The sequence below is a fragment of the Podarcis gaigeae genome, assembly GCF_964106915.1.
Source record: "Podarcis gaigeae genome assembly, chromosome: 8".
Taxonomy (NCBI): domain Eukaryota; kingdom Metazoa; phylum Chordata; class Lepidosauria; order Squamata; family Lacertidae; genus Podarcis; species Podarcis gaigeae.
Window position 1 is genome coordinate 13342588 of NC_139684.1, and position 70766 is coordinate 13413353.

At 48.2% G+C, this 70766-nt stretch overlaps 2 protein-coding genes across 2 annotated transcripts; both read left to right on the forward strand.

Annotated features, from left to right (window-relative positions):
• The first annotated feature begins 5085 nt into the window (after window positions 1-5085).
• On the forward strand, window positions 5086-33799 carry ALDH4A1 (aldehyde dehydrogenase 4 family member A1). Its single transcript, XM_083750240.1, has 15 exons — window positions 5086-5477; window positions 9113-9206; window positions 10799-10891; window positions 11850-11897; window positions 12236-12391; window positions 14025-14174; window positions 15381-15455; window positions 17476-17663; window positions 19313-19386; window positions 20878-21074; window positions 23067-23111; window positions 28366-28518; window positions 30479-30600; window positions 31027-31145; window positions 32686-33799. The coding sequence occupies exons 1-15, from the start codon at window positions 5437-5439 to the stop codon at window positions 32796-32798; spliced, it is 1668 nt and encodes a 555-aa protein (XP_083606366.1). The 5' UTR covers window positions 5086-5436; the 3' UTR covers window positions 32799-33799.
• An 8324-nt stretch (window positions 33800-42123) lies between these two features.
• TAS1R2 (taste 1 receptor member 2) lies at window positions 42124-54731 on the forward strand. Its single transcript, XM_083750192.1, has 5 exons — window positions 42124-42394; window positions 43728-44504; window positions 45933-46145; window positions 49350-49470; window positions 53637-54731. The coding sequence occupies exons 1-5, from the start codon at window positions 42134-42136 to the stop codon at window positions 54563-54565; spliced, it is 2301 nt and encodes a 766-aa protein (XP_083606318.1). The 5' UTR covers window positions 42124-42133; the 3' UTR covers window positions 54566-54731.
• The last annotated feature ends 16035 nt before the right edge of the window (window positions 54732-70766 follow it).

Here is a 70766-nt window from a genome sequence, read left to right on the forward strand (position 1 = left end):
CCAGAAATTGTGTGAGCATCCTGGCACTTCCATGCTCCAAGTGGATTGCTGCCATGCATTCATGAGTGCCAAAAAGCTCCCACCTTACACATCCAATCTGATGTCCCAAAGCATTGTGGGGACTTTTCCTCTTTTGGAAAAGGAAGCACACCCATAAATCCCGTCCATCTCTGCTTGAACTGCCCTGGGCTGCTGGTCCTGCTTCTAGGAGAGGAGCTCTGAAACATGGTTCATCCTTCAGTTCTCAAGTTCTTTCTAGCAAATGTTTTGGTTTTGAATAATCTCTCTCCTCCCCTTCCTTTCCCTTTCTTTCACATACCAAACGGGCTTCTCTGTGAATCAGGGATGTACCTGAAGCTTGTTGGTGGGGAAAACGGGTTCTGGTAATTCTTTGTTTAAAAGGAAAAAAAACCCTTACAATAAACGCCAAACTTCCTGGTTACTGAAAGTTTTGTGTGTGTCTATCTTTTTCTGCGGGGCTGGGCAGCACGGCAATGGTGGGTGGAGCCAGTAGCAGAATGGGTGGGGCAGTGGATGTGACTACCCCCTTTTGTTACATTTCATCCAGGCAGAAATCAGGTTTGCATGTCCCTCTCATACACACACCCTCCTTTTTCCAGGCAAAAGCTCTCAGGTAAAGGTAAAAAGGTAAAGGGACCCCTAGCCATATGGTCCAGTCGTGGCTGACTGGAGCTGCGGCACTCATCTCGCTTATTGGCCAAGGGAGCTGGCGTACAGCTTCCGGGTCACGTGGCCAGCATGACTAAGCCGCTTCTGGCAAACCAGAACAGGGCACGGAAACACCATTTACCTTCCCGCCGGAGCGGTACCTATTTATCTACTGACGTGCTTTCGAACTGCTAGGTTGGCAGGAGCAGGGATCGAGCAATGGGAGCTCACCCCGTCATGGGGATTCGAACCGCTGACCTTCTGATCGGCAAGTCCTAGGCTCTGTGGTTTAACCCACAGTGCCACCTGCGTCCAAAAGCTCTCGAGAAAGTGGCTATATAGCACGGTTGGAGTTGGGGGATGGTTTGGCTTGAGGCTTGGATCTCCTTCAGCTCCTGGACCTGAGGTTCCCCACCCTTAATTTAGTCCAATGAAGACTGAGCATGCTCAGTGGTCACAGAACACTGAGTGCCTGTTTGGGGATTAGGGAGCAGAAAGTTGGGGGATGAAACAGAGTGTCCTGGAAGAGTGTAAGGCTGGCAAGAAACTGGAATGGAGTGTTCCACGCTGCAAGTAGTAGCAAGCCCATGTAGCTGCTACAGAACAAGGCTGTAGTTCATCCTCTTTTTTTGCGCACCAGGCTCCACCAACCCTGGTGCCTTGTAAGTGTTTTGGACTAAATCTCCCATCAGCCCCAGCCAGTGCTGATGGAATTATAGTTCAAAGCACCTGGAGGGCACCAGGTTGGTAGTGACTGATCCACACCGACTCTTTCCAACTTAGGTGAAGCCTGTGAAGACATGCCCCTTATGAGCGCAGGATCCTGCAAAACTGGACAATTCCAGTGTGGTGTAGTAGTTAAGAACGGTAGACTCGTAATCTGGGGAACCGGGTTCGTGTCTCCGCTCCTCCAAATGCAGCTGCTGGGTGACCTTGGGCCAGTCACACTTCTCTGAAGTCTCTCAGCCCCACTCACTTCACAGTGTGTTTGTTGGGGGGGAGGAAGGGAAAGGAGAATGTTAGCTGCCATGAGACTCCTTCGGGTAGTGATAAAGTGGGATATCAAATCCAAACTCTTCTTCCCTCAAGCCTTTTGTAAGGTAAAAAGTTAAAGGACCCCGGATGGTTAAGCTCAGTCAAAGGAGACTAAGGGGTTGTGGCATTCATCTCACTTTCAGGCCAAGGGAGCTGGCGTTTGTCCACATACAGCTTTCCAGGTTATGAAACACCATGATGGAAGCCAGAGCGCATGGAAACGCCGTTTACCTTCCCGTTGCAGCAGTACCTATTTATCTACTTGCACTAGTGTGCTTTCAAACTGCTAGATTGGCAGAAGCTGAAACGGGAGCTCCCCCTGTTGCACGGATTTGAACTGCGACCTTCTGATCAGCAAGCCCAAGAGGCCACAGTGCCACCTGCGTCATGCCTCTTGTATTCAGTCCCTCACTGTGGCATCAGGCTTTGTTTTTTCTTTAAGTGAAACTTCCATATAACTTTCTCCTGGTACTTCCAGCAGGCCCATTGATCATGCGGTGTTCTGTTACCCCTGTTTTCTACTTATAGCCTTAGAATGCTAATAATAGCTCACTTCAAGGTAATGCTGATAATGGTCTGTCTGGATAGATCTGTGTGCCGAGAGACCTTTCCTTGTTGCTCAGCCTCCACTACCTCATTTAAAACAGAATTACTTTTTTAAAAACAACACATTTCTTGAAAATATTTCATTTATTACCTGCCCTTTGCCAACAGGTCCCCAGGGTGGGCTAGAACAACCTTAAAATTCAGCATTAAAGGTAAAGGGACCCCTGACCGTTAGGTCCAGTCGTGGATGACTCTGGGGTTACACGCTCATCTCGCTTTATTGGCCGACGGAGCCAGTGTACAGCTTCCGGGTCATGTGGCCAGCATGACTAAGCCACTTCTGGCAAACCAAAGCAGCGTACGGAAACGCCGTTTACCTTCCTGCTGGAGTGGTACCTATTTATCTACATGCACTGGTGTGCTTTCAAACTTCTAGGTTGCCAGGAGCAGGGACCGAGCAACAGGAGCTCACCCCATCACGGGGATTCGAACCGCTGACCTTCTGATCGGCAAGCCCTAGTCTCTGTGGTTTAGACCACAGTGCCACCCGCACCCCTAATTCAGCATTAACAATGGTTAAAACAAATAAAGGGCTGCGTTCCGAAAACACATCTCATGTGTCAAAAGGCCAGGGCAAAGAAGTGTGTCTTCAGCGTACAATAAAAGCTGCATAATGAAAGTACCTGATGGACCTCTGTGGGGTGGGAGTTCCACAATTCAGAAGGTGCCACCGAGAATGCCCTCTCCTGGGCTGGCCACCCCCCTGAGCTTCTGAGGGCAGAGGAACTACCAAGAGAGGCCCCCTCTGCTGATTTCAGCACCCGGAAGGCTATGTAGGGAAGGAGGTGGCCATTTAGGTGTTTGGAATTTTTAACATGCTTTTGTTCTGGGCTCCTCGCCTTCTTGCAAGCGAGGGGGGCAAGGGACCCTGTTGCAAGAGGCCAATAAAGATCAACAGCTTGCCTTGCTTCCTCCATTTGTATCTCTGACTGATAGCAGACCTCAGGGGACCCAAAGTCCCTTGATGGGGAGTTGGCCTGCAAAAACCAACCCCAGTTTTCTTGCAAGAGGCACGCTGCCACAAATGGCAGAGAAGGTAGAACATATCCATCACTGCTAGCAGCCCTGTTTGTGACTCCCAGCAACTAATATTTCAAGGCCCCTGGTACCGTTCTTAACAGAAGGTAGAATCTGACCATGACGACTCAAGAGCTCTTGACCCAACTGCACTGTAGTTGCTGGAAATCCCAGGAGCAGAGAGGGCTCTTGTGCTCAGATCCTCCTCTCAGACTTCCCTTTGGGCATCTATCCGGTTGGCCACAGTGAGAACAGGATGCTGGATTGGATGGGCCTTTGGCCTGATCCAGCAGGGCTCTTTTTACGTTCTCCAGCAATACCAGGCAGATAGTCCACAGAGAAAGCACTTCCCTCTATCAGTGGTTCTCAACCTTGGGTCCCCAGATGTTTCTGGCCTACAACTCCCATGATCCCTAGCTCACAGGACCAGTGGTCAGGGATGATGGGAGTTGTAGGCCAAAAACATCTGACTCAAGGTTGAGAAAGGCTGCATGGGTAGTGAAATAAAAAAATTAAGGTCTTATATATATAATAAATGTTCATAAATGTACCAACCAAGCACATACATAGATGTGTGGACCACATGTCTGGAGCAGCACAGGAGGACCGCCCTGAAACCATTTTCAAATGTTTTTTTCTGCAAGGAGGGAGGAGGTGGGGGAGCCTCCCCATTGTCTTTTTGTTCACAAATCCTGTCTTAAGGGTATGTTTGTGTATGAATAGGGTGAGCCTGTGATCTGGCTCAGGAACTAAGTATTTGTCATTACAAAAGACTGGCTAGGCTCCCCAGGGTATCCAATCAAGTAGGCATTAACAGGTAATCTGCCAGACAGGAGGTAAACAACGCACTCAGATTTCTGCTGTAGACCACCCTTTATGTGATGTAGGTATGATGTATCTGGGGTGGTGGTCTTGAGCTACACCCCTTCTGTGATGTAGGTATGATGTTTCTGGGGGTGGTCTTGGACTCCAAGGCAGGCAATTTGAAATGTCTATAGAAGGGTGGACACACCTTTGTTCTGGGTCCTCCTCCTCTGTTGCAACAATTCAATGAAGATCAGGCTTACTAGCTGCTTTGCTTCTCAATATTCTCTGGTTGGCCTCTGTTATTTTCTCCAACTGATGTAGAACCTGCAAAGGAGTCTATAAGGGCTCTTGTGTCCCCCATAAGGGAATAAGGGCAGATTTACGTTTATTACAGTAGGCAAACTAATGCCCAGGGGCCGGATCCGGGCCAATCGCTTTCTAAATCCAGCCCGCGGACAGTCCGGGAATCAGTGTGTTTTTACTTGAGTAGAATGTGTGCTTTTACTAGAAATGCATCTCTGGGTTATTTGTGGGGCATAGGAATTCGTTCATATTCCGCCCCCCAAATATAGTCCGGCCCTCCACAAGGTCTGAGGGACAGTGGACCGGCCCCCTGCTGAAAACGTTTGCTGACCCCTGCTCTAGATGCATCTTCGTAGCACGGACAGCTGCACCAGTTGCATTTCTGCCTGTGGTCCAGCTGCCGCAGACTAAGGGAAAATGCTTGCCTGGGTCTGGGGCCGATATCCAACCCTTTGAAAATGCTGCAGGATTCCTTAGTTTGCCCCCCACATTTTTACACCCGCTTCCTTAGCTGATTCCCCCTTTAAGACATCTTTGCTGCGTTTCCCCTTTTCCTCTCTCATTTAAAGGTTGCAACTTGAAGCCGGCGTCTGATTGGTCGGAACTCTGCGGTGCCGCCTTCTGGTTGGTTCCCGCGGCTTCCTCCCCGTTTTCCGAAGAGCATTGGGTTAGCCTACTTGCCTTTCTTTGGGGGGGGGCAAAGGAGGAATCTAAATATAGATACTTTCAGCTAGGGATATTTGAGGCTGAACTCTGCTGAGAAAATACATATAACAATAAATGCTTTCGGGGCTATGTTCTGTAGCAATGCGTAATGGGTGGTTCTTCTGGGGGGCGGGGGAATACAGATATCCCCCCCCGCATTGCTAAGAGAATGGTCCATTCCAAATTAAGGAACAGGGAGGGGTTACCCCTTTCCATGCGTGCTTTGCTCCCAGTTTGGGATTCCTTTTTGCAAAGCCTCTAAAGAGAGAGATATATACAGTGTAGATACGTAGGATGCTGCTTCCTCTGTTACAGAGAACGCTACCCAGGGTGGGGTGAGTTTGGATTATTGGGGGGGAGATTATTTGGGGAGGGGGGCAAATCTTCTCTTTCCTGTCTTGAATCCCGATTTTCCAAGTGTGGGGCAGTCAGGCTGAAACCACCCCATCGCAAACTGTGCTTCTGTATATAATAAAAATAAAAATAAAAATAAAAATAAAAATAAAATTAGTTTATTTATACCCAGCCCATCTGGCTGGGTTTCCCCAGCCACTCTGGGTGGCTTCCAACAAAACATTAAAATACAGTAGTCTGTTAAACATTAAAAGCTTCCCTAAACAGGGCTGCCTTCAGATGTCTTCTAAAAGTTTGGTAGTTGTTTTTCTCTTTGACATCTGATGGGAGGGCGTTCCACAGGGTGGGTGCCACTACCGAGAAGGCCCTCTGCCTGGTTCCCTGTAGCTTTGCTTCTCACAATGAGGGAACCGCCAGAAGGCCCTCTGCGCTGGACCTCAGTGTCTGGGCAGAATGATGGGGGTGGAGACACTCAACACTTTGAATTGTGCTCAGAAATGTACTGGGAGCCAGTGTAGGTCTTTCAAGACTGGTGTTATATGGTCTCGGCGGCCGCTCCCAGTCTAGGTGTCGCATTCTGGATTAGTTGTAGTTTCCTGGCTGGCTTTTATATTGGGTATTGCAGAGCCCTTCTTATAGAAGTCTGAAAGTGACCCACTCCATTTTGAAAGGAAGGTCTACTTGCCACTGTCTGATCACCCTTCGGGCTGGTGGTGGGGAGTCTGGAGCCCTTAGTTCTAGGGGTATCTCTGGAGTAACCTTCCTTGCGTGCAAAAGTACCAGTAAACGAAGATCAAAACTGGGCAGTCCTACTTTTTTTTTGGGGGGGGGTAGGGAACCTCCTAGTAGCCTCCGCAGGAATTATTTTTCTAGGCATTCCTCAATGAATAGTCCCCTTCTAATGATTCCTGATGTAAAGGCCCCTTCCAGAGTTTGACTGCAAGCCTAACTTCACTTAACCTGTGAGTAGGCTCCATTCAATTCAATGGGACATTTAAGTATATATAGTTCAGCCATGATCTCTTTTTGTCTCCTGGATCTTACTCTCTTGTGCTGTTGTAAGGATTTGCAATTTCAAACTGTCAGTATTCTATTGGTGGGTGGTAGCAGGGGATCGATATCTGTATTTATTGAGTTGTTTCCAACATTAGCCCTCCTTTGAGTAAACTAATAAACTTAATGGACATTGGCAAACTTGAGACCATTAATTTCAGTAGGTCTAATCTGAGTAAAACTGGAATATATGGGACTGGCAGAGATGACCGGCAGAATCCGTGACCAGAGGAAGGAGGCGGTGGAGGAAGATTGGAGAAAATTTAAAGTATACCTTAAGAACTATTGTAAAATATTGGACGGTTAAGATGTCGAGAGGCTAGAAACAAAGAACTACAGCTGTAAATCGTAAATTAAAGGGGGAAACTTAATGAGAATATATAGAGAAATTGACTGAAGGGTTGCTGACACATTATAAAATAATGATGCAGAGAAGGGGAGGTATGGGGAAGTCATGTTTTATGTATTTGTTTGTGATTTGTTTATTTTTCCTATGCCCTTGTTCCCTGTTTTTTTTTTTTTTTTTTGTAAAAACAATAAAAATTATTATAAAAAAAACAAAAAACTAACTCATAGTATTTATCTCCCGGGACAGGCACCGTTTTCCTCTCTTTTTATCTCCAGAAGCCTTTCGCTTTCTGAGACTTTGACCATGCCCAAAAAGAGCAATTTCCCCAAATTCAGATAACCTGGAAAAAAACAGACCTGGGGGAGGGGTTGTTAGGTATGTTTCCCGCTCTCCCTAGGCAGTCAAAGATTTTGCAAGGAGCTTCAAGGCAAGAACTTTGACAGAGGTCGGGTGGCTGCTCTGATGAAATTTTCTGGCCTGTTGTCAGCAAGTGGAATTTTTTCTCTCTCTCCCCACACCAGCAAAAGAACTTCAGTGGCAGGTTAAAAGATGATTCGACCTCTTAAAAATTAAACTGCAGGAGGAGAACTTCTGCATTTTTGCCCTTCAGAGTGCTTCCCTTAACTTATTTGGAAAAGAATTATTTATAGGCTTTAAATTAAATTGCTGATCCCTGGTTTTTCTGCTAAATTCATTATTATTGATAATTACCATACCCAACCTTCACCCTAAGGCGATGAGGTCCTTGAGATGGTAAAAACAATATGTGATTTTTTAAAAAGATGCACTTGTGTTGTTTTTTAAAATTCAGACTGAAATAAAAATGAAATAAAGTATTTAAAAAGTTAGCAACAGGGCAATAGTTCCCATTCCCAAATGGAAACATCGCAATTTTGGTGTGGTCTTACCAACTCAAATCATTTGTCCATTTAGTTCAGTGCTGTCTACTCTGATTGGCAGCAGCTCTCCAGGGTTTCAGGCAGGGGGAATCCCAGCCCTAGCTAGAGATGCTAGTTATTGAATCTGGGACCTTCTACTACGCCCCTTTCACATGCAGCTGAACTACAACTCCCACCGCTGCTGGCTGTGCTTGCTGGGCTGCTGGAATTTGTAGTTCAGCAACATTCAGAGGGCCTTAATTCTTAAGTCTATCTCTTGCCTCCCGTTGACATAGATTCCTGGTAATTCTCACAGTCCTGTTATCTCTATCTGCCTCGCACCTTTCCTTTCCTTATCTCAGCTAATGAGGGCTTGGATTTTATCAGCACTTGCATGAGATAAGAGACCGGCAAAGCCACCATCTTAGGAAAGTAAACACACGCAGCCAGTCTGCTTTCCCCATGTCTCTCCAACTGCACTTGCCCTAAAGTTCTTAAAGAAAATTTGAGCTGGCTCGCCGGCCCGGTGCAGAGAAGAATGTCAAACTTTGCACCAAGACGCACAGGTCCAGCTACAGCATGCTGAGCAAACTGTTGAACTTTGGACTGAAGGCCAAAACGTTGGGCAGGCTGCGTTGGCAGTGGCAGCCTCCCTGTAGCAAGATCTTTTGCTAGCGCTGTTAATAGCTGTCAACCGTCCCTTATTTGGCGGGAAAGTCCCTTATCCCAGCGCTGTGTCCCTTATTGATGATGTCCCTTAAATTTCCCGGGTTTCAAAGGAAGCAGCTCCTCTCCCTCCCTCCCAGGGAGGAGGGAGGCTCCAACTGTGTTGCTTGGCTGCGTTGCTCACCCAGTAAGGAGTCTAAGACCGACTGGGGGGTGGAGCTTGCATGCCTTGTGCCGATCAAATTGCCTGCATTGCCTGGAGACTCGCCTTTGCTCAGCGCTTCCCAGCGGAGAGGTGACGGTGGTTTTCCTTGCTGCATCCCCTTTGCCGGGTTGCTGCGCTGTGGGAACCACTGCTTGAGGCTTCGTTTGGCTGCTGGCTGGGCTTTCTGCATTTGGCTCGGAGGGGCTCAGAAGTTTAACATACCTGTGTTCGGAAAATTCCTTATTTTGGCTGCTGATCCCGTATTTTCGAGGCTGCTGGTTCCTTGTTTTCAAATCTGTAAGTTGACAGCTATGGTGCTGTTGTGGATGTCATTCTGTAGCCGTCATCTGTCACGGGCTTCCTGTAAAAGAACCCAGCAGCTTAATAGGGGGTAATTCCCAAAGGGACCCAGAACTAACATTTCTCCCTTTTCTTTCTCCCTTCTCCCACCTGCCCCCCTACCAGGCTGCGATGGCAGCACCGAGCCACGGCAGAGGTGGCCAACGAACCCATTTTGGCATTCAGGTCCGGCAGCCCCGAACGAGCAGCTCTGCAGAAGGTACTGCATAGAGGAGATATACGCACTTTGGCCATCGTTGAACTTGACCGTCACTTGCCTTTACTGCCCCTCGATGCCTCCGTCACAACGCTGCCTCTTTTAATGACGGAATGGGGAAGCCTTGGCCCTCCAGATGTTGCCGCCACAGCTGATGGGAATTGGGAGTCTAGCAACATCTGGAAGGTCCACAGTGCCCCCATAAACTAGACCATCACTTGCCTTTACTGCCGCCAGCTACCGTATTTTTCCATGTATAACACGCCGCTGTGTATAAGACTAAAAATTGGAGACTAAAAATTGAGAAAATGGGGGGAGATTGCCCAGAGTTGCTGAGCTTTTTTGGGGGGAATTACCTAGACTTGTTGAAAATTGCTCACCCTCAGGACTGCCACAACCAATCGCACACACATCCACAAAGCCACCAATCATCTGCACACTTGCCGAAAGCAAGCGCCAATTGCCCGCCCAATTGCTGCAGCAGCCAAAAGCCAACGGACCTCCACGCATCCACCAATAACATGCAAAAACGCCACTGGCAGTCACCTACTTGCTGCAGCCAACAATCGCCTGTCCCAACTCTCCACTATCCGTGTATAAGACGAGCCCCAATTTTTTGCATAATTTTAAAATAAAAAACCCTCGTCCTATACACAGAAAAATACGGTACTTCCATCAGCTACTGTTTTCCTTGTGCATTTTTTCCTTGTTCATACCTACTTCCTTGGGTTATGGGGCTTTTCATGCTAAATCCTTTTTACTGTTATGCCGACTTAGGTACCCTAATTCGAAGCATCCTCAGATTTTGCATCCTATTCAACTTCTAGAGTGTCATGCTGTTTTGGAAGAAGGTAAAGGTACCCCTGACCATTAGGTCCAGTTGTGGACGACTCTGGGGTTGCGGCGCTCATCCCGCTTTATTGGCCAAGGGAGCCGGCGTACAGCTTCCGAGTCATGTGGCCAGCATGACTAAGCCACTTCTGGCAAACCAGAGCAGCTCACGGAAGTGCCGTTTATCTTACTGCTGGAGCGGTACCTATTTATCTACTTGCACTTTGATGTGCTTTCAAACTGCTAGGTTGGCAGGAGCAGGGACCGAGCAACGGCAGTTCACCCCGTCGCAGGGATTCGAACTGCCGACCTTCCAGTCGGCAAGCCCTAGGCTCTGTGGTTTAGACCACAGAGCCACCTGCGTCCCTTTGGAAGAAGTTACATAACCCGTAATCTTACATATACATGTATGGGTCTGAGTGACAGACGTCTTTGTTACATATCTTTAGGCGTCAGGCAGAAACATTCTTTTTCCCCCAGGCCTTTGGCTACTTCAACCATCTATAGCCTTTTAAACTGTGTTCTTGTTTTTGTTTGTTACTATCTTATGTATTTTTATGTTGTAAATTACTCTGTGATCCTTGGATAAAGGGCAGTATAGAAATTTAATTAATAATTGTAGTTGTAATAATAATAATAATTTTAATGCAGAGATGGGGAATGAACCCATGGCTTCCAGATATTGCTGAACTACATTTCCCATCCGGTGTTAGAAACTCAGATATATAAGCTGGGCACCAAATGGCTCTTAACTCTTTCTGTAGGCTCTAAATGATTTGAAAGGCAAGACCGAATCCATCCCTTGTGTCGTCGGAGGAGAGGAGGTGTGGACGGCTGATGTGAGGTATCAAGTCTCGGTGAGTTCCGTCAGCAAACTTCCGCATATATCTATATTTTGTTAGTGCCCTGACGTAGCCCTGTGATGAATTTTCCCTCCACTTCCCAAAATCACTAAGCTGTCAAGATTTTGTTTTTAGATTTTGTTTGGGAAGGATAACCTCTCTGTCGCTGGAGCCTGTGTAGCGGTTCGAGTGTCAGGCTAGGATCTGGGAGACCCGGGTTCAAATCCCGACTCAGCCGTAAAGCTCTCTGCGGGGACCTTGGGGCCCAGTTGCTGCTTTTGCTTACCTCACTGGGTTGTTGCTGGGATTAAATGAGGGCAAGGAGGAACTATGTACACCCCTCGAGCTCCCTGGAGAAAAAGGCGGGATATAAATCCAATGAAAGAAAATCTTGTTGGGATTAGTTGGATGGCCCTTGGTATGAGCTTGAAATATTCCTTGAAATATCTTTTGGAATGCCAATGGGCTTTATTCCTAGGTAAGACTACTGTTATCCTAAGTTTATAAAGGTAAAGGGACCCCTGAGCGTTAGGTCCAGTCGTGACCGACTCTGGGGTTGCTGCGCTCATCTCACTTAATTGGCCGAGGGAGCTGGCGTACAGCTTCCGGGTCATGTGACCAGCATGACTAAGCTGCTTCTGGCGAACCAGAGCAGCGCACGGAAATGCCGTTTACCTTCCTGCCAGAGCGGTACCTATTTATCTACTTGCACTTTGATGTGATTTCGAACTGCTAGGTTGGCAGGAGCAGGGACTGAGCAACGGGAGCTCACCCCGTCGCGGGGATTCAAACCGCCGACCTTCAGATTGGCAAGCCCTAGGCTGTGTGGTTTAACCCACAGCACCACCCGCGTCCCTTGCGCCACCTGGGAGTAAATCCCGTTGAAACCTGGGAGATGGGGCTGGCTTCTGAGTAGACGGGCAGAACGTTACAATAAGGAACTCCAAAAATACCCTTTTCTTTTCTTTTTCAGCCTTTCAACCATTCCCACAAAGTGGCCAAATACTGCTACGCAGATAAGGTGAGCAGTGCCTGCGTCGGAAGCCGTGTCTGGTGGCAGATGTGCTGCTTGGGCATGGATAGTTTCCTGGTGACAGAAATGGGTTTGCCTGCATGCTCTACCTGTTGAGCTACAGTCCCTCTCTTACTTCCCACGGCGGCCAATCAGATACCTCTGGTTGGCCCACCAGCAGGGTGCAAAACTCCCCACCATCCAGTACTCAGATGAATGCTGCTGTCCTGTGGCAGGGAGTGCCGCCGGTGCTGTGCATCGAACAGTGGAGGAAGTTATTCTCTCTATTCTCTCCAAACTGCATTTAATTCTTATAAACCTCCCCTGTCGTCTTCTCTGCCAACCAGGACTTGCTGAACAAGGCCATCAACGCCGCAGTGGCCGCCCGAAGGGAATGGGACCTACGGCCTGTCCAAGACCGTGCAGAGATATTTTTCAAAGCGGCCAACCTGCTGAGCGGTCCCAGGAGAGCAGAAATCTTGGCCAAGACCATGGTGGGACAGGTGTGTGGTGTGTCGCGGGTCTAAAACCCCAGCAGGCTGTGCAAGGGATTATGGGAGATGTTTCTGTGGTTAGGGCCAGGTGCGCAGCCTGGGAGTTATTTTGGAGGCACAGGTCAAATCCGTGTCCAGGGCAGCTGTTTACCAGCTCCACCTGGTACACAGGCTGAGACCCTATCTGCCCGCGGACCGTCTCGCCAGAGTGGTGCATGCTCTGGTTATCTCCCACTTCAACTACTGCAATGCGCTCTATGTGGGGCTACCTTTGAAGGTGACCCGGAAACTACAACTAATCCAGAACGCGGCAACCAGCCTGGTGACTGGGAGCACCCGCCGAGACCACATAACACCAGTCTTGAAAGACCTACATTGGCTCCCAGTACGTTTCCGAGCACAATTCAAAGTGTTGGTGCTGACCTTTAAAGCCCTAAATGGCCTCGGTCCAGTATACCTGAAGGAGCGTCTCCACCCCCATTTTTCTACCTGGACACTGAGGTCCAGCTCCGAGGGCCTTCTGGCGATTCCCTCACTGCGAGAAGCCAAGATACAGGGAACCAGGCAGAGGGCCTTCTCAGTAGTGGCACCCGCCCTGTGGACCGCCCTCCCACCAGATGTCAAAGAGAACAACAACTACCAGACTTTTAGAAGACATCTGAAGGCAGCCCTGTTTAGGGAAGCTTTTAATGTTTGATGTATTATAGTATTTTAATATTTTTTGGGAAGCCGCCCAGAGTGGCTGGGGAAGCCCAGCCAGATGGGCGGGGTATAAGTAATTAATTATTATTATTATTATTATTATTATTATTATTAGGACCCTCCTCTGCCTTCCCGCGGGCTGTGTTGAGATAGAAACAAAAATCTGAAAGAAGAAGCAATATCATTTACAGTGGACACTCGGGTTGCGAACGTGACCCATTTGGGAAGCACGTTTGCAACCCGCAGTGTTCGCAACTTGCGTCTGCACACGCACGGGTTGTGATTCGGCGCTTCTGCGTATGCTCAAAGCGCGATTTAGCACTTCTGCGCATGCACGGCCACCAAAACCCGGAAGTAACCAGTTCCAGTACTTCCAGGTTTCGCCGGTCCACAACCCAAAAAAAACGCAATCTGAAGTGTCTGTAACGCAAGGTATGACTGTATTTCTTTCTTTTACTAAAATTTTATATACTGCTTGATTGCAGGGGGTGGACCCTTGGCAGTCCCTTCCAATTCTACAGTCCTTGGATTGTATGATTGCAAAAGAAAAGAAACCCAATATTTTGGCACCTAGTCTTTGGAACTCCCTGCCCCTTGACACCGGGCAAGCATCTTCACCATACACCTTCTGGTGCCTGCTGAAAACGTTTTTGATTAGGCAAAGCCGATCCAGACACGTAGAATGCTTGCGAGGGTTTTGATCCGATTTTTAGCGCCTTGTTGATTTTTGTTATTTTTTTCCAGTGTTACAAATGTTTGATTTTAACTTTTTTTAAAAAAGTAATAATTTGATTGTTCTGCTCATTTTTTGTGAATGCTGGACGCGTATTATGTGGTAGTTCCGTGTTAAGGGGAGGGAAGCAGAGGCCAGTGTGGATAAGGGACCGAACATGAACTTGGAAGAATGGCAACTTTGGAAAGTTTTGTTTGTTTAAACCAGGCAAAGACCGTCATCCAGGCGGAGATTGACGCGGCTGCAGAGCTCATCGACTTCTTCCGTTTCAATGCCAAATACGCCGTGGAGCTGGAGGAACAGCAGCCGCTCAGCGTTCCCCCCAGTACCAACAGCATGATCTATCGGGGGCTGGAGGTGGGGCTCAAAGGTTGTTCCCCCCTGGGGTGGGGTACCCTCTATGTGACAGTCAGGATAGAGACCATTGTGACTGCGGGCGGGGGGGGGGGGAGATTTGGACCAGGAAATCCTTGATGGTTCCTTCCAACTCTGTAATTCCATGATCATAAAGACAACAATCCGTGGAGGCGCAGGTCAGTTCTGTGTCCAGGGCAGCTGTTTACCAGCTCCATCTGGTCCGCAGGCTGAGACCCTCCCTGCCCCGCGGACTGTCTTGCCAGAGTGGTGCATGCTCTGGTTATCTCCTGCTTGGACTACTGCAATGCACTCTAAGTGGGGCTACCTTTGAAGGTGATCCGAAAACTGCAACTAATCCAGAATGTGGCAGATAGACTGGCGACTGGGAGCAGCCGCCGAAACCACATAACACCGGTCCTGAAAGATCTACACTGGCTCCCAGTACGTTTCCAAGCACAATTCAAAGGGTTGGTGCTGGTCTTTAAAGCCCTAAACGGCCTCAGCCCATTATACCTGAAGGAGCGTCTCCACCTCCATCATTCTGCCCGGACACTGAGATCCAGCGCCGAGGGCCTTCTGGCGGTTCCCTCATTGTGAGAAGCAAAGCTACAGGGAACCAGGCAGAGGGCCTTCTTGGTAGTGGCACCCACCTTGTTGAACGTCCTCCCATCAGATGTCAAAGAGAAAAACAACTACCAAACTTTTAGAAGACATCTGAAGGCAGCCCTGTTTAGGGAAGCTTTTAATGTTTAACAGACCACTGTATTTTAATGTTTTGTTGGAAGCCACCCAGAGTGGCTGGGGAAACCCAGCCAGATGGGCTGGGTATAAATAGTAAATCATCACCATCATCCTCATTATTATTATTATTAAGCGCTTTGCTAAATGGCAGGGGAAGTTTGCCCCCCAACTTCTGACCATCTTATTAGTCCCACCCACCCACCCACCTTTTCTGACTTCTGCATGGTTTCAAGCTTGCCTGTGCACAGTGAGGGCTAGAAGCTTTGCAGGGTTGTGTGGTTGTTTTTTAAATGAAAGAGAAGTTTCTCAGGGAGCTGCAGTCCTGTGCATATTTAAAAAAAAAACGATGCTACAGACGGTTTTGCAGGCTCATTCGCTCGCTCGCTTGTGCCCCCCCCCCAAGAAACTCTTCCGTGGCTGCTTATTCCACGGTCTTAATTCATCCTTTTTTCCCTACTCCTGCAGGGTTTTGTTGCTGCCGTCTCCCCCTTCAACTTCACCGCCATCGGAGGGAACCTGGCAGGAGCTCCCGCTTTGATGGTGAGTAATCGGGGTGGTGGTGGTGGTGGCTGGGTGGCTCTTTGGTGTTCCGTCCTCCCCCCCCCAGCCAGTTGCAGGGGGAGTTTTGGGGAGAAGTGTTTCTCTCCCCTCCCCACGTATTTCTACACTCAGCCCTGTGCTTTTTGAACACCGGGGGGGGGGGGGTCCCTCCTGCTGCCTGCTGCCTGCTGAGCTGAGCATCTCACGGGGAAAGCGTTCCGGTTCTTAAACATCACCCTCCCTCCCCTCACCATCCTCTGGACATTTTTTTTAAAAAAGGTCTTTTTTTAAAACTAAGAAACTTCCTTGAAGTTTGCTAGGCAATCCTGAGACGGGGAGGAGAGTGGGTTAGGGACAAAAACACCTATCCAATCTCTCAAATTCAAGAACGTAAGAATTTAGGAATAATCAGGCCACTGTCCCAACTAGTCCCTTAAGCGCAAGGGCCTTCTCCCCTCCTGTAGTTTTCCGCAACCATTTAGGTTGGTAGCCATCCCTGCCTCCGGTGGCAGGCAGTTCCATAGTTTATACACTACATGAAGAAGTTATTTCTTTTATCTGTCTCAAATCTTCCAACGTTCGGCTTCTTTGGAGGAGTTCTAGTGTTATGAGAGAGGGAGAAAATATTTTATCTCTCCCCTTTCTCCATGCCACGCCCAAATTTGTAAACTTCTATCATGGCCCCTCTTCCTTGCTTTTTCTCAAAGCCAGAGTTTCCCAAACTTGGGTCTTCAGCTGTTTTTGGACTACAATACCCATCATCCATGACCACTGGTCCTGCTAGACATGGATGATGGGAGTTGTAGTCCAAAAACAGCTGGAGACCCAAGTTTGGGAAACTGCTCTAAACTAAAAAGTCCCAAATGCTGCAACCTTTCATCATAGGGGAGTCTCTCCACCCCCTCGATCGCTTTGCCCTGTTCTGAACCTTTTGAAACTCTACAGTGTCCTTTTTGAGGTGAGGCTCAACCTGGGAAAGTCTTTTGTTGCTGCAGGGCTCATTCCTGCCATCTCCAGTTAGGCTTGAGATGTCCTCTTTGTGAAGCTGCCAGTCAGTGTAGACAATACTGAGCTATATGTACCAATTGGTCTGATAAGGCAGCTTCCTGTTCAGTGTTCAGCCTGCTGAGTGAGACCACAGCGAGCCCACCTATTCTTGTCTCTCCTACTGCTTGTCCCCGAGTAACTGGCATTTTGGAGATAGACTGCCCCCATACATGAAGGCTCCATTCCATGCCACAGTGGCTATTTAAGGACATCCAAAGGCCCAACATCAAGCCAGCCTCCTGCTTCCCATGCCAGCCTCTGGGAAGCCCATAATCAGGGCACGAAGGCAACAGCCCTCTGCCTTTGTTTCTGCAAAGCAGCTGGCATTCTCAGGTACACTGCCCCTGAACTTGGAGGTTACATTTACCGTATTTTTCGCCCTATAGGATACACTTTTCCCCCTCCAAAAATGAAGGGGAAATGTGTGTGCGTCCTATGGGGCGAATGCAGGCTTTCGCTGGAGCCTGGAGAGCGAGAGGGGTCAGTGCGCACCGACCCCTCTCGCTCTCCAGGCTTCAGGAAGCTCTCTGCAACCCTTGGGAGCCTGGCATGAAGTTGTGCCGGTCTCCTAAGAGTTGCGCAGAGCTACGAGCATCCTGAAGCCTCGGGCGCGCTGAACAGCGCGTCCCGGCCTTCGGGCAGCTCTGCGCAAGCCTGGGAGACTGGCGCGACTTCCCGCCGGGCTCCCTAGGCTTGCGGATAGCAGCCTGTTCTGGGGTCGGGGGAAGCTCGGGCTTCCCCCGCCCCAGCCCCGCACCTGGGGGGGAAATAATTTTTTTTCTTTATTCCCCCCAAAAAACTAGGTGCGCCCTATGGGCTGGTGCGCCCTATAGGGCGAAAAATACGGTAACTGTCCTAACTAAATACCAGTTGCATTGCAGGCGGGTGGACTAGAATCCCTTCCAGCTTTACAATTCTATGATTCTGTGACAAATCTGAATTGCCATCTGGCCTTTGCTTTCTCCCCTCCCAGGGGAACGTGGTCCTCTGGAAACCTAGCGACACAGCCATGCTGTCCAGCTATGCCGTCTACAAGATCCTTTTGGAAGCGGGGCTCCCGCCCAACATCATCCAGTTCGTCCCGGCCGACGGCCCCGTTTTTGGCGATACAGTGACCGCCTCAGAGCACTTTTGTGGGCTCAACTTCACCGGCAGTGTACCGTGAGTTAGGAGGGGTGGGAGACCTCCTGTTTGTAGGCTGCCACCGATTTGAAGTTCTATTTACAGGTTGTTCAATTTCCTGTTCATAGGCTGCCACTGTTTATGGGATGCTCAGCTTCCTGTTTACAAGCTTCCACTTCCTGGAGGTCATGTTTGTGGGCAGCTCAGCTTCCTATTTATAGGCTGCCACTTTCTGGAAGACATTTATCGGCTGCCACTTCCTGGAAGAGTTGTTTACCAGAATGCTCAACTTCCTTCTTACACACTGACACTTCTTGGAAGTTGTATTTGCAAGTTTCTCAGCTTCCTGTTTATAGACTGATACTTCCTGCAAGATGAATTTGCAGCATGCTTGACTTCCTGTTTATAGGCACCACTTCCTGGAAGAGTTGTTTACGTGTAAACAGCTTCCTCCTTACATACTGACACTTCCTGGAAGTTGTATTTGCAAGTTTCTCAGCTTCCTGTTTATAGACTGATACTTCCTGCAAGATGAATTTGCAGCATGCTTGACTTCCTGTTTATAGGTACCACTTCCTGGAAGAGTTGTTTACGGGATGCTGAGCTTCCTGCTTACACACTGACACTTCCTGGAAGTTGTCTTTGCTTGTTGCTCAACTTCCTGTTTATTGGCTGATACTTCCTGGAAGGTGTGTTTACAGGTTGCTCAACTTCCTGTTTATAGGTTGACACTTCCTGTCCGTGGCAGAGTGCAGGAGAGGCAAAGCCAGAAGTACTTCATTTCGTTCTCTCTCTCTCTCTCCCCCCTCTTTTTTTTTCTTTTTGATTTCAAGTGTGACCAAACTCTTGCTTTTCAAAACAATAAAAATGCTAATGCTGTCACACCAGGAGTCCCACACTCCGGCGCTAATTTATGAGCTCCCCACCTTTTAAGGAGCAGGGGCGCATCCGAGCGTGGCGCTCGTTCAGAGGTTTAGAGGAGGCTGGCGCTTTTAATAGCCTCGCAGTCTTCGGAGAGCCAGAGAATGCAGGAGAGGGGGGTCAGGCCGGGGTGGAAATGGCAACTCCCGCTCGCCCCAGAAAACAGCAAATTGTAATGGGAGGGAGAGAGAGAATCTGCTGATGCAGCCTCTGCCAGAAATTAAGCGGCTGGCTGGTGGCAAACAGAGAATTGGTGCCCCGAGAATTGTAGAATTGTTAGAGCTGGAAGGGACTCCACAGGGACATCTAGTCCAACCCCCTAGAGATTGGACCAGGATCACATACAATATGTTTAGGGGCAGGCTTGACAGATCGAAACAGAAATTATAATCTATAATTATGTGTGTATATAATTATTATATAATTATGTGTGTGTGTAACATCACTGTTCATACGAACATCGGAAGAGCCTGAGTTCTGAAATTCTGCATCATGAGAGCCAGTGTGGTGTAGTGGTTAAGAGCGGTAGTGTCGTAATCTGGTGAACCGGGTTCGATTCCCCGCTCCTCCACATGCAGCTGCTGGGTGACCTTGGGTCAGTCACACTTCTCTGAAGTCTCTCAGCCCCACTCACCTCACAGAGTGTTTGTTGTGGGGGAGGAAGGGAAAGGAGAATGTTAGCCGCTTTGACACTCCTTTGGGTAGTGATAAAGCGGGATATCAAATCCAAACTACTCCTCTTCTTCTTTTCCTCCCCTCCTTTCCAGAACCTTCAAACGCCTCTGGAAGCAGGTCTCCGAGAACCTGGATCGGTACCGCACCTTCCCACGGCTTGCTGGGGGTAAGCATCTGATGTGGGTGATGCCGCCCCAATTCTCCACGGAGGCCGGAAAGACTTGAGTTGTTCATACCAACAGCCTGCTAGATCAGGACACATGGCTCATCTTGCCCAGAATCCTGTCCTCACAGTGCCCAAGCTGATGCCTCAGATCCTGAGGCCAAGCAGGATCTGAGCCCCAGAGTCCTCTCCCCATCCTGCCACATTTAGCAACTGGTATTCAGAAGCATAGCTGCCTCCAGCTGTAGCCATTGTGGTTGTTAGTCACTCAGTGAATGCATGGAGTGCTCAGGCAGGTTGGAAATAAACAGATCTGCGCTGTGCGATGTGCAGCGAACCTTTGGAACTCGCTGCTGCAGGACCTGAGCAGAACAGCAACTCTCCCCACCCCTCAAGGCTCTTAGGAGAGAGCACCCTTGTCCTTGAGCTTTGCTTGTGGACTTCCTGTAATGGGCATCTGTTTGGCCACTGTGAGTACAGGATACTGCGCTAGATGGCTTGATCCAGCTGGGGCTTCTTATATTCCTCCGGGAGGCATGTGGATTGAAGGCTGAAATTCAGGTGATGGTTTTTCTGGAGACTCTGAGTTGCCTTCTGCCATGTTTCATTCATTCATTATACAACTGTACAATGGATGCTCGGGTTGCAAACGTGATCCATGTGGGATGCACGTTCGCAACTGGCAGTGGCGCGTCTGCACACACACGGGTTGCGATTCGGCGCTTCTGCGCATGCATGACCACCGAAACCCAGAAGTCACCCCTTCCGGTACTTCTGGGTTTCGGCAGCCTGTAACCCCAAAAAAGGAACCTGAAGCGTCTGTAACCCGAGGTATGACTGTACCTTGGTTTTCGAACAGCTTAGTTCTTGAACGTTTTGGCTCCCGAACGCCGCAAAACCAGAAGTCAATCAATCAATCAATTTCCTTTATTCAACCGATAGTCAGAAATAGCAAAACCAGAAGTGACTGTTCCGGTTTGTGAACAATTTTTGGAAGCCGAACATCCGGCGGGGCTTATGATTGGCTGCAGGGGCTTCCTGCAGCCAATTGGAAGCTGTGCTTTGGTTTCTGAACATTTTGGAAGTCGAACAGACTTCTGGAACGGATTCCATTCGACTTCCGAGGTATGACTGTATTTCAGTGCTGCTTCTCACTCGCCTGAGCAGCAAAGCTGTTTTGCATACAGTAATAGCATAGCAGAGCATCACGACCGCAACATAAATTATATAAAAAAACAAGCAACAATTCAGAGTTTGATTGGGGTGTGCGTGTGAGAGAGGATTTCGGCTCCCAGAAACTGCAGGAGAGTGTCGCCGCTGGACTCGGGTCATGCTCAGGGTACCAGACTGGCCGCTCTGAGAAGAGGACACGGGGCCAGGGTCCTGATCCAGCCGCAGGGCTCTTCCAACGTTCTCACGAAGCATGGAAGACGACGCCATGCTGCCGCTCAACTCCCGTGCCAATGTCTCCCTTCTCTCTCCCCCTCTGCACAGAATGCGGCGGCAAGAACTTCCACTTTGTCCACTCCTCGGCGGACGTGCCCAGCGTGGTGAGCGGAACCCTGCGCTCGGCTTTCGAGTACGGCGGGCAGAAGTGCTCGGCCTGCTCCCGCCTCTACGCCCCCGACTCTCTGTGGCCCCGCATCAAAGCTGCGCTCCTGGAAGAGCACCGGAAGATCAAAGTGGGCGATGTGAGTGGGAAGACTCCTCTCCCGCTGAAGGGGCTTTGCGGCTCAGCGGGTGGCTGATGGGATTAGAGGCTGCACTTGGCTGGCTGCTAATTCCCATTGAAGGCACCTCTTTATCCCCTGCTTTCCTCCTCCCCGCTTTCGGGACCATCCCTGCCCCCTCCCCGCAATGCCTGACACCCCCATTCCCTACAGAACTCTCTCCTTCGTCCTTAGTACAGTGGTACCTCGGGTTAAATATGCTTCAGGTTACATATGCTTCAGGTAACAGACTCCGATAACCCAGAAATAGTACCTCAGATTAAGTACTTTGCTTCAGGATGAGAACAGAAATTGTGCTCTGGTGGCGCAGCAGTAGCAGGAGGCCCCATTAGCTAAAGTGGTGCTTCAGGTTAAGAACAGTTTCAGGTTAAGAACGGACCTCCGGAATGAATTAAGTACTTAACCCGAGGTACCATTATACTCCCCCTCTCTCTCTGGCAATTAGAAATTAACTTGTTGCCTACACAGGCAGGGGTTGGTTGCACGGAACAGACTAATTAAAAAACAAACAAACAAACCACTGCCTTTTGCCACCCCCCTTTTTTTCTTCAGAAAGCTATTGATGGCTACTAGCCATGGTGGCTTGACACGGGTGGCGCTGTGGGTTAAACCACAGAGCCTAGGGCTTGCCGATCAGAAGGTCGGTGGTTTGAATCCCCATGACGGGGTGAGCTCCCGTTACTCACTCCCTGCTCCTGCCAACCTGGCAGTTCAAAAGCACGTCAAAGTACAAGTAGATAAATAGGTACCACTCTGGTGGGAAGGTAAACGGCGTTTCCGTGCGCTGCTCTGGTTCACCAGAAGCGGCTTAGTCATGCTGGCCACATGACCCGGAAGCTGTACGCCGGCTCCCTTGGCCAATAAAGTGAGATGAGCGCCGCAACCCCAGAGTCGGCCACGACTGGACCTAGTGGTCAGGGGTCCCTTTACCTTACTAGCCATGGTGGCAGTTTTCTGGCTCCACAGTCAGAGGCTGAGATGCTTCTGAGTCCCAGTTTCTGGAAAACACAGGAGGAGAGAGAGGGCCCTTGCTCCTTGCAGGTTCCCCCTTTGGGGCAGCTGGGCTACTGGGCACTGCAATGTTGGGCTACTTGGGCCGTCGGCCTGGGTCAAGGCCGCAGGGCGGATTGCAACGTCAGAGCACAATATTGCAAGCGGTCGCAGTCACAAAAACAGGAGGGGTCCCCAAAACATGCGGTGGCTCCCCTTCCAGCCATAGATGGCGAAGGTTGAACCTAGATCCCTTCGCCATCCAAATCTCGTGCTCTGTGATTTGTGTCTTCATTGAGCACATTCACAGAGTGCCTTAACAATCCGTCCTTTTTCCCGAGAAGATCTGGGAATTGTAGCTCTGTGTGCGGAAGAATAACTCTCAGCACCCGTAACAGACTACAGCTCCCTGAATTCTTTGGGGAAAGCATTGATGATAGTAGCTTCTGTACCTAAAGACACTGAACTTCATTTGGCAATTAATTACATTAGTTTCGGCCATTGCAGATAGCGAGATTAATGGTTTTTAGTGGGACTCAGAACTGTAGCGCGACTGGACCTAATGGTCAGGGGTCCCTTTATCTTTACCTTTATCATGTCACTTTAAACAATCATGGCTTCCTCTGAAGGATTCTGGGAACTGTAGTTTGTTAAGGCTGCTGAGATTTGCTAGGCAGTTCCCCCATTCCCCTCCCAGAGCTACAATTTCCAAAGCAGTTTAGAAATCATTCCCTCTTCCCAGGGAATAACTCGGGAGGGGAAGAGGGATCTCAGACAACCTTCAGCACCTTTAACAAACTACAGTTCCCAGAATCCTTCAGAGGAAGCCGAAGCGGTGTTAAAATGGTATCACAGTACCTTCAGTGTAAGACATGAATGCAGCCCTCGTTTTGGTGGGAGATGGGCAGAACGGAAACCAAGTGGCATCTCACATTTTTCTTCCTCGTTTCCTTTTCTCCCCAGCCGACAGATTTTGAGACGTTCTTCTCTGCTGTCATCGACCACAAGGTAACGGGCTTCATTCGTATCTCTTTTCCGGTCGCTCCAGTAATTCCGTACGGTGAAATCAGGATTTCTCTATGGAAATTCCGTCCCTGTGCACCTCTGACTGCCCCCTATGCTGGTTTTGTTCATTTATCCTTGCAGGCTTTTGGGATGCTGTAGGGTTGATCTCACTGGCCCAGTAGACTCTGCCCTAAGCTAGTGATTCCCTGCCTGGCTTTTGTATTGCAACCAGACCAGGGGTTGGCCCTGCCTGTCTTTTGCTCTAGCGCCACCTGCTGTTTGGCTCCCTGCCTTCTGCCCTACTGGGCCCAGTGGGCGCCAACCTCCATCACTAATGGAGAATTGTATGGCCAAGCTGGGATTCTTGGATTTTTTGAGCATCATAACGGATTCTAGATTATGGTTTCTGTAAAATCCATTTTGTGTGTTAGCTGCTGGTAGCCGCCACCCCAGGGCTTTTTTTGAGAAAGATTTGGATGAAACAAATTTAGCAGCAACGACAACAACAACAACAACAACACATGTGCACACTCCTTATCCTTTGGCCAGTAGTTGCCCAGTCTTTTGCAGACTGAGGGTCACATTCACTTCTAGGCAGGCTTTCGGGGGCCACGTGTCATAGTGGATGGGGGCAGAGGCAAAAGTGGGAGGGGCAACAAAGGTAAATTTTGCCTTTGTGCAGTAGGGTACTTTCAGGGCCGGATTTAGGTTTGGTGAGGCCCTAAGCTACTGAAGCTAATGGGGCCTTTTATACGTCCAGCTGTCAACAACAAATTGTCGCTGGTTTTTGTGTTGAATATATGCTATATGGTAATTGATGGACCTACACTACTGTTGCTGTATATAGGTTTTATATTACTTGATTTTTTATCTTATATTTTGGAAATGTACATCCAGTTTTTCCCCCCTTTAAATTTTTTTTGGGGCCCCCCAAGAGAGTGGGGCCCTAAGCTATAGCTTGTTTAGCTTATATGTAAATCTGGCACTGGGTACCTTAATAAAACAGTCGCATGTCCTTCTCTATGCCCCCATCCAAAGAAGGAAGAGGCATTTTCAGAGTTCAAGGGAAGCACTTCCTAGCCAGGGAAGTGGGGTGCAAAGCAGGGGCAGTGAGGGGTGTGGCCTCAGAGGAGGGGGTGTGGCCTGGCGAGAGTCCTAGGGGCTGGACAAAGAGGCTTCGAGGACCTCAAATCAGCCCCTGGGCCTTAGACCCCCATTTATTCACTAATTAACTTGGCTAGTTGCTTTATCTTGCCCAAGGCAACCCAGAGCAACTTACAACTACACCCCTGCAACATAGATGCATTAAAATCAAGGCGGGGGTGGGGAAATGCGTCTCACCCACTTCTCAGAAGCCACAGATAGAGGTGGAAGGCTTGGTTGAAGAGGAATGTTTTTGCCTGGTGCCTAAAGGTGTATAATGAAGGTGCCAGGTGAGCCTCCCTGGGGTGAGCATTCCACAGACAGGGAGCCACTGCAGAAAAGGCCCCGTTCTTGTGTTGCCACCCTCTGGACTTCTCACAGAAGAGGCACGTGAAGAAGGGCCCAGGGTCCAGGTCAGTTTTATGGGGAGAGTCTGTCCTTGAGGTATTGCGGTCCTGAGCCGTTTAAGGCTTTATACATTGAAAGCAGCACTTTGAATTGGGCCCAGACACAAATTGGCAAGCAGCACAGTCGGGCCAGGATCGGTGCAATATGCTCATGCCATCTTGCTCCAGTGAGCAACCTGGCCACCAAATTCTGGACCAGCTTGAAGCCTCCGAACTATCCTCAGACGCAATTGCAGTAATCTAACCTAGAGGTCTTTGTCCATGGAGTTTTCTTGGCAGGGATACTGGAGTGGCTTGCCGGTTCCTGCTCCAGGTGGATCACGTTTGCTCAAAACTCTCCACTATGACCTTCCATCTTGGGTGGCCCTGCACGGCATAGCTCATAGCTTCTCTGAGTTATTCAAGCTCCTTCGCCACGGCAAGGTAGTGATCCATGAAGGGGCAATGATGAAATTAAAAGACGCCTGCTTCTTGGGAGAAAAGCAATGACAAACCTAGACAGCATCTTAAAAAGCAGAGACATCACCTTGCCGACAAAGGTCTATATAGTTAAAGCTATGGTTTTCCCAGTAGTGATGTATGGAAGTGAGAGCTGGACCACAAAGAAGGCTGATCGCCGAAGAATGGATGCTTTTGAATTATGGTGCTGGAGGAGACTCTTGAGAGTCCCATGGACTGCAAGAAGATCAAACTTATCCATTCTGAAGGAAATCAGCCCCGGGTGCTCACTGGAAGGACAGATCCTGAAGCTGAGGCTCCAATACTTTGGCCACCTCATGAGAAGAGAAAACTCCCTGGAAAAGACCCTGATGTTGGGAAAGATGGAGGGCACAAGGAGAAGGGGACGATGGTTGGACAGTGTTCTCGAAGCTACCAGCATGACCAAGCTGCGGGAGGCAGTAGAAGACAGGAGTGCCTGGCGTGCTCTGGTCCATGGGGTCACGAAGAGTCGGACACGACTAAACGACTAAACAACAACAACAACCTAGAGATTACCAGAGCATAGACTACAGAAGTTAGTCTATCCCTGTCCAGACAGGGGTTCAAAAGACGTTCATGGCTATGGCAGATTTTTGCCCTTCTGCAGTGCAGGTTGCTGCTTAGTCCTGGAAAACTTGGTGGAAAACGTCTCTCAGGATAATCCTCAATGAAACTCCGGAGTGCATCACTTGCACTGCAGGCAGTGTGGTGTAGTGGTTATGGCGTTGGCCTCGGACCCCAGAGACCAGGGTTCGAATTCACCCACACCCCACTTGGCCATGAAACTCGTTTGGTGGCCTTGGGGCAGCCTAAACTACCTCGCAGGTTTGTTGTGGGGATTAGAGGAGGAGAACGATGTCAGTTGCCTTGAGCTCCTCGGGAGAAAAAGGTGGGATAGAAAGGAACAAAAAAAGGCCCAAATTAGCAAACCCGTTTCCTCCTTCCACCTAGGGATATACATCTGGCCTCCCCATCCTTCTTGGACCCACAGCCAGCGATCCCACAGCCACCTGCCCTTCCTTGTCCCGCTTTCCATGGCTCCCTGTCCCACCCCCCTCCCCAGTCTCTGGGTCCTGCATGGCGTTACCCCCATCTCGGTTCCTTCCTCGCCTCCCCTCGCTCTGCTATCTCCACCTCCCAGGAGCTGAGCTTCCTCCATTCCTGCCTTTTCTGCTGAGCGAATCCCTGCTGAGATTACGGCTGAGCCGGCAAATGCTTTCTTTAAAGACGTATTTTCACAGCTTAGGAGCAGGCATCTGTCAATAATGATAACCCCACCGCTGCTGCTATCGCCTCCTCCTCCTCCTTCTCCTCTTCGCTCCCCACCCTCACGTTCCCCTGCTTCGCTCCGTCTAGGCACATTTCCCCCTTCCCGTAGCCGAAGACTTTCCCTTTGAAGTCCTTTGCTTCTCCTGTTGAATCGGGCTAATCTCTCGTCACACCCAAACGGGTTGGGAAGAGGCGCCACTGACCGCACGGGGATCTATCTTTGGGGCAAGTTTCTTGTTTCCCAGAATCCTCCTCTTCTTTCCTTTTCTTGGCCCTCCTAAGAAGGTCAGGGGTGGCCTCCGTCCCTTCCATCTAGCTCAACCCACCCCCAAGTGGAGCCACCGCTTGGGGGCATTACAGTGGTACCTTGGGTTACAGACGCTTCAGGTTACATACGCTTCAGGTTACAGACTCCGCTACCTCAGGTTAAGAACTTTGCTTCAGGATGATAACAGAAATCGTACAACAGCAGCGGGAGGCCCCATTAGCTAAAGTGGTGCTTCAGATTAAGAACAGTTTCAGGTTAAGAACGGACCTCCGGAACGAATTAAGTTCTCAACCAGAGGTACCACTGTATAACCTCTGAGTGCTTTATGGAAACAAACATATTCGAAAACTTCCGAAAGAATTAAGACTGGCAGTCAGCTGAAGAACGCGTGGCTAGGCAAAAAAAAAAATGTTTCTGGTGGGTGCCGAAAAGGGTGCCGTGAGTTTTGGCACGTTCTGGATTTCAAGAGGCGGGGAGTTCCAAAGTGTAGGTGTGGCCTTCATGAAAAAGATCCTTTGCGTAGTGTACAACAGGCAACTGTAACAGTGGCAGTTTTGCAGAATTGGTTAGTCGAGTGGGTGTCTGTTAAGGCGACCCTGCAAGCAAACGAGTCCCAAGCTGTTAAGGGCTTTATATGGTGATGCTCGATTTCCAGCGGAGAACAACTCTGAAGTCGACACAGTAGAGTGCTGTCGGGGTGCTTGTATCGATCACCCAAATGCAGGCGGTTGTGTGAATGCGAACTGGGTACCTGCAGGACTTGGGCCTTCCTTCATAAACCCCCCATTCCGGTGGCCGCACCCAAATTTTGTAGGGTGGGGATAGAAATGGAAACTGCCCGTGCCGTAACGCCATTATACAAACCCGTGGTGCGACTGCATCTGGAATACTGTGTCTCGTTCTGGTTGCCTCCCTTCAAAAGGGATATTATAGAGTTGGAAAAGATTCAGAAAAGGACAAGCCAAATAATCAAAGGCTGTGTGTGTGTGTGTGTGTGTGTGTGTGTGTGTAGCGACTCCCCTATGAAGGAAGGTTGCAGCGTTTGGGACTTTTTGGTTTAGAGCAATGTTTTCCCAAACTTGGGTCTCCGGCTGTTTTTGGACTACAATTCCCATCATCCATGACCGCTGCTCCTGCTAACTAGGAATGATGGGAGTTGTAGTCCAAAACAAACAGCTGGAGGCTCAAGTTTGGAAAACACTGGTTTAGAGAAATGGTAAGTAAGAGGCGACCCGATAGAAGCTTATAAATTTATGGGTGGCACGGAGAAAGTGGATAGAGAAAGGTTTTTTTCTCCCTCTCAAAATAACACTAGAACTCGCTAGGCATCCGTTGAAGCTGAACGTGGGATATGGTAATTCAGGACGGATAAAAGAACTTTATGCAGCACATCGTTAAACTACGGAACTCCCTGCCACAGGAGGCAGTGATGGCCACCAGCTTATGTGGCTTTAAAAGATTATTGGACAAATTCATGGAGGAGGAAGAGACTATCAATGGCTGCTAGCCACAGGCAGCCATGCTTCTGAATGCTAGTTTCTGGCAACAGTGGGAAGGGGAAGAGGGCTCTTGTGACCAGATCCTTGCTTGCTGGTTTCCTGTTCTGCCACCGTGAGATGGTGGACTTGATGGGTCGTTGGCCTGATCTGTAAGGTTCTCTTTATGCTCTTATGTCCTTCTTCTCTTCCAGTCTTTCGAGCGCATCAAGAAGTGGCTCGGCCACGCCGAGACGTCGTCGAACCTAAGCATCCTGGCCGGAGGCGGGTGCGACGATAAGGTTGGGTATTTTGTCCAGCCGTGTATTATTGAGACGAAGGACCCGAAAGACCCCATCATGCAAGAGGTGAGTCTTCGAAGGGGGCAGCGTTTCTTGCCAGGGGAACGTTGACCGTCCTCTTGTGGCTCACATATACATTCCGTGTGAATCCGGAAAGCGAGGCCAGGTGTAGCTAGGAAGTCATAGAATAGAATCATAGAATCATAGAGTTGGAAGAGACCACAAGGGCCATCGAGTCCAACCCCCTGCCAAGCAGGAAACACCATCAGAGCACTCCTGACATATGGTTGTCAAGCTTCTGCTTAAAGACCTCCAAAGAAGGAGACTCCACCACACTCCTTGGCAGCAAATTCCACTGTCAAACAGCTCTTACTGTCAGGAAGTTCTTCCTAATGTTTAGGTGGAATCTTCTTTCTTGTAGTTTGGATCCATTGCTCCGTGTCCGCTTCTCTGGAGCAGCAGAAAACAACCTTTCTCCCTCCTCTATGTGACATCCTTTTATATATTTGAACATGGCTATCATATCACCCCTTAACCTCCTCTTCTCCAGGCTAAACATGCCCAGCTCCCTTAGCCGTTCCTCATAAGGCATTGTTTCCAGGCCACAAGATCCAACTTGGATGGCTTTGAAAGGGGATTGGAAAAATTTGGGGTCTGTGTATAATAAATAATAAATAATAAAATTTTATTTATATCCCGCCCTCCCCAGCCGAAGCTGTGGTTAACAACAATAAAATAATACAACATTCTAAAATCATTTCATTATAAAATCAGTTCAAATCAAATAATAATAAAATTTTATTATTTATTCTTTATTTATGGCTGTGCTCTGCCTCCACAGTCAGAAGCAGCAATGTTCCTGAATACTGGTTGCTGGAAATTGCAAGAAGGGATTGGGGATTGGGTTCAGGTCTCGCTTGTGGGTTTCATCAGGCTGGCCACTGAGAGAACAGGACGCTGGACTAGATGAGGCATGGGCCTGATCCAGCTGCTTGCTAAAGCAAAAATTGCCAACACTATTTGTGTCCCCCCCCCCAACACAGCTTCCAAGGTGGGTACCATGGATGAAGGCATTTACCCTAAGGAAAGGAAAAGGGACACGGATGGTGCTGTGGGTTAAACCACAGAGCCTAGGACTTGCTGATCAGAAGGTCGGCGGTTTGAATCCCCGCAATGGGGTGAGCTCCCGTTGCTCAGTCCCTGCTCCTGCCAACCTAGCAGTTCAAAAGCATGCCAGTGCAAGTAGATAAATAGGTATCGCTCCAGCGGGAAGGTAAACAGTGTTTCCGTGCGCTGCTCTGGTTCGCCAGAAGCGGCTTAGTCATGCTGGCCACGTGACCCGGAAGCTGTACGCCGGCTCCTTCGGCCAGTAAAGCAAGATGAGCGCTGCAACCCCAGAGTCATCCACGACTGGACCTAACAATCAGGGGTCCCTTTACCTTAGAAAGGAAAAAGGCTTTGATCTGTTAAGACTGGAGGCAGAAACATTTTATGTTGGATCTCACGTTCTACTCCGGGAAAAAACCCAGAGGTCGTTGGACTCCAGGTCCCATTAGCTTCATCCAGTAGAGACAATGGCCAGGGATGATGGGAGTTGTAGTCCAGCAGCATCCAGAGATCAATAGGTCGCCCATCTCTGCACTATATGATGTGATGGAGGGAACTGGGGGGGGCAGTGAAGGCAAGCGATGGAGGCATCTAGGGGCAGTAAAGGCAAAGTGACAGCCTGGTTCAGGGATTGGGAACTTGCAACTCTCTTGCAACTCTCAGCTCCCATCAGTTTTAGCCAAGCTTGGCCAGTGGTGTGGGATATTGCTGGGAGTTGGGGTCCTACACAGAGTAGACCCATTATGTGGCATCCAGCTAAGTTCGACTCTAGGTGTTATCTAAGCTGAATGTGGAAGGTTTGGGGCAGATCCTGAGGATCTGCAGAGGCTTAGACACTCACACCAGTGCTGTTCTCAGAGATGAATCTCTTGTCTCTTATCTTTTGCCCCCTATCTCCTCCCTCTCGCCCCACATTCAGGAAATTTTCGGGCCCATCCTGACGGTGTATGTTTACCCAGAGAGTCAATACAAAGACATCCTTCAGCTGATTGACAACACGTCTCCGTATGGCCTCACGGGGGCAGTGTTTGCCCAAGATAAGTAAGCACTGGAGTCCACCCCTCCCCCACAGGGTCTCATCCTGACCACTTTTGCCAGCATAGTACAAATCAGGTGGTGCCAGCAAGTCAAGAGGGGAGGAACTAATTTTAGATAGGTATGGGTTTTGATTCTGGGCCGTCTTTCCAAGACATTATTTCATTGGGTTGGTACCCCACTATTTCCCCTCCAAACAGCTCAGTGCGGTGTGCATGGTTCTCTCCGTGCTCTTCATTTCATCTCCACAATGACCCTGCGAGGTAGGTTAGGCTGAGAGAGGCACTGACTGTCCCCTCCCTAAGGGCACATCCAGTGATTCCATCCCTGGTCTTCTGGGTTGTCTGTGTGACTTGTTGCACAGGTGTGGCCTTGTGGTGTCTTAACATGATTTCCTCCCCCCCCCCGCCCCCATTTCTATATCTCCTACAGAGCCGTCATTGACGAAGCGTCAAAGGTCCTGAGGAACGCAGCCGGCAACTTCTACATCAACGACAAGTCAACTGGCTCCGTCGTGGCGCAGCAGCCGTTCGGCGGATCCCGGGCCTCAGGTGTGCGAGAGCGAAAGTTGGGTGGGGTTTTGCACTGGGTGGGGCAGCACAGCACCTTCTGCCTGCCTCCTCTGTTTTAGTCACCTTTAAAGCCCTAAACGGCCTCGGCCCAGTATACCTGAAGGAGCGCCTCCACCCCCATCGTTCTGCCCGGACACTGAGGTCCAGCGCCAAGGGCCTTCTGGCGGTTCCCTCACTGCGAGAAGCCAAGTTACAGGGAACCAGGTGGAGGGCCTTCTCGGTAGTGGCGCCTCCCCTGTGGAATGCCCTCCCACCAGATGTCAAAGAGAAGAATAACTACCAGACTTTAAGAATACGTCTGAAGGCAGCCCTGTTTAGGGAAGCTTCTAATGTTTAATAGGTTATTGTATTTTAATATTCTGTTGGAAGCTGCTCAGGGTGGCTGGGGAAACCCAGTCAGATAGGCAGGGTATTAATAATAATAATAATAATAATAATAATAATAATAATAATAGAATTTAAGCAGAGGTTGGATGGCTATCTGTCATGGAATTGGCCTAGGTGAGCCTTTGGAATCCCTTGCAATTCTACGATCATCTTCTTTCCTATAAGGAGCTCAAAGTGGCATGTCTAGTGCTCCCCCTCATTTTATCCTCACAACGACCCTGTGGGGTAGGCTAGGCTGAGGGACAGCGGCTGTCCCCCAAGGTCTCCCGGGGGGGGGGGCGCTTCGTGTGGCCAAATGGGGTGATTTGAACCCTGGGCCCTCCCAGGTCTGACACTCTACACCAGCAGTGGCCAACTCCCGAGAGACTGTGATTTACTTTCAGAATTAAAATCTGGCAATGATCTACCCCCGCTTTTGGGGGGTTCAGGTCAAAGTTGTTGAACTTTTCTTAGGGAGCTTTTCCCGTTTTTGAGGGGTGTGTGAGGCAAGGGTCAAAGGGGAAAAGTCACTCACAATAATATCGCTTTGAGTGATAACAGCCACAGAGGGAAAGCTCTCTCTTCCCTTCCACTGATCAGACAACAATGGAGGGCAGGGCAGGAGTCAGTTTCAACGATGCTGAGGAAAGGCAGCCAGAGATCAAACAGTGATCTACCAAGGCCTCGCAGGGATCTACCAGTAGATCGCGATCGACCTGTTGGACATCCCTGCTCTATACCATGTTGGCTGCCCAAAAGGAATTAACAGGGAGTGCCGAGAGGAAATGTAATATTACATTTCTTTGTAATAGTGCATACTTCCAAATCCCAAGATTTATTTATTCAATATCTTGTGTGTGTGTTTTTTTTTTAAATTAGCATTTCAAAAATGCATGTCATAGCGGTTTACAGCAATAAAAACAGAACCATGCAAGAAAACCATAGAAAAAGTTTAAAATGCAAAGAGGTAAAGACCAATGAAAAGAAGAAGGCAAAAGAAGAAGAAAACAGTGTTAGCAATAGAAAATCCCTAACGTGAAATAAGTAGCCGGAGTCGCAATGAGGTCTAGCAGCTTGCTTTGCTTGTTTTGTGTTTCGGGGAAAAAAAGGGAAATCGTTGTTCTCAGATTGCATTTCCCCCTTTTGGAAACAGGAACGAATGACAAGCCCGGGAGCCCCCACTACATCCTGCGCTGGACGTCCCCCCAAGCTGTCAAAGAAACCCACGCACCCCTGGGGGATTGGAAGTATCCGTACATGCAGTGATGCAGCTCTCGACAGTGCCTTTATCTTGGAGCCGCAGTTGGGTTACCGACCCACCGCACTGTGGATCTGTTAAAGTAGTGGCAATCTCTCATAATACACAGGTGTATTTAGGAACTCCCTCCCCAAATCCCTTGGGGAACCTTATTTCCTGTTTTGGAGGAAACATTGAGGCTCAGTGCAATGTTAGCCTTTGGAATAACCTTTAATTATTAATATTATTTTAATCTTTAAAAAGCTCTCTTAATTTCAACACATTTTAAACCTTGGTAGGATTCCAGATATGCTGAGCTAAGCCCTCTTGATCCGAGTCTCTAAAAAGTTTGCATCATTCTGTTTTTCCACCTTAAACCGTGCCCTGCTCCCATCCGGGCAGAGGAATACGGTTTCTCTGCCAAGCGCAACTTCGTTGAAACGCTGGTTCATAGGGACATTTGCTTGTCTGAGCTGACCCTGCAGCCTTTGCGCTCAGAGTTGTGGGTTGGAAAAAGAGGGTTGCATCCCCCAAAAAACCTCCGGCTTTCAGACTGAGCATGGATCGTATCAGCAGCGAGCATTGCAAACTTGCTGGCCTGTGTGACCTGTTCCTTCCAACCCCTGTGGGGTTTTGTGGTTTTTGGATAGAATCTCCAAAACCCAAGTTCCCATTGGCCAATATTATTTGGACAACAATGCCTCTTTCTTTATAAACCTCACCTGCTGTAGATTTGATCACTGAAGTGGAGCAAGGCAAAGGTGGTTTTTATTTTTTTTTTAAGGATGCCTATTTTTGCAGCCCTGATATTTTTATCCAGATTCCGGCATCAACTTTCCGAATAAAATAAAAGAAGGATTCTTTGGAGGGGAAGGTTAAAATGGAATTGATTGGTTTGTGGGCAGCTAACATGCAATATGTTTAACAGCTCAACGAGGCTGTTAAATTCAGTGTTAATAATAATGTAATCAGGTGTATATTTTTATGTGCCTTTGGAACAAAGAGAGCTTAGTAAATCTAATTAAGATTTCATGCATTTTCGGACTTGGCTTATTAAAATACTTTTACTTAGGGAAGGGGTGGGGAGGCTTAGGGCACTGCTGAGTTGCCTGATGGGAGGCGTTGTGGTTTGAGATCCTGAGGGCCAGATATAGAGTCTGGAGGGCCACATCTTGCCATTGGGCCTGAGGATTTCAATTCATGTGACATGCACACACTTTTGAGTTTGCTCAGGGGGTTAGAGGCAACTTTCCTCCGGTGTAGGAACCCAGCTCTTGGGGGTCCCACAAGTGGAAATCTGTGGGTAAAAACCTTTTAGCGTTGGGTTGAATGAGACCACGAGTCATACTGTTAACAGAAAAATCTGAGGGCTCCCTTGGACAAAAACAAAGACACCAACCAGGATAACTTGGAGCAAAACAGCAGCCTGTAGGCTAGGCCTTTATTGAATACTGTCATGACAGGACTCCCACCCGCAACAAGATGAAGCAAAACGGAAGTCCAGAACAAAAGAAGACCCCAGCTTTTATTAGTTACTAATCCCCCAAACTACACCCCTAAGACTACATCACAACTACATCACAAAAAGGAGGGGTTGCGGGAGGGGTTTGTGGAGGTAACCTGAGTATCTTGTCACCTGGCTGGTTCCTCCTCTCCCCTTCCCCATGAGTCATTTCCAGAGGACAAAGGGAGTTGGCAGTTTCCTGCCCCCAGAGGGAAGAGCTGATCATTGTCCTTTGTTCCAGTCCATGTTCCACTCCCATATCCAAGTCCTTTGTGACCTGGATGGTCTTCTGTCTGGGACCATCAAGGTTGTCATGTCAACTGGGTAGGGCTCCTGTGTATGTGCTGGTATGGTTAAGGGATTATGGCCATCCTGTATCAAACCACCCCCCTTTGATAGTCCTTCCTTCATGGAGTAAAATAAAAGTGGACCAGTGTAAATCCGATGTATGGTTGATTTACTATGAATTTATAACAGAAACGTTCACGTATGTCGTGTGTGTGTGTGTGTGTGTGTGTGTGTGTGTGTGTGTGTGTCGTGTTTGTACAAACTGAATGATTGGGGGGGGGGTTCCTGCAACAATACAAAATGCCGTGTGACTTTGTGGACTCTTGTGTGACATCAGCAGCTGCAGAGGTGAGCTAAACGCATTTGCTTGGGAAATAGAGGCCCCACGGGCCGTGATCCTGCCACCGGGACACCATTTTGTTCCACTAAAGTCTCGAAAACGCAACCGGAACCACTTAATGAATTCTACAGGCATCCCGTCAATTAATGGTGTAAATAGGCCTCTTCGTCTTCAGACAAGGCGCACATCCCTTATGCTTAAAATTCATTTCCCATAAATTGCAACAGCAGCATTACCTTGCTTGGGCACGCTCTGCCACAGGACCCTAAGGTTCTAGTCCAGTTTGTGTCCTGGAAATCCAGTTGGTAACGACTCAGTTGCGAAGATGTGTAGCAAGCTGCTTTGAGTTTACTTTTCAAGAAACAAAACAAGACTAAATGTAAATAATAATAATAATAATAATAATAATAATAATAATAATAATAATGTGGTACCTCAGGTTAGAAACACCTTGGGTTACAAACTCTGCTAACCTGGAAGTAGTACCTTGGGTTAGGAACTTTGCCCCAGAATGAGAACAGAAATTGCGCCGCCTACAGCGGGAGGCTCCATTAGCTAAAGTGGTACCTCGGATTAAGAATGGTTTCAGGTTAAGAACGGACCTCCGGAACAAATTAAGTTCGTAACCCGAGGTACCCCTGTAAATGATAAAAATTAACCTGTGCTGACTGGTAACAACTTTTTCGGGGTTCAGACTGAAACATATACAACTGTTTACCACTGAGCTACAGCCCATTTGCTGAGCTGGGCCATTGGTCCATCTAACTCTGCACTGCCTACTCTGACTGGCAGCAGCTCTCCCCAAACCCTGCATCCCGAGATTCTTTTCACCAGGCAATGCCTGGGAGAGGTTTCTGTCTTAGGTGTGTCTGTCGGCTTCAGCTTTTGCACTCCTCTGTTCCAGGTTTGAGTTCAGATACTTCAGGGCAGGGAAATGTATGCAAACCAGCCAGATTGCTGAGCCCTCTGTAACATCAGATGGAAATATCCACTAACTGACTCATCTTATTCGGCATGACTTTTCATCAGGTGTCCTTCCTGCCCCCAGAGGAAAGTAGACTGAATCGTAATTGGGATGCTGGGAAAATCAGGTGTTCATGTTCTGTAAGCAAGATTCCGGGTGAGGGGGATCATCTAGATTATTTCTTCTATTTCGCCAGGCTGCTGAAAGCCCAAGCGCCCTGCAGTCTTGGGCAAAGCAGTTGATAAGTCTCTGTAGAGCAGGGTTTCCCAAACCTGGGCCTTCAGCTGTTTTGGGACTACAATTCCCATCATCCCTGACCACTGGTCCTGCTAGCTAGGGATGATGGGAGTTGTAGTCCTCAACAGCTGGAGACCTCAGTCGGGGAATCCCTGGGCTAGATGGCCATTCCAACTCTACAGTTTTATGACAATGCACCATAGTAAGGTAAAGGGACCCCTGACCATTAGGTCCAGTCGTGGCCGACTCTGGGGTTGCGGCGCTCATTTTGCTTTATTGGCCGAGGGAGCCAGCATACAGCTTCCGGGTCATTTGGCCAGCATGACTAAGCCACTTCTGGTGAACCAGAGCAGCGCACGGAAACGCTGTTTACCTTCCCGCCGGAGCGGTACCTATTTATCTACTTTGACGTGCTTTCGAACTGCTAGGTTGGCAGGAGCAGGGACTGAGCAACGGGAGCTCAACCTGTCGCGGGGATTCGAACCGCCGACCTTCTGATCGGCAAGTCCTAGGCTCTGTGGTTTAACCCACAGCGCCACCCGCTTCCCATGCACCATAACACATAGCAATTGAGGATTGTAGCCACAAATAGCTCTTTCCTCCATGAATCCTCTCTTTTAAAGCCAATCATGTTGATGGCCATCGCTGCCTCCTAATCCCTGCTGCAGAACTTGCATTTCTGTCCCATGTTTCTTCCTCCAAGAAGCTCAAGGTGGCTTCTGCTCCCCCCTCATTTCATCCCACAACAACCCTTCGAGGTAGGTTATGCCAAGAAGCAGTGATGTGGCAGAAATCTAGCATCCAGGGTTGGAGGCAGTGATACTTCCGAATACCAGTTGCTGGAAACCTCAGGAGAGTGGGTGGTCTTCTGCTTGAATCCTGCTTGCAGACTGTCCATTGGGAGGCATCTGGGCAGCCACTGTGAGAGGACAGTGCTGGACTAGATGGGCCATTGGCCTGATCCAGCAGACTCTTCTTATGTTCTTAGGATGATCTGGGCAGTCTCCCGCTTGGACTACTGCAATGCGCTCTACGTGGGGCTACCTTTGAAGGTGACTCAGAAACTGCAATTAATCCAGAATGCAGCAGCTAGACTGGTGACTGGGAGCGGCCACTGAGACCATATACCACTGGTCCTGAAAGACCTTCATTGGCTCCCAGTACATTTCCGAGCACAACTCAAAGTGTTGGTGCTGACCTTTAAAGGCCTAAATGGCCTTGGCCCAGTACTGTATACGTGAAGGAGCATCTCCACCCCCATCATCCAGCCCAGACACTGAGGTCCAGCACTGAGGGCCTTCTGGTGGTTCCCTTGCAGCTAGAAGTGAGGTTACAGGGAACCAGGCAGAGGGCCTTCTCGGTAGTGGCACCTGCCCTGTGGAATGCCCTCCCATCAGATGTCAAGGAAATAAACAACTATTTAGAAATAAGCAACTTTTAGAAGACATCTGAAGGCAGCCCTGTTTAGGGAAGTTTTTAATGTCTACTTATGATGCTGTATTATGTTTTTAATATTGGAAGCTGCCCAGAGTGGCTGAGGAAACCCAGCCAAATGGGCAGGGTACAAACAAACAAACAAACAAACAAACAAACAACAACAACAGAAAGTTGCCCCTGCCCTCGTCCTCCAAAGAACGCCGGGGTCCCCGGATCAAGATCGCTGTCGTGCTCTCAAAATGCAACCCTCCACAGCTTTGACAGAGCAGTTGGCCTGTTCTTGTAAGGTTAAATGCAAACAGGCTACTTATGCAAATCCAAAGCATAGGGTTATTTGCCTGAGCGAACCCTGAGCTTTGCATGAAAAAAGGGGGAGAGGAGTTTTCTAGCATGGTGCAAATCTGGGAGGTAAGAGGGCTGAGGGTTTTTTTTTTTGGTTTATGATCCCCTGGCATAAACCATCCCCTGACATAAACAGAAGTCCATTTCTTTCTTTCTTTTAATTTTATTGATTTGTTAAGCCCCCTCCCCTCCAAAGTACAGACAACAAAGAGGAAGAAAACAAAGAATCTGATATTTAAACCATAAAGAAGCACCTCCCGGAAGGGCAAAAATGCGAAGATACGGCACAGCTCCAAAGGGATCATGAAGTATTAACTCGTAGAAAGATTCCGCTTACAAATAATAAAGAAAGAAAAGTATTCTTCACCTGTGTGCTCCTTTATTATTGAGAATAAAGGCTCTCTATAGTCTTAAAAAAAATTATTAGTGTTTATAGAGAAAAGTACAAAACTTAATACTGAATATCTTCCCCTCCTTTTATTGTCCAAATTAAGACTTTGATCTAAATAGTATAAAGCAAAGGGGGGGGGGGAGGAATCAAGAAAGAGCGCAAGAGAAATAAGGAAATAGAATGGTTAAAGAGAGAAAGAAATAAAATTCAGAAAGTAAGACTTTGAATTCTTTGTTTGCCATATGCAAACAACATTCACTTCATTCACTCAATACCTAACAAAGCCACTTTCTACAAAAAACATCTTCAGTCTTCAAATCCAAAGTCATTATTTTTCTTTTCCATTCAAAGTCTATGGGAGGCTTCCAGTCGTCAAAAAATGTGAACAGTGACTTTTCTCTGGTTAAACATGTCATTTCGCCATCTCAGCTAAGTTCTGAACCGGACCATCTCTTGCCTTCACTGCCCCTAGCTTTTAAGGTAGGGCTGGGGAAACTCTGGCTCTCCTGCTGTTGAAGGACTCTGACACCCATCATCCTGGACCATTGTTTGAGCTGTCAGGGGCTGATGGGAACTGGAGTCCAGTAACATCTGCAGGTGGCACTGTGGGTTAAACCACAGAGACTAGGTCTGTGGTTCGAATCCCCGTGACGGGGTGAACTCCTGTTGCTCTGTCCCTGCTCCTGCCAGCCTAGCAGTTCGAAAGCATGTCAAAGAGCAAGTAGATAAATAGGTACCGCTCCGGCGGGAAGGTAAACGGCGTTTTATGCGCTGTTCTGGTTCGCCAGAAGTGGCTTAGTCATGCTGGCCCCATGACCCGGAAGCTGTACGCCGGCTCCCTCAGCCAATAAAGCGAGATGAGCGCCGTAACCGCAGAGTCAGTCACGACTGGACCTAATGGTCAGGGGTCCCTTTACCTTTACCTTTAACAGCTGCAGGGGGCCACGTTGGCCAAACCTGAAAGATATAAAGCGGTCAGCACATTGCAGCGAAACGACTGAGGCCTATGTTTTCACTTGAGCCATTGAGTTCAATGCCCAGGTCACTGTTCCCCACACCATGCATAAAGGTAAAGGGACTCCTGACCGTTAGGTCAAGTCGCGGACAACTCTGGGGTTGTGGTGCTCATCTCGCTTTACTGGCCGAGGGAGCTGGTGTACAACTTCTGGGTCATGTGGCCAGCATGACTAAGCCGCTTCTGGCGAACCAGAGCAGCGCACGGAAACACCGTCTACCTTCCCACCGGAGTGGTACCTATTTATCTATTTGCACTTTGACGTGCTTTCGAACTGCTAGGTTGGCAGGAGCAGGGACTGAGCAACGGGAGCTCACCCTGTCGCGGGGATTCGAACCGCCGACCTTCTGATTGGCAAGCCCTAGGCTCTGTGGTTTAGACCACAGCGCCACCCGCGTCCAGCCCACCCCATGCATAAATGCATGCAAATGAGCTGGTCCTTACCTGCCTTCTATGCAAAGGAGCTAGCGAAAGGCTCTGGCAGGTGGCAAGGGGAAGGTCAGAAACATCTCATTCATCTTCTGGCTGGACAGCTGCCGATATGAGGGTGCCATAAAAAAGTGCCCCACCATGCGCTTCACCGGACTAGTGGCAGCCTGCATCTATGCCTTGGTGGCTGCCGTGGCCTCAATAACCACGCCCGCTTCCCATTTCCACCTGGCAGGAGATTACATCCTAGGGGGCCTCTTTTCCTTGCACGCAGAAGCTGTGGGCAGGCCCCACCTCAGCCCCACGCAGGAGGTCCCCATCTGCAAAAAGTATGTACCGGGTATCAGAAATGGGGGAGGGCCAGGGCCGGATTTAGGTTTGATGAGGCCCAAAGCTAGTGAAGGTAATGGGGTCCTTTATATGTCCAGCTGTTCTTTGTCAACAACAAATGGTCGCTGTTTTTTTTGTGTTGAATATATAGTAAAGTACAGGTAAAGGGAGCCCTGACCATTAGGTCCAGTCGTGGCCGACTCTGGGGTTGCGGCGCTCTTCTCGCTTTATTTGCCAAGGGAGCCGGCGTACAGCTTCTGGGTCATGTGGCCAGCAGGACTAAGCCGCTTCTGGCGAACCAGAGCAGCGCACGGAAACACCGTCTACCTTCCCGCCGGAGTTGTACCTATTTATCTACTTGCACTTTGACGTGCTTTCGAACTGGTAGGTTGGCAGGAGCAGGGACCGAGCAACGGGACCTCACCCCGTCACGGGGATTCGAACCGCCGACCTTCTGATCAGCTAGTCCTAGCCTCTGTGGTTTAACCCACAGCGCCACCCGCGTCCCCCTTGAATATATGCTGTATGGTAATTTATGGACCAAATAGGTATCGCAAGCCATTTGCCCATGTTGCCATGCAACCAGTACATGCAGAATGTAGGCACCCTGTATACAAAAATGAGCAAACCCGTGATATTTTAGGGAGCAGGCTAGCAGGCGGGGCCCATTATGTACATCATAGGAGCCTACACAACACAAAACACTGTTGCTGTATGTAGGTTTTATTTGTTTTTTATCTTATAATTTGGAAATGTACATCCAGGTTTTTTCCCCTTTAATTTTTTTGCCCGCCCCCCCTCCCCAAGAGAGTGGGACCCTAAGCTATAGCTTGTTTAGCTTATACGTAAATCCGGCACTGGGGAGGGCAGGCCATTTTAGGAGAATGAAATGAGATTGTGGGTGTGGATTCATAGAAGTGTCTGGGGTACAGCCAAGAGTTATATAGTCCAAACCCCTGCAATTCAGGATTCACAGCTAAACAATCTCTGGCAGGTGGCTATCTAATCTCTGCTTAAAAACCACTGGTGAAAGAGAGTCCACCACCTTCCAGGGGAGTTCATTTTACTGTTGGAATAATAATAATAATAATAATAATAATAATAATAATAATAATAATAATTTATTTATATCCCGCCCACCCCAGCCAGGCTCAGAGCGGCTAACAACAATAAAAGTAACACAGCATTCTAAAATCAATTCATTTTAAAATCAATTCAAAATCAAATTAATAGAACAGCTCTTTCTACCGTATATTTTTATTCCTGGTCTTTTGTTGGAATCTCCATCCTTGGGAAGCCGTTGGTTCAGGCCCTGCTCTCCAGAGCAGGAGGAAACAAGCTTGCTCCATCTTCCATGCGGCTTATCCTTTAGATATTTGAAGATATCTCCTCTCAGCTTCCTCTTTCCCATGCTAAACATACCCAGCTCCTTCGTGGTGCCCAGAGCTGAACACAGGACTCCATTTGTGGAATATGCATGTGGATAGGCTTGCCTGAAGGCCAGGAGAGCTGCTGCCAGTCAGTGCAGGCAGCTAGACCATGGGTCTGATGGCTTCTGATCATAGCTGTCAACTTACAGATTTGAAAATAAGGGACCAGCAGCCTCGAAAATAAGGGATCACTAGCCAAAATAAGGGATCAACAATTACTTTGATAAAATACATATTTTGTTGCGTGCAAATGGCTTTAGATACCTATTAGGTCCTAAAAATTACCATATAGCATGTATTCAACACAAAAAAACAGCAACAATTTGTTGTTGACATAGCACAGCTGGACATAGAAAGGGCCCCATTACCTTCAGTAGCTTATTTAAGGGACGTCATCAATAAGGGACAGCAGCAGGACATGGCCCTGGGATAAGGGACTGCCCCGCCAAATAAGGGACGCTTGACAGCTATGCTTCTGATGTTCTTGTGTTTCACATTTTTTAATGATGCTTGTTCGAATCCTTTTAAAGAAGAGCAGGAGACTCAACCGGAGCTTTGCCCGGCCTCCCCGGTCCAGAGCCTGGCCCTCAGTGCATCGCCTCTCACCCCTCTCCCAGGTACAATCTGAAAGTCGTGAGCTACAGCTACCTCCAGGCTATGCGCTTCGCGGTAGAAGAGATCAACAAAGCCAGCGCCCTACTGCCAGGGGTGCGGCTGGGCTACGAGATGGTGGACGTCTGCTACCTCACCAACACCATCCATCCCATCTTATACTTCCTCTCCAACAACCGCTCTCTGGTGGATATCGAGACCAACTACACGCAGTACCGCCCGAGGGTGGTAGCCGTCATCGGGCCAGACTCGTCTCAGGCAGCGGTGACAGCCGCTTTCCTCTTGAGCCAGTTCCTCGTCCCACAGGTAAAGTGGGTGGCCCTCCTAGGCAGGAGCAGGGAACTGCGGGCCCCAGGGGTGGAATGTGGCCCCTCACACCTCAACGTCTGGCCCTTGGAAGCCTCCCAAGGCCACGCCTCCTCTCCACAAGCCATGCCTCTGACAGGCCCGGAGTCATTCTTTTAGTATTTTCACCTGGCTGGCATTATGTATATCCTCCCAAATTTCACTGATGAAAATAGGGATGTCCTGAAAATAGGGATGTCCAATAATAATAATAATAATAATAATAATAATAATAATAATAATAATGCCCGCCCATGTGACTGGGTTTCCCCAGCCACTCTAATTTGCACATATTACCAGGTTACTTAGCTTTGACTTTCCTCCCCCCCCCCTTCTATGGTTCAATTCATTTTTACTTTACTGCTGCATATTCTAACTACCGTATTTTTTGCTCTATAAGACTCACTTTTTCCCTCCTAAAAAGTAAGGGGAAATGTGTGTGCGTCTTATGGAGCGCATGCAGGCTGCTCAGCTATCCCAGAAGCCAGAACAGCAAGAGGGATTGCTGCTTTCACTGCGCAGCGATCCCTCTTGCTGTTCTGGCTTCTGAGATTCAGAATATTTCTTTTCTTGTTTTCCTCCTCCAAAAACGAGGTGCGTCTTGTGGTCTGGTGCGTCTTATAGAGCAAAAAATATGGTATTTCTTATTCTTTCTTTTCCAGTTGTCCCCTCCACCTGTAGTCCAACTGCTCAGTTTAGTCCAATCCTGCTAACGTTTTAAGTTGTTTAAAATAATTTTTCAAGTATTCCGCAATTTCCCCCCCTCCACTCTTCTTTAAAAATTCTTTCTTCCTAATCTCTCATTCTGCTAGTTTAACCTAGCGGTTTCTACATATTCCATCAGTTTCATCTGCTAGCCCTGCCTTGCTGGTGCTGTGCTGTCCTTTAAATTTCCCGGGTTTCAAAGGAAGCAGCTCCTCTCCCTCCCTCCCTGCCGGCCAGGGAGGAGGGAGGCTCCAAACTGTGTTGCTTGGCTGCGTTGCTCACCTAATAAGGAGTCTAAGAACGACTGGGGGGGGGGGGTGGAGCCTGCATGCCTTGTGTCAATCAAATCGGCCGTGTTGCCTGGGGACTTGCCTTTGCTCAGCACTTCCCAGCGAAGAGGTGATGGTGGTTTCCCTTGCTGCGTCCCCTTTGCCGGGTTGCTGCGCTGTGGGAACCACTGCTTGAGGCTTTGTTTGGCTGCTGGTAGACTAAAATCCCTTATTTTGTCTGCTGATCTCTTATTTTCAAGGCTGCTGGTCCCTTATTTTCAAATCCGTAAGTTGACAGCTATGCTCTCCTTCCACTCCAGATCACCTACAGCGCCACCACCGAGTACCTGGGCAACCCCAAGGTCTTCCCGGTGGCTTTCCGCACCATCCCAAGCGCCGAGCAGCAGATCGCTGTCATGCTCCGTCTCCTGCAGCACTTCAAGTGGAACTGGTTTATTGTCCTCGCCAGCGACGACGACTACGGCCAACAAAACCTGCAGCTGTTGCGAGCCCAGGCAACCCGAAGCTGCATTGCCTTCCAGGAGACCATCCCGGTCCAGGGAAATGATCCTCACGATTCGGGCAACAGCACCCAGGAGTGGATCAGCAGCATTGTCACCAAGATCAGCAGGAGCACAGCCAAAGTGGTGATCATCCTCAGCCTGGAACTGCCTCTCCCCACGTTCTTCAGAGAGGTCATCCGCCAGGAGATGACGGACGTTGTGTGGATCGCCGCAGAGGCCTGGTCCATCGACCCGACCACCCACGGCGTCACCAACATCTCGAGTGTTGGCACCATCTTTGGCGTGGCCGTGCAGGATGTGCCTGTTCCAGGGATGGATGACTTCCGTGTCAGGGGTCCGTTCCACCCGGGGGAAGGCGGCGAAGGCCAGGCCGCCTCCGGCGCGGTGACGTGCAACCAGGAATGCGACAACTGTCTGGCGGAGGCTTGTTCCTACGACAAGAGCCTCCGGGGCACCGGGGACCGCATCAACTTCAACGTCTACTCGGCGGTTTACGTGGTCGCGCACGCCTTGCACCAGCTGCTAAGATGCAGCGCCACGCGATGTGACCGGCGGGAGATTTATCCGTGGGAGGTGAACCCCCGCATCAATGCCACATGGGTGGGGAGGGAGGGAATGTACCGTGTTTTTTGCTCCCTCCTAAAAAGTAAGGGGAAATGTTTGTGCATCTTATGGAGCGAATGCAGGCTGCGCAGCTATCCCAGAAGCCAGAACAGGAAGAGGGATTGCTGCTTTCGCTGTGCAGCGATCCCTCTTGCTGGTCTGGCTTCTGAGATTCAGAATATTTTTTTCTTGTTTTCCTCCTCCAAAAACTAAGTGCGTCATATGGTCTGGTGCGTCTTATAGAGCGAAAAATACGGTATTTATGGTGGGCTGACCAAAGGCGGGAGGCTGCAAGACACGGTTGTTTATGGCTGGATGGAGAACATGAGGCCAGGGAGCCAGCCGAGGCCCTCCAGACCTCTTTATCTGGCCTCTGGGGATACTTATGGGCTGTGTCCCGTCCCCAAACCCCACCCCCGCCCCAGGGCCCTACCCCCTCACTGGCCCTGACTTGCCCAGTTAGCGGAGGATAGAGAGGGATGATGAACACGAGTGTAGACATTTGCCTACTAAAGAAAAATTGAACCAATTTTGCCTCTAGTTCCGCAAGTGACTAGGGCTGGGTGATTATCTGGTTTTTAACAATGCAATATGTCAGCAGGTAAACATTGCGACGTAACCGATATATCACGGTGTCTGAAATAAGGATGGAGCTATGTACTGTAGAGGCATTGACTAGCTTCATGGTTCCCCCCCATGCTGTGATTTTTTTGCACACAAACACAAAGACGCATCATGATTCACAATATATTCCCAGGTTAAAGATTACAAAACTGGTATCATGATATGGAGCGGAAACCAATTTTGGACGATATACCTTGCCCAGCCCTAACACACGCTGTGATTCACAATATATTCCCAGGTCAAAAACTACAAAGCCGATATCATGATAATGGACTTGAAACCAGTTTTGGACAATATATCGCCCAGCCCTACCAATGACCCCAGTAAGGAGACTCGGAAGGAAATGCAGCCTTCCAGCTACAAATAAAAAAACCCCTTTCCAACAGTCTGCCATCATTCCGGGGCCACTGGGCACCATCAGTTGGGTCAACTGCTGGAATGACCCCATATGGGTGGTGCTGTTTTGGCTACCTAAGCGACAGCACTCAATGCTGAACATTGAAACTAGAGGGAGAGATAGAGCCTGGGCAGGGATTGGCCCTTTGGGGTCAGCTGACAGAATGCTAAGGTGGGTCCCTGGTACTGCAGCATAGAGGGCGCCCTTGAGGTAACAAAAATAATGACATAGGGTGTTTCTATGGGGGGTCACTCGCTTGCTGAATCTGCGAGAGTAGATTCAGGGAGGGCGGTGGTGGTTGTAGTGTGGTTTTGAGGCCTGAGCTCAAAATGGCTTGCCATCACCGCACAAACGATGCCTCTCTTCTCATGTCGTAGCTGCTGAAGGAGATGCACAAGGTGAACTTCACCCTGCTGAGGACCGTGATCAACTTTGACCAGAAAGGAGACCCACCGAATGGTTTCGAGGTCATACAGTGGCAATGGAACGTTCCCGGCCAGCCTTTCAAGAAGATTGCTTCCTATAATTCGTTGCAGGGAAGGCTCGACGTCAATGAGAAAATCATCACCTGGCACACTGCAAACAACACAGTGAGTAGCGTCTCAAGGGACTCCCATGGCTGCCCTGTGCTGGACAGCCCATTCCATCTCCAAGGTCTTCCTCCTGTTGTGGAATGAACTCAGTGGGTACTTACTAGATACAAGGGTCTTCTTAGTGGTGGTGGAAACTTCCATCGAGACCTGGCGTTGTATCTCAAGGTTGGGGGGGACATTTGTGGCCAGGTGTTGGACTCCAACTCCCATCAATCCCAGCCAGCATGGCCAGTGGTTAGGGAAAATGATGGGACCTAGAGTCCAGCAACCCATGGGAGGGAGGCGGCAACAGGCAGAGTTGTGGTGGAGGTAGCCTGGGGCAATAAAGACAAGTGATTGCATAATTCAGAGATGGGCAACTTGTGGTCCTTCAGACATCCTTGGACTTCAACTCCCATCAATCCCAGTGTGGATGGCCAGTAGTCAGGGATGATGCTGGGAGCTGTGGTTGAACAACCTTTGGAGGGCCACAGGTTCCACCCATCTCTGATTGAGAACTTCAAATGTCCAAAATAGGGATTTCAGGGAGTTTTGGTAAGCTGGCGGAGGTTTTGTTCTAACTGAAGCTTCTGGGCAATTTTCAAGGACTGCACCCACCAACCCATCGACCCCCCCAAATTGCAACAGTCTAATCTGGAAGGGTCCAGGCCACAAATGACCATGGACTAGGGTTGCCATATTTCAAAGTTTCAAAAAAAAAAGAGCTTTTTGAGCTTTTTTTAAAGGACGTTTGCAAAAATCTACTCTTCCGACATGGGTTGATGTGCGTCCGGGTTTTACCAGACATTACAGCGATTTCCGCCTGGATACTATTTCTGCCTGGCTATGTCCAGGAAATTCTGGATGTATGGACAATATTGACCATCACTTTCTAGGAAAGGTCCACAGCTTGATATCTGCTTGGAGATCTGAGGCTCAACTCCCAACAGAGCCATCAGAATTGTCTCCTACCCAAAACCCTGAGGAAGCTTCCTGAAGATCATTGCTCCACTCAGCTCAATACTTCCTGCACTGACCGGCAACAGTTCTCCTGGATTCCAGGCAGAGAGTCCTTCCTGGCCCTAACAGGAAGTGCCAGCGATTGAACCGCAGGCTTTCTGCATGCAAGGCAGGAGCTCTGCAACTGAGCCCCGGTCCTTCCCTATAATTTGCTAACTTACCAATGTGCTTTAGGGTGAATGCAACCAAGTCCATAGAAATCTCAGTTCGCCCCTTCTGATAGATATCTGCACCAGGCGGGTCTCACAACTTGTTTACATTGGCTCAAGACTGCCACCTTGTGCCTGTTTGGAGGTTAACTCCTTGAGGTGTCCCTGCATAGAGCTTTGGCTTTGATAGACAGATATAATAATCACCGCTGCTTTTTTTGTCATTCTGAAAATGTCTACAGTGCGTGTAAAGGGGATGAAATTGGGCACAGAGCTGACGCAGGATGCCAGGGCTGATGAGAGCTGTAGCTGCAGGTATTTTGAGGGTACCAGGTGGATGAAGGCTGTTTCAGGACACAGAATTATAGATTGGGAAGGGACCACTAGGACCATCTAGTCCAACCCCCTGCAATACAGGAATCTTTAGCCCAACGTGGGACTTGAACTCACAACCCTGAGATTAAGAGTCTTATGCTTTACCTGCTGAGCTATCGGGAAAAGGGTCCTTACAAACAGGTGGAGATGTTCTGTTAGGTACCGATGTCCCAAGCCCCACAGAGCTTTGCAAGTGAAGAAACACCTTGGATCGGGCCTGGAGATGAACTGGAAGCCAGTGGAAGATTGCCAGGCCTAATGTGATGTTCCAAACATTAGGTAAAGGTAAAGGACCCCTGGACGGTTGTCCAGTCAAAGGCGACTATGGGGTTGCAGTGCTCATCTTGCTTTCAGGCTGAGAGAGCTGGCATTTGTCCACAGACAGCTTTCCGGGTCATGTGGCCAGCATGACTAAACCACTTCTGGTGCAATGGAACACCGTGATGGGAGCCCTAGTGCACGGCCACAGTGGTACCTATTTATCTACTTCCACTGGTGTGCTTTCAAACTGCTGGGTTGGCAGGAGCTGGGACAGAGCAACGGGAGCTCACCTTGTCACGGGGATTCGAACTGCTGACCTTCTGATCGGCAAGCCCAAGAGGCTCGGTGGTTTAGACCACAGCGCCACCCGCATCTGTTTTTGGTTTGTTGCTGATTTTTATTTTTTGATTATATCCAAGAGTTAGAAATCCCACCCCCCTGGCCACAAAAACTGAAAGCCTTTGGAGTGTCTAGCAAAAAAAGGACAGATTTTGGTTTTTTTTGGCAGTACAGTGGTACCTCTGGTTAAGAACTTAATTCGTTCTGGAGGTCCGTTCTTAACCTGAAACTGTTCTTAACCTGAAGCACCACTTTAGCTAATGGGGCCTCCCACTGCCCGCTGGGTGATTTCTGTTCTCATCCTGAGGTAAAGTTCTTAACTTGAGGTACTGTTTCTGGGTTAGCAGAGTCTGTAACCTGAAGTGTTTGTAACCCGAAGTGTTTGAACCCGAGGTACCACTGTATGCTTTGTTTATGAATAAGGTGGCATATAAACAGTGCCTCCTGTTTATGCTATAGTATGGGTTAGAAGAAGATACAATAGTTAAGATACAACATACCCATGTAATTTTATATATTTATCAGATTTATATGCCGCCTTTTGTCACCAGATCTCAGGGCTGTTCACAGGATAAACAGACAAGATAAAAAACATAAGTCAATAGTTAAAACAAAATCAAAAACACACCCTTCCAAAAACACATTTAAAATGCTGCAAAATATTAATCCGCCTTATAAAACAAACAAACAAAGATACAAATACAAAATGCAAATTAATATATAACACTTAAGAATTTTATTTTATTTTATTGCTATAATTGTATCCATAGTCATATGGTGTGCACATGATAAGAAAGCAAGGGAATTAAGATTAACATTTTGGTTTGTTTCGTTTTTGTTTATTTCACCGCACACACCGCAGTGTTTCCTTTTGCAAGCATGCTGCACAACGTTCCTTCTTCTATTTTCTCTCTCCTTCCTTTCTTTCTTACTTTCCTTCTGTAAATCCCCACTTTCCTCATAATGTTAAAATGTCAATAAAAATTTACACACACACACACACACACACAGTGTATGTACCGGTATATAAATGGTGAGCAAATCACGTATAATTCTTCTCACGCTCTCTCATTTGCAGGCGCCTCAGTCCATCTGCTCAGAGCAATGCGAGGCGGGACATAAGAAGAAATTGATCGGGATGCTCACCTGCTGTTTCGAGTGTGTGCAGTGCGAGGCTGGGACCTTTCTCAACAGCAGCAGTAAGTTTCTGAATACTACTTGCTGGAAACCGCAGGAAGCAGGAGCTGCTGTTGTGCTCAGGTCCTCCTTGCAGATTTCCTTTTGGCAGCGCATCTGGCTGGATTGATGTTTCTGAATACCGTATTTTTCGCCCCATAGGACGCACCGGCCCATAGGATGCACCAAGTTTTTTAGGGGGGAAATAAAGGGAAAAAAAATTATTTCCCCCCCAGGCACTTGTGGGGCCGGCAGCAGGGAGAAGCGCTCTTCTCGCCGTCGCCCGCCTTCAGACCAGGTCCGGGGACAGCGGGAAGACGCGCTGTGCCTCCCAGCTGTCCCCGGAGCTTGCGTTTTTTCGGGGGGGGGGGGGAAATGAATAAAAAAAATTATTCCTCCCCCAGCCGCGGCTGCCGCCCCAAACCTTGCGCACACCTGCCCAAAGCACGGGGCACCCTCCGGAGGGCTCCACGTGCTTCAGGCTGCAGGCTGCCGCCCCAAGCCTCGCGCGCCTGGCAGGACCTCCCGCCAGGCGCGCGAGGCTTGCAGACACTCGCCCGAAGCACAGGGAGCGCTCTGGAGGGCTCACCGTGCTTCGGGCGGCAGGCTGCTGCCCCAAGCCTCGCGCGCTCGGCAGTACCTCCCGCCGGGCACGCAAGGCTTGTGGACACTCGCCGGGGCTGCAGGCTGCTGCCCGCAAGCCTTGTGAGCCCGCGGGAACTCCCGCCGGGCTTGCAAGGCTTGCGGATAGCTTCCTGAAGCCTGGAGAGCGAGAGGGGTTGGTGCGCATCGATGCCTCTCGCTCTCCAGGCTTCAGTGAAAGCCTGCATTCGCCCCATAGGACGCACACACATTTCCCCTTCATTTTTGGAGGGGAAAAAGTGCGTCCTATGGGGCGAAAAAGACGGTACTAGTTTCTGGAAAATGCAGGAGGGGAGAGGGCTGTTGAGCTCAACTCCTTTTTTATTTTTTTTGAGAGAAGTTAGTTTTATTTTTATTTTTTTAAATAATATTTATTGGTGTTTCAAAAAGTTACAAGAATAAAAAAGAGAGAAAAAGAAAAACAGAAAATACAAAATACAGAAGAAAAAAAACAATTAAGAACAAATCCATCTTTCCATATCTTATCTATCATTTGCTTGTTTCCTTGACCTCCTCACACCTCCTTTTTTTGTATTCTAGTTCATTAGTTGTTTCAGCAAATCCTTTCCTTCTTTGTTTTTATCTTACTAATTTATCTTAAATAACTTTACATTCTGACCTGTTAACAATCCATTTTTACTTAATCCTTTATAACATTACTGCGAAAACCACATAGCTTCATTCCAGCATCCTTCTAACATTCCTTAATTTTACAATGTTTCTGTAGATATGTTGAGCTCAACTCCTTGGTGTTCCCATTGGGCATCTGCTTGGCCACTGTGAGAACCCATCTGGCTGGGTTTCCCCACTGAGAAGGCCCTCTGCCTGGTTCCCTGTAACCTCACTTCTCGCAGGGAGGGAACCGCCAGAAAGCCCTCGGAGCTGGACCTCAGTTCCTGGGCAGAACGTTAGGGGTGGAGACGCTCCTTCAGGTATACTGGGCCGAGGCCGTTTATACTGGGCCGAGACCCTCCCAGTGAGCGGACTGCCAGAAGGCCCTTGGCGCTGGAATCAGGGGTGTACGAAGGGTGGGTGGAGAAGGTGGGCCGCCCCGGGCACCACTCAGGGGTGTGTGTGACAAGATGGTCTGCTGCCCCCCCCCCAGCTGTAGAGCAGTCGAGGGATCACATGCAGTTAGTATCGGCACCGCTCGTGTAGCGTCCGTACGGACTGCTGCTCTCACACGCCGTCAATATGGACATCCGTATGGGCTGCCGCTCGCATGGCGACCGTATGGGCTGCCGCGCATGCTCAGACCGTATTGACGTCGCACATGCGCTGCCAAGTGGTTCGCCCTGCCCCTCAGTGTCCTGCCCCGGGTGCTAGAGAGGGTTCCTCCACCATAGCTGTCAACCGTCCCTTATTTGGCGGGAAACTCCCTTATCCCAGCACTGTGTCCCGCTGCTGTCCTGGATTGATGATGTCCTTTAAATTTCCCGGGTTTCAAAGGAAGCAGCTCCTCTCCCTCCCTGCCTGCCGGCCAGGGAGGAGGGAGGCTCCAACTGTGTTGCTTGGCTGCGTTGCTCACCCAATAAGGAGTCTAAGAACGACGGGGGGAGGGTGGAGCTTGCATGCCTTGTGCCAATCAAATCGGTCGCGTTGCCTGGGGACTTGCCTTTGCTCAGCACTTCCCAGCAGAGAGGTGCCGGTGGTTTTTCTTGCTGCATCCCCTTTGCCAGGTTGCTGCGCTGTGGGAACCACCGCTTGAGGCTTCGTTCGGCTGCTGGGCTGGCTGGGCTTTCTACCTTTGACTCGGGAGCTGGTTGACTAAAATCCCTTATTTTGGCTGCTGGTCCCTTATTTTCAAGGCTGCTGGTCCCTTATTTTCAAATCTGTAAGTTGACAGCTGTGTCCTCCACCACTGGCTGGACCTCAGTGTCTGGGCTCAACGATGGGGGTGGAGACGTTCCTTCAGGTATACAGGACCAAGGCCATTTAGGGTGTTCAAGGTCAGCACCAACACTTTAAATTGTGCCCAGAAACGTACTGGGAGCCAGTGTAGGTCTTTCAAGACCGGAGTTATGTGGTCTCGGTGGCTGCTCCCAGTCACCAGTCTAGCTGCCACATTCTGGATTAGTTGTAGGTCACCTTCATCTGGCCTGATCCAGGAGGGCTCTTCTTATGATCTTATGTCCACCAGTTTGTGTGGGTGGTGGATATGGGGGAAAGCCTGCCACCCACTCTGCTTTTAGCTTAGAGAAAAGGCAGGTAAGTGATGTTAGCAGTCTATAAAATGATGAATGGCCTGGAGAAAGCAGATGGAAAAAATGGTTTTCCTCCCTCTCTCATAACACTAGACAGGAGTACCAACCTGGCCCCGCGACTGTGGGTCCCTGGGGCCACAGGTGCCATGCAGCATACATGGCCCTGGCACTGAAATTTGTGGGTGCCCAGCCCTTTTGTGGGGAATTTTGTGGGTGCTCAGGCACCCAGGACCCCAGGGAGTTGGCGCCTATGACACTCGAAACTGTGACTTGTAAGAAACCGAGGGCATTTTGGGAAATGATATATGGTGAGATAAAAAAGATGTTTAAATTATAATACAAAAAACAGCAACCCTGAAGCTTTTCTCTTAGGGATTATAGGGTCTAGGGCTGCATTAAAGTCTTTGTAGACCACTGGCACTCTTATAATTGTAACGCCCCCTGCCCATCCCTCCAATTTTCGATCTACAGATAAATATGTACATTTTATAGGCACCATAGTCATAGATCCAAGTACACGAGAATTCTGCTACAACCTGCCCAGTTGCAGTTGTGAGAGAAGGAGACCCATGGCTTTTCAGCTCTGTGAGCAAGAAAGAAGATCTCTCCTGGTGGAGCTCTAAACATTTAGCATGCCTAATGGAAAAACCAGACCCAGCCAGAGGATCTACAACGGAAGCTAAAGCTTCTTAAACAGGGGTCAGCAAACTTTTTCAGCAGGGGGCCGGTCCACTGTCCCTCAGACCTTGTGGGGGGCAGATTATATTTTTTTTGGGGGAAAGAAAGAATGAATTCCTATGCCCCACAAATAACCCAGAGATGCATTTTAAATAAAAGGACACATTCTACGCATGTAAAAACATGCTGATTCCCGGCCCATCCATGGGCCAGATTGAGAAGGTGATTGGGCCACATCCGGCCCCTGGTCCTTAGGTTGCCTACCCCTGTCTTAACAAACAAATGCAAATGCAGAATAATAATAATAATCAGGGAATTTCTGCGTTCAGAGAGCATCCTCTTTAGTATTGAAACAAACATGACACAACATAAATCTGCTTCAAGACTGAGAGGAAAATTCATTGCGAACAACTAAACAGAATATCCTCCCAAAGCCACAGAGTGAAATATGACGAAGGAAGGTCAGCTAGATAAATTCCACCTTTTAAAATGGTTTATCATTGGGCCAAAGATGGTCAGTTCACTTTTCCCAATCACCACCCACCCACCAACCAAACTTTTTGTTGGACAAAGCAATCCAATTAAATTTCCAGCCCCTGATATAGTGACAACTTAACTTTGACTGATTATGTGTGTCTGTGGTGTGTGTCCTTTTTGGTCGGCAGACAGTTTCACCTGCCAGGAATGTCCGCTGGACATGTGGTCGGAACGCGGCAAAGAAGAGTGCTTCACGAAACAGCTGCTCTACATCCACTGGGGCGACGCCATCTCCATCGTCCTCCTTTCTCTCTCGACCCTCGGCCTCCTGGCAACCTTGTGGACCTTGGCCCTCTTCACCCGTCACTCTGCCACGCCGGTGGTGAAGTCTGCCGGGGGCCGCCTCTGCTTCCTGATGATCGCCTCCCTGGCCACTGGTTTCTGCAGCGCCCTCTTCTTCGTGGGCCGGCCGACGGAGCTGGTTTGCTTCGGCCGCCAAACGGTCTTCAGCCTCTGCTTCACCACCTGCATTGCCTGCATCACCGTCCGCTCCTTCCAGATCATCTGCGTCTTCAAGATGGCCGCCCAGCTTCCTCGGGCCTACGACGCCTGGCGGAAGTACGACGGGCAGAGGGTCTTTGTCGCCGTCGTCTTGGTCATCAAGGTCTTCATCGTAGCGCTCAATATCTACTTCAACAAGCCGGTACCCTTCCGAACCCGGGTGAGCGACGACCCGGCCATACTCATCTTGATGTGCAACCAGGACTACCGCGCCACCATGGTCTTCAACAATGCCTTTGACATGAGTTTGTGTTTCCTTTGCTTTTGCTTTGCCTACATGGGGAAGGCCTTGCCGAAGAGCTACAACGAAGCCAAATACATCACCTTGTGCATGACGGGCTATTTTGGCTCCTGGGTGGCCCTCTTCCTTGTCATGTCCATCTTCGAAGGGTTTGTGGTGATTGTCTTCGAAGCGGCCACCGTCCTGTCCAACTTGTTCAGTATCTGCGTGGGCTACTTTGGCCCCAAATGTTACATCCTTTTCTTTCACCCGGAGCGCAATACGACCGCCTTCTTCCAGGACGCCATTCAAAGCTACACCATGAGGCAGGAGTAATTCCAGAGCCTTGTGGAATGAAATGGACGCCTGTTGATTTGTACATTGCTGCTTGGCGAGACGGTTGCGTGGCGAGTTCCCATCCCTCCCAGTGGAAATAATGACACATGACACAATTATTAAGGTTAATGGGCTAAATAAGGCCACAGCTTTATTGGTTACAGGTGATGAGCGGTATTGGCTTAGGCATTGGTCCTAACTGACTATATCCGGCTTCAGCCCGTCAGCTTGAAGTCCGGGAAGGGTTAACCACCAGTAGGGGGAATCCTGCTGGTGCACATCAACTAGGAACTCCCTCGGGGTCAGCTCTTGGGGCATGCCTTAGGCCCTCACCTCCATAGGCTTCAGACAGGGCCACGCCCCCCGGAATCCTTTATCGGACTATCCTTCAATATGCAGGGCAGGTGATGGCGTTACCTCTCCTCTTCCATCTATAGAACTATACCAATTCCTAACCGCCAATACCCAGAAAGTTGTGACGGTTTGCTATGAGGTAGACGAAAACCAAGTGTCTGGTGCCAATTTGCCAAGTGGAAAAATTCCTACCAGGCCCCTCAACGGCGACCAACCAAGGTCCATAGCAAGGTCAAGGAACGAAAACCTTAAAGGGCGGGAGGGTGGGAAACAGGAACAGCTGATAGGCGGGAAAAGAGGGAGATCCCTGGCCGCGCCTGCGTTAAATAGGGCAGGCCACGCCCCCAGAGCCGGCCGATTGGCTGGCTAGGGGGTGACGCGGCTGGGGATTCCCCCAATCATGTGGGGCCTGGGGCTGTGACGCCCGCAACCTGCAGGGCGGAATTGGCTTTCCTTCACTCTTCCTTCCTTGTCACTGGGGTTCTTTGATGAAGCTGATTCCGGATGAGCAAATGGAAAGGACTTCTTCACACAGAGTAGGGTTAAACCCATGGAACTCACTGCTGTAAGATGTGGCCATCAACTCGGGGTTATAGAATAATAGAACCATGGACTTGTAGGGACCCCAAGGGTTGTCTAGTCCCTAAACCTGGCCCTCCAGATGTTTTGGGACTACAATTCCCATCATCCCTGACTACTGGTCCTGTTAGCTAGTGATGATGGGAGTTGTAGTCCCAAAACTCTGGAGGGCCGAGTTTGGGGATGCCTCCTGTAGATGGAATCCTTTAAATCAGCCTTTCTCAACCTGTGGGTCTCCAGATGTTGTTGAACTACAACTCCCATCACCCCTAGCTAGCAAGGCCAGAGCTCAAGGATGATGGGAGTTGTAGTCCAACAATATCTGAGGACCCACAGGTTGAGAACTGCTGCTTTAAATGTTTCATTATGTTTTTATATACGTTGGAAGACCCCCACTGCGGCTGGGACAAAACAGTCAGATGGGTGGGATGTAGATAAAAATAATAATATTATTCTTAATATGGAATAGGATGTCCCTGTTTTCATCAGAGAAATGTTGGAGGGTATATTTGGCCCGTGTGAGTGCAGGATGCTGCACCAGACGGGCCACTGGCCTGATCCAGTATCCAGTTTCTTCTCCTCTCTGTAACCACAGCACCACGTCCTGCCAGGCTTTAGGATCGTGAAAATACCACCATATACTGCTTTATTACCAAAGTTCACGGAGAATAAAGTCCAATCCCTATGTGGAATCTGAGTCTTTTATAAAGCCGGCCTACTTACTGTTTGATTCTCTTGAAAAGCTCTGATTTCCCCCCTCTTTTTTCTGCCAACTCCTTCCTCTCTGGGTCTCCTCTATCTTCAGACCAGTCTAAGCCAACCAGCTCAGAGACAGAGAGGCCCATAGCGAACGTTCTCAGGTGCTCTTTCTGTAAGTTAGGGCAGAGAATCAAGAGGATTTCCCCCCTCCCTCTCTCTCTCATCCCGAACTCTGAATTTTCATGGCTTCAGTACCTTCAAATCAGCTCTTTAATGCTATTGAAACACCTCTTTTTTTTTTTTTTTGAAGATGATAAACGCAACTCTGAGTGTGTGAAAGTTGGAGGGGGAAGTTAGCGGGAGAGAAGAGAAGAGAAGAGAAGAGAAGAGAGAAAAGGGATTTTGAGTGTTCCCTGCTAGCACACTGGCAAGCTTTCAACTCTCTTGTCCACCTGTTTCAATTTGTCTTGTTCAGGACAGAAGGACCACCAGAGCTGGTCTTTCAGGCAAGAAGACCAGGACTCCACTCAGTAAAACGACTCACACAAAAAAACTGGGATCCTTCTGGGGTATGGTTACCAGATTTTTTTCAATGAATCTGGGGACACTTTTTTTTTTTAAGCTGAGTAGCAACAGGGAGGGGACGCGGGTGGCGCTGTGGGTTAAACCACAGAGCCTACGACTTGCTGATCAGAAGGCTGGCGGTTCGAATCCCCGTGATGGGGTGAGCTCCTGTTGCTTGGTCCCTGCTCCTGCCAACCTAGCAGTTCGAAAGCACGTCAAAGTGCAAGTAGATAAATAGGTACTACTGCGGCAGGAAGGTAAACGGTGCTTCCATGAGCTGCTCTGGTTTGCCAGAAGTGGCTTAGTCATGCTGGCCACATGACCCGGAAGCTGTATGGCGGCTCCCTTGGCCAATAAAGCGAGATGAGCGCCGCCACCCCAGAGTCGGCCATGACTGGACCTAACGGTCAGGGGTCCCTTTATCTTTACCTTTAGCAACAGGGAGTCAGTACAGTCACACCTCTTGTTACGTTTACTTCAGGTTAAATCTTTTCAGGTTGCGTCCTGCGGTGACCCGGAAGTACCAGAAAGGGTTACTTCTGGGTTTTGCCACTCGTGCATGCGCAGATGCTCAAAATGATGTCACATGCATGCGCAGAAGCAGCGAATTGCGACCCACGCAGATGCACAGACGTGGGTTGCGTTCTGCTCATGTTGCGAACGGTGCTCCGGAACGGATCCCGTTCACAACCAGAGGTACCACTGTACAGCGGTACCTCAGGTTAAGAACTTAATTTGTCCTGGAGGTCTGTTCTTAACCTGAAACTATTCTAAACCTGAAGCACCACTTTAGCTAATGGGGCCACCTGCTGCCGCTGCGCTGCCGCTGGAGCACGATTTCTGTTCTCATCCTGAAGCAAAGTTCTTAACCCGAGGTACTATTTCTGGGTTAGCGGAGTCTGTAACCTAAAGCGTATGTCACCTGAAGTGTATGTAACCCCCACTGTAGTGGGGATGGTGAGGCAAAAGACCCTGGGCCCAAGCACACATGCATATTGTATAAAGGTGCAAAGTCCTTCTTTCGCACCCTGTGGAAACAGTTTTTTTTTTTAAAAAAACTGGGCAACGGCATGCTGCCTGCCCGTGACTCCTAAGCCTTCCCCGATCTCCTTCCCCCTTTGTTTTGACAGATCAGGGGAGGCTTGGGAGTCCGGGCAGGCAGCTGTTGCCCAGGAGGGGCCAGCCTGGTAGTGCAGTTGGCTGTGGCTGGCTTCAGGAGCTGCTTGCTGCCATGGCACAGGAAAATGGTGGGCGCCGCGGCAGCGGGCAGCAAACAGCTCCTGAAGCCAGCCAGAGCCAACTGCGGCTGCCGCTGCCAACTGAGGCTGCCGCTGCCACGTTTCCCGGGGACAGATTTGCAAATCTGGGGACATTCTGGGGACAGAATTTGTCCGGGGACAGATCTGCAAATCCAGGGACTGTCCCCAGGAACCGGGGATGTCTGGTAACCCTATTCTGGGGTCCTTTCTGCGCCAAGCTTTTATAGTACTATAGTTGATGTTTATAGTATAGTGATACCTTGGGTTAAGTACTTAATTCGTTCCGGAGGTCCATTCTTAACCTGAATCTGTTCTTAACCTGAAGCACCACTTTAGCTAATGGGGCCTTCCACTGCTGCTGAAAATGTGATTTTTTAAATTGACTTGCCTAAGATCCAGGACAAAGCACTGCCTTTCGGAAATCCTCCCCCCAGACATCAATTCTGCCTTTGAAATCCCGGTAATGTCTGGGGAAATCTGAATGTATGTCCACCCTATTATTCCCCCGATTTGCTTCCACCTCGGCCATGGTGAACAGGACGTTTGGGCTGGTTGCAGAAACTCACCTGCTTTAATCGTCTTTGAGGGGTTTGACCCTTGCTCCAGACGGCAGCCTTACCTGGAAGCAGCATCCCATTGCTTCTGGGTCCCACCAGAACACCCCAGCTGTAGGTGGAGGAGGGTGCCTGTCACATCTCTGGATGAGTTGCCGAGAACAGCAACTCACACAGAGACAGATGAGGGAGGACCCTTTGCCCAGCTCTAGCAGTCCCCCCTTTATTTTTTGGGTGTTAAGAACTGAGTATGCCTCCTGTTTCAGCCCAGGCAAAAGCGTCTTGCTTCTCTCTCTCTCTCTCCCTTTTTGTCAGGGAAACACTGAGATAACGTATCAGTCCATCTGCTTTTGGTTAGCAGCTCAGTGTGAGGCTAATTGGCAAATCAAACTGTCTGACGTCCCCCCTTGTTAGATAAGTAGTTATTATTACAGGCCGGATGATGATGTGTGACACTTCTTGGACAGAACCCAAAGTTGGGGTTTCTACTTCTCCTCGCCCCCCCCCCTCACTCCTACCAACCTTCTGCTCTCCTGTCTGTGTTGCTCAAGGTGGTAACTCAAACCACATGGGATGCCTGCCGGAGGAAGTGGATGGATCAGCGGGTGGGTGTCCATGGTGCCAGTGTGCGTCAAAGCACCTTGAAGCGCTCAGGGTTCACAGCCGGCGCTCCTGTCATGCGCTTGACACCACGGCAGGCTTTTTACAGGTGATCCGAAGCTGAAATGGACAAATTTGCCCATTCCACTTTCCTGTCTCCCCTCCCCAAATCTTACTCAGGGGAACCTCATTGAAAGCAACGGCCCTCGGGATAATTAACTTGGTGGGTCTGACCATTAGGTCCAGTCGTGACCGACTCTGGGGTCCTGGCGCTCATCTCGCTTTATTGGCTGAGGGAACCGGCGTGCAGCTTCCGGGTCATGTGGCCAGCATGACTAAGCCGCTTCTGGCGAACGAGAGCAGCGCACTGAAACACTGTTTACCTTCCTGCCAGAGCGGTACCTATTTATCTACTTGCACTTTGACGAGCTTTTGAACTGCTAGGTTGGCAGGAGCAGGGACCGAGCAACGGGAGCTCACCCCGTCGCGGGGATTCGAACTGCCGACTTTCTGATTGGCAAGTCCTAGGCTCTGTGGTTTAACCCACAGCGCCACCTTTGCCCCCTACTCTTGAGAAGCATTGCATACAATCCTTAAGTTTTATTTTTTTGCCTTGATACCCTTTTCTCCACGAAGCTCGAGGTAGTATACACAATTCTCCCCCTCCTCATTTAATCACTACAACAACCCTGTGAGGTAGGTTAGGGAGGCAGTGACTGGAGCAAGGTCATCAAGGGAGCTTTGTGGCCCAGTGGGGGGTTTAAACCCTGGACTCCCAGGTCTTGGTCTGATGCTCTAACCATTACACAACATTGTCTCCCTTTGCCATTTTCCTCCTCCTTAATATCAATGTTGCTAATAATAGGCAAATCTATCCAGACATGTAGACGCTGACAGATGTTTTAACCTGCTTTTTATCTGAACTGTTAACAAATTTGAATTTTTATCCAACTTACTCAGGGCATGTCCATTGAGATGAATGGACCTAATTTAGTCATTTCAATGGGTCTGCTTTGAGTATGGCTATCATTGGCTACAACCTAGGGTGCTTAAACCTCTTTACTGACAATTTCGCTGCTTTTTTTGGTATACTGCTCATAAGTTCTGTTTACAATCAAGCAGAATATAAATATAGTTAATTAAAATGAGTAAAACCAGTAGTGATGTATGGAAGTGAGAGCTGGACCATAAAGAAGGCTGATCGCTGAAGAATTGATGCTTATGAATTATGGTGCTGGAGGAGACTCCTGAGAGTCCCATGGACTGCAAGAAGATCAAACCTATCCATTCTGAAGGAAATCAGCCCTGAGTGCTCACTGGAAGGACAGATCCTGAAGCTGAGGCTCCACTACTTTGTCCACCTCATGAGAAGAGAAGACTCCCTGGAAAAGACCCTGATGTTGGGAAAGATGGAGGGTACAAGGAGAAGGGGATGACAGAGGACAAGATGGTGGGATAGTGTTCTCGAGGCTACCAGCATGAGTCTGACCAAACTGCAGCAGGCAGTGGAAGACAGGAGTGCCTGGCGTGCTCTGGTCCATGGGATCACGAAGAGTCAGACACGATTAAATGACTAAACAACAACAACAAAACGAGTAAATTATGAATCACCATATACATTACAAGGTGATCTGCAGACTTGCCGCAAATACCGTTAAACTTTTTAAAAAATAGTTTTGAAGAACAATACCCCCCCCAAAGTGCAGATAGCATGTGCCTGTCATATCTCAACTGGGATGCTGTTTCTGGGGCCACCACACTGAAGGTCCTGATTCAAGTTTCTGGGGAACAGGGTCTTCAGATATTTGGGGAATCAATGAGAGATCAATGATATAAGAACCTCTGGCTATCCAACAAATGAATAAAAAGAGGACCTGCCCAAGTGACACCGACACAAAAAACCTCACACATAAATCAATTCTGAGAAAAGGAAAAATAATGTGCAACTTTAACACTCACCCTCTCCCCAGCTCTTTCTCTCTTTCTCGACCCCTATGTTAGATACATTGAACGTCACTAAGAGACTCTATGATCTAAAAGAGAGAGAAATTGCAAGTTCTTTTGTAATTCAAGGAAATGTTTAATTTTTTTTTAAAAAAAAGAACAGAAAAAAGAAAGGACGTCTTCACAGAGCACATAGTTAAGCAATGGAACTCACTTTGGCAGAGAGGCTGAGGTGGGCCACCAACTTGGATGGCTTCAGAAAGGATTCGAGAAATTCATGGAGGTAAAGGCTATCTAAACCACTGAACCTGTTGAGCTTGCCGATCAGAAGGTCGGCGGTTCAAATCCCCGCGACGGGGTGAGCTCCCGTTGCTCTGTCCCAGCTCCTGCCAACCTAGCAGTTCGAAAGCACACCAGTGTGAGTAGATAAATAGGTACCACTGCAGCGGGAAGATAAACAGCATTTCCGTGTGTGCTGGTTTCCGTCACGGTGTTCCGATGCACCAGAAGCGGTTTAGTCCTGCTGGCCACATGACTCGGAAAGCTGTCTGTGGACAAACGCCGGCTCCCTCAGCCTGAAAGCGAGATGAGCGTCACATCGCCATAGCTGCCTTGGTGGCCACTATGAGAACGGGGTTTGGGGCTGGATGGCTGGGGCCAATGACCTGAGCCTGCAAGCTGTTCTTAGGTTCTTATTCTCCTGCAGAACCCAGAGACCTACTGGTAATATAAGGTTTAAAGTGCTCTCTCAAATAACCTGCCCCTCCCCCCCCGCATTGAGACAATGCACCATCCTCACATGGCAGGAACCCCACTCAGTCATCTAATAAATAGTCCAGTGCAATTATTCATACAGTACACAGTTCAATGGGCTTTTAGATTTGTCTTACTGTGTGTTTAACTTCTGTTTTATTTTTTTTTAAATTGGTTGCCTCCACTGAGAACTTTAATATTCTGTGAAATGTCCGGCATGCCCCGCCCCCTCAAGCAGACCCTGGAATGTGCTTGCTTTGAACACCCCCCCCCCCAGCCTTAATCTTCCCCCTTTGCTCCAGGTGGGGAAAAAATACCCTGGAATGGAAGATTGTTTTGGATGCAATGTGTAATTACGGCCATCTGACAGTAGATGGTGCTCTTTCCACTCCTCCTCCTCCTCCTCCAGGTTGGTTTCTAAATCTTCACTTGCTTTAGAGAGGCTCCATTGCGGTGACTACAGGGACAAAGGATGTTTTGGGGGGTCCTCTGCAAAGAAAACCCCCAACAGCCATATGATGAGGAGTGTCACAGTGCTTAAAGCAGAGGAGAGAAGGTCAGATTAAAAAAAAAAATTCTCCCCTCTCTCCGACTCTGGCCATAGAGCAACACTCAGTGCTATTTTTTCGAGAACAAGAGGTGTCAGAGAATTTTCCCCTTGTTCTCTTAGAATGGCAACGGCGCCCACCTGAGAGGCACTGGAGCTGCGCTGAAAACACCACCCTAGTGACCCTTGGGTATTATTAGATTATTCATGACAGGCATCCTTCTGGCAACCATTACAGCAGCCCTGAAGTGTAGGACACTGCCATAATTTTTGTTTTGCAGGCGAGAGAGATAGAATCGCGTGGTTAGACACAGCAAATGAATTCCTGTGCTGAATTCAGTGTAAAAAAAAAACACACACAGTGTAAAAAAAACACCTTCCCTCCATTTGCAGGCTGACTAATTGGGCAATTCCACCCAGTATTCTCCAGAAAAAGACTTAATTCTCCTGCTGTTTTGGAAAGGGCAGGGGGAAAGAGTCTCAATTCTTATTTTTACTTATTTTTAACAGTTTTGGGAAGGGCAGGGGGAAAGAGTCTCAATTCTTATTTTTATTTATTTTTAACTGTTTTGGGAAGGGCAGGGGGAAAGAGTCTCAATTCTTATTTTTATTTTTTTTAAAGTGCAATTGGTTTGACAGCTATGACCATTCTTGGATCAGGAAAGCGTGGTGACAGTAGTTTTTTATTTTTATTTTTATTTTATTTTATTTTTATTTTACTATTTTATTTTGTTTTGTTTCATTTGATTTATAGACTGCCCTTCATCGTAGGATCTCAGGCCGATTCGCAGAATACAATGCAGGATGAAAACAAGTAAATAAGTAAAGCAAAAAGAAGAAGTAAAACAAAACGGGCAAAACAATACTTGTCCCCCGTCCCCCAATTCATGCACTAGATTGCTGCAGTGTGTTCTGTGTGGGGCTTCCCTTACTGTTGACCCAGAAGATGCAGCACAACTGCTGATGGGGTTGAACCCGTCTCCACCCCCACTCCCCCACCATTCACCCAATCTAGGAATAGGTCCCCCAAATTTCCGAAAACAAACAAGTCTGCCTTCGTGCAGAATGAAGTTTGTGGGCTGGGCATGCCTGTTCACAGGAGAAACAGTGCACATTGAAATCCGTTTGCCTACATGAAACAGGCCCATGGTTGGGCATTTGCGGCCTTTTGGGATTTGCGGCTCTGAAACGGCCCGCCGGGTGGGCAAAGGAGACTGGCGATGATGCCAGCCCTGTGTCTCCCACCAGAAGGGCGATCTGAAGCTTCTCTCATCTGCTAGCATGGAGGGTGGGTTTTTTTTTGTGTGTGTGTGTGGAGAAATCTCAGTTGGTGGCTGTGAGGAGTCTGTGCTTTGTGGTGATGGTGGGGAGGGGGGGAGAAGAGGGAATGTACCTACCCCCACATTTCTCAGGGTACTCCAGGGAGGACTTGTCTGAAAGCTCGTGATTTGAAGCCAGGAAAATTTGAGAACCGCAACAGGTGAAGGGGACTGGCGCCATTCGCCCCTGGTTTCCATGGCTGAGATCGCGCCTCTTATTGGTCTCTGGGGAAAGCCCCCAAGAGATAAATTATTTGCGAGTGTCTGAAGCCAGCAAGGTTGGTTCACATGGCAGAATATATATATATATATATATATATATATATATATATATATATATTCTTTTTTCTTTTTAAAAAGGAGGGAAGAGGGAGGAGAGGAGGCATTTGACAGCCAAACTAACCGCAGGAAATTTGGCTTGGGGTTTGCTGGGGATTTAAGAAGGAAATGCCATGTTGGGCAAGCCTCTGTGGTTCCCTCTCTGGATGTTTTCTGCCATGCCAGCTGCACGCCCCCCCCCCCCAGTCGGTGGGGAACTGGATTTTAGAGGCTCCTTGTGTGGTTCGGATGATACATCTTCCTCAAACGCTGCCAGTGCCAATGCTACATAAAGGAGGAAGCTGTGCCCCCAGGCCTTTGCCTCCGAGCAAGGACGCTGCATTCTCGGGTGACCAAGGAATGACCCTTTCCATGGAAAGAGGGGGACCTTAACTCAGGGACACATCTCTCCAAACGATGGCCTAGAATCATAGGAGCTAACAACTCCTAGGGACCAAGGGGGCTTACCCCCCCCCCGGAAAATATTTGTTGTTTTTTTTAAATAATATTTTATTAAGTTTTAACAGTAAAAAAGAATTCAGAAAAATACAAAAACACAAAAATACAAAATTACAAAATACAAAAGTACAAACATTAAACATGAAAAAGAAAAAGAAGAAAAAGAAAGAAAAATACATAAAAAAGAAAACAAAAATCCCTCTTTTTAAATTTCTCCTCTTTAGTTAACTTATTTTCCTGACTTCCTCACGCCTCCCTTTTTTGTATCCCTTTTGAAAATTGGTTCAGCAAATTCATGTCCTATTAGTTTTTCTATTATCAATCCGATCTTACATTTTACCTTGTTGCTAGAACCCCTTCAATTCATTTCAATGCCATCAGCATTCAAAAATTTTACAATGTTTCTGTAAATAAGTTTTAAATTTCCTCCAATCTTCTTCCACCAGCTCTTCTCCCTGGTCTCGGATTCTGCCAGTCATTTCCGCCATTTCCATATAGGCCCCCCCAGGAAAATATTTGAAAGGGTGTTCTCCCACCAAAAAGTACATGGGCATTGCCATTAAATGGTGTGCATGCAGGACGTCATGTGATCAATTCTGTGGGGCAGGACTCACCTGGGCCCCTCTGATATATACCGTATTTTTTGCTCTTTAAGGCTCACTTTTTCCCTCCTAATAAGTAAGGGGAAATGTATGTGCGTCTTATGGAGCGAATGCAGGCTGCACAGCTATCCCAGAAACCAGAACAGCAAGAGGGATTGCTGCTTTCATTGCGCAGCGATCCCTCTTGCTGTTCTGGCTTCTGAGATTCAGAATATTTTTTTTTTCTTGTTTTCCTCCTCCAAAAACTAGGTGCGTCTTGTGGTCTGGTGCGAAAAATACGGTAATTCAAGTTGGCACCCCTGCCCAGTATACAGGAGAGTCTTTTGAGGGTTGTTTTTATTATTATTATTATTATTATTATTATTATTATTATTATTATTATTATTATTTTATCATCACATATTATTCAAAGGAGCTAAAGCTGGTGTGCAGGAAGCTCCCTCTCTCCTCCATGTTATCTTCACAACAACCCTGTGAGGTAGATTTGGCTGAGAGTTGGGGACTAGCGCAAATTTCCTGGTGAGCTTTGGAGCTGAGCGGGAGATTTGAACGCCGCTCTCTCCTAGGTCCTATAGTCTGGCACTCTAACCTGTGGTTAGACAAACTAAGGCCTGGGGGCCAGATCTGGCCCAATTGCCTTCTCAATCCGGCCCACGGATGGTCCAGGAATCAGTTTGTTTTTACATGAGTAGAATGTGTCCTTTTATTTAAAATGCATCTCTGGGTTATTTGTGGGGCATAGGAATTCGTTCATCCACTGAGGGACAGTGGATCGGCCCCCTGCTGAAAAAGTTTGCTGACCCCTGCAGTCTAACCGCTACAAAAACCGCTGCTCTAACCACACAATTTGTGTTTAGTTCACTCAATGTCCCCTTACCCATCCCAAGAAACAGGACTAAAGGGCCGTTGTGTGAAAAATCCCAGAACACTGGCTTCTGAGGATGCAGTCCTGGCCAATTTGGGCATGATTCGTCTTGATGTCTGCCTGCCTATCATCCATCTATCTATCTATCTATCTATCTATCTATCTATCTATCTAATCTATCTATCATCTATCTGCCTGTCTGTCTGTCTGTCTATCATCTATCTATCTATCTATCTATCTATCTATCTATCTATCTATCTATCTATCATCTATCTATCATCTATATCATCTATCTATATCTATCTATCTATCTATCTATCTATCTATCTATCTATCTATCTATCATCTATATCTATCATCTATCTATCTATCATCTATCTATCTATCTATCTATCTATCTATCTATCTATCTATCTATCATCATCTCTATCTATCTATCTATCTATCTATCTATCTATCTATCTATCATCTATCTATCTATCTATCTATCTATCTATCTATCATCTATCTATCTATCTATCTATCTATCTATCTATCTATCTATCATCATCATCTCTATCTATCTATCTATCTATCATCTATCTATCTATCTATCTATCTATCTATCTATCTATCTATCATCTATCTATCTATCTATCATCTATCTATCTATCATCTATCATCTATCTATCTATCTATCTATATCTATCTATCTATCTATCTATCTATCTATCTATCTATCTATCATATCTATCTATCTATCTATCTATCTATCTATCTATCTATCTATCTATCATCTATCTATCTATCTATCTATCTATCTATATCTATCTATCTATCTATCTATCTATCTATCTATCTATCTATCTATCTATCTATCATCTATATCTATCTATCTATCTATCTATCTATCTATCTATCTATCTATCTATCTATCTATCTATCTATCTATCATATCTATCTATCTATCTATCTATCTATCTATCTATCTATCTATCTATCATCTATCTATCTATCTATCTATCATCTATCTATCTATCTATCTATCTATCTATCTATCTATCTATCTATCTATATCTATCTATCTATCTATCTATCTATCATCTATCATCTATCTATCTATCTATCTATCTATCTATCTATCTATCTATCATCTATCTATCTATCTATCTATCTATCTATCAATCATCTATCTCTATCATCTGTCTGTCTGTCTGTCTGTCTGTCTGTCTGTCTGTCTGTCTGTCTGTCTATCTATCTATCTATCTATCTATCTATCTATCTATCTATCTCTATCTATCTATCATCTATCTATCTATCTATCTATCTATCTATCTATATCTATCTATCTATCTATCTCTATCTATCTATCTATCTATCTATCTATCTATCTATCTATCTATCTATCTATCATCTATCTATCTATATCATCTATATCTATCTATCATCTATCTATCATCTATCTATCTATCATCTATCTATCTATCTATCTATCTATCTATCTATCTATCTATCATCTATCTATCTATCTATCATCTATCATCATCTACGGCTTTGTTTTCAGCTGGAAATCATCAAAACTCAGTTCCTGCACCTCTAATGCCATTGTCATTACAAGAGAATATGGTGAGTTTCAGCATCTCTTTCCATGGAAAAATATCTCATTCTCTCTCTCTCTCTCTCTCTCTCTCTCTCTCTCTCTCTCTCTCTCTCCCCCTCCCCCTCCCCCCTCTCTCTCCCCCCAGCAGTTTAATACTTAACACTATTATATGCATCAGGTCTGCGAGCCAGATGTGGCCCTCAAGAGATGTTGATCTGGCCCTTGGGCCATGCCCCTTCTTCCCAATCTACACCCGCTCCCCACTCACTGTTCCTGCTCCTCCAGGCTGCAATCTGTCCTTGAACTGCGAAAACACACCTTGCTTACCTGGGTGGCAGATAGAGAAATGAGTCTATGGGAATACAAAACTTTGGCTTTTATGTGGCCAGGAGGTTCATCCTGCACAAAAAGCATGACTCACGTATCTTACCCCACACCCACTTTGGCCTGTGGTCATGCCCGTCCCTGGCCCATAGCCTCCAGAATCTTGCCCAGTTTTGCAGCTCAGAGTTCTACATTGAGGAGGGGAAAAAAAAAAGAGAGCAGCCTTTACCCAAGATTGCTTCAATTCCCCTCCCCTCCTCACCCTGTTCGTATATGGGTATTTAAAATGTATCTGAAGTTTCATCTCTGTTACTTCCATTACCCGGAGAGATAAGACATCTCTCTGTATGTGTGTGGAAAGCTTCTGGAAAGTTATTTTGCAAAACATCCGCATTCTGTCCCCCTTCTTTTTGATATCCGATATTAATATAATCAGAGTTTTGAACCAGCTGCTTCCACGCATCTGCAGCATGCCCGAATCTTCTTTCTCTCTCTCCCCCCGCCACCGCCCTTAGTTATTTTTTCACAGCGTTGTGGTTTAAAATCACAAAGATGACATTTGGGTGCCTGCCTTCTGGGGCCAACTGGGTGACATCAACCTCACAATCCACTTGCTTTCTGTTTTCCCACAGGGCACCCGAAACCACTTGATTGATGCGAGATCAGCTCTTTTGCTTGGCACATATGCCCACCTTGTCTTCCCCATTCCTGTTTCAAAATCCAGGCCAACAAAACTCTAAGATGGTTTCCCCCACACGTGAATCATTTCTGTTCCACAGGTTTTGGCAATGTGTGTGTGTGTCTTGATTTCATATTTCTCAACTCCAGAGGGCTGAGAGAATGGGGGCAATAGCCAGAGATCCCTATGGGGATGTGCATATGTGTCGATTTGGTTTCGTCAAGTTCCTTGTTTTTCCAATCTTAAATTTAGTCTTCCTACAACCAATTGTGGGGACGCGGGTGGCACTGTGGGTTAAACCACAGAGCCTAGGACTTGCCGATCAGAAGGTCGGCTGTTTGAATCCCCGTGACGGGCTGAGCTCCTGTTGCTTGGTCCCTGCTCCTGCCAACCTAGCAGTTCAAAAGCATGTCAAGTGTAAGTAGATAAATAGGTACTGCTCCGGCGGGAAGGTAAATGGCATTTCCGTGCACTGCTCTGGTTCACCAGAAGCGGCTTAGTCATGCTGGCCACATGACCCGGAAGCTGTACACCGGCTCCCTCGGCCAGTAAAGCGAGATGAGCACCACAACCACAGATTGAGCACCGCAACCACAGAGTTGGTCACGACTGGACCTAATGGTCAGGGGTCCCTTTACCTTTACAACCAATTGTATTTAAAAAGAGAGAGAAAACCCCACAAACCTTTGTCAGCATTTTAGTGTGAATTTCTCCTAATCAACATTCAAATTACAGTTGTACCTCAGGTTAAGAACTTAATTCGTTCTGGAAGTCTGTTCTTAACCTGAAACTGTTCTTAACCCGAACCACCACTTTAGCTAATGGGGCTTCCTGCTGCTGCCGCGCCACTGGACCACAATTTCTGTTCTCATCCTGAAGCAAAGTTCTTAACCTGAAGCACTATTTCTGGGTTAGCGGAGTCTGTAACCTGAAGCGTCTGTAACCTGAAGTGTCTGTAACCTGAAGCGTCTGTAACCCGAGGTACCACTGTACAGGAAAGCAGATTCCGACTGAACATCAGAAAGAAATATCTGGCAGTAAGAGCAGTTTGACAGTGGAATTGACTCCCTCAGAAGATGGCAGACTCTCCTTCTTTGGAGGTTTTTAAGCAGAGGTTGGGTGGCCATCTGTCAGGGATTCGTCAGCTGTGATCCCTGCTTTTCAGGGGGTTGGACTAATGGCCCTAGGGTGCCTTCCAACTCTGCAGTTCCATGATTCCGTGATTCTCTATTTTTTTGTATGTGGTTTTCTCTAAAACACACATTTTTGCCAAGCAGCTGCTCCAACATAATGCATTCTGCATGCATTTAATGCCATTTTTGCACCATTGTATTTTTCCTACTATATGCAAATGTATGCACACTTCACCCCAGTATATTCGTTTCCCCCCCACCACAGGCATAACCTGGCTGGAGAACTTCATTGTGAAATTTGGTGAAGTGTGAATTTTGACAGGTGGCTCTTTTGGTGAGCTTATTTTGATTTCATTTAATATCTGCATTCGGCTTCTGCACTGACAACACTGAGCTCATGCTAATGACAGTGTTAGGAATTAGAACACATTGCAAACATTACTGCAACCATTTCAAAACCAATCTATCAAACAATTAATTAATACAATTCAGTGATGCAAAAATATCAGAAATGTCTGCTTTTTCATCTTCAAAGAAATCCACTGCTTCCCTGTTGATTTTGGAGAACTGTCTTTTGGGAAGTATGTATGTATAACTTTATACACTGCTTGTTTTAAACACCCCCATCAAAGTGCCTTAGATCCCTTGGCTTGAGGTCCCGCACTGTTAAATAGGCCATTTTCAGCAATTTTAAGGAGTCTACCCTGAGCTTGGCTCAGTTGGATATCGCCAAATGGTCTTAAGTTATTTCCGCGAGTCATAAATGCTTCCCAGCCAATCAGCAATCTGAGCTGGTTAGCTGGTGACCAAGGACCAATCACCTGCCTAGGAGACAAGCGCCATGCAAATTAGCAACACGGTTGCCGCAGCACCACCTAGTGGCCCGAGCCTGCAATTAGAAGGGAGCAGCCTGCCAAGGGATTTTTTTTCCTAACCCTCCCTGCATTCCTGACCTCTGAGCATATCCAGAGTACCATTCCTCTCACTCGCAGCCTAAACTCATCCTGTTCATTTTATGGTATTGTGGTGGTGGTGAAGATGGGGGTGGTTTTTTTCATTTTTCTTTTGAA

Bases quoted from the DNA above. Each gene is read 5' to 3' on its own strand.
- ALDH4A1 (XM_083750240.1), top strand. From the start codon at position 5,437: ATGCTGCTTCCTCTGTTACAGAGAACGCTACCCAGGGTGGG. The intron at 19,387-20,877 runs GTAAGCATCTGA...CCCTCTGCACAG, and splicing joins CTTCCCACGGCTTGCTGGGG to AATGCGGCGGCAAGAACTTC. The intron at 31,146-32,685 runs GTGTGCGAGAGC...TTTTGGAAACAG, and splicing joins CGGCGGATCCCGGGCCTCAG to GAACGAATGACAAGCCCGGG.
- TAS1R2 (XM_083750192.1), top strand. From the start codon at position 42,134: ATGCGCTTCGCGGTAGAAGAGATCAACAAAGCCAGCGCCCTACTGCCA. The intron at 44,505-45,932 runs GTGAACCCCCGC...CTCATGTCGTAG, and splicing joins GGGAGATTTATCCGTGGGAG to CTGCTGAAGGAGATGCACAA. The intron at 49,471-53,636 runs GTAAGTTTCTGA...TTTGGTCGGCAG, and splicing joins GACCTTTCTCAACAGCAGCA to ACAGTTTCACCTGCCAGGAA.